The 70,668-nt window shown below is 52.1% G+C and overlaps 1 protein-coding gene across 1 annotated transcript; it reads left to right on the forward strand.

Moving 5' to 3' along the window:
- The first annotated feature begins 25,173 nt into the window (after positions 1–25,173).
- Positions 25,174–48,372, forward strand: RTN4RL1 (reticulon 4 receptor like 1). The gene is made up of 4 exons (XM_066636460.1): positions 25,174–25,328; positions 26,249–26,391; positions 29,905–30,056; positions 46,938–48,372. Exons 1-4 carry the CDS (start codon positions 25,174–25,176, stop codon positions 48,339–48,341), a joined length of 1,854 nt encoding a protein of 617 aa, XP_066492557.1. The 3' UTR covers positions 48,342–48,372.
- The last annotated feature ends 22,296 nt before the right edge of the window (positions 48,373–70,668 follow it).

Here is a 70,668-nt window from a genome sequence, read left to right on the forward strand (position 1 = left end):
GGAACAGAAGAGCAGCAAGCTAAGGGAAGAACTAGGTCATCATGCTCTAGATGAGCCAGGGTGAGCTTAGGGAGAGGCGGCAAGGTGGGGCAGCTGAAGGCAGCTTGCTTGTAAGTAGCCAAGAGGTAGCAGCCCCCAACAGGACTCAAACTGGTTGTTGTTATCCGTGGTTCTTGAATGTTGGTCAAAAATGGAACAAGCATCAATAGCAAGGGAGAACATTTACAGTATGTTTAATATCCAGAAGAGTTTACTGGCCAAGAGACCAGCCAAGTGATCAAAATCATTCCCAAAGGAGGGAGCAGATATACCAGTGCTGGAAGCCTTATAGGTGGCTTGGCTGCATCTCCTTCTGGACTTTCCTGGAGTGTGGCCTCCCCTTATTGGCTGGGGTGCAAATTAAGGTGCTACATCTCTCAACCATGAAGAGGGCAGGGCTGCTCTGCTTGGAGGGGGAGTAGTGTGAGTCCACCAAGAGGGGCAAGAGGGAGGGATTGGTTTGGAAAGAAAGCCAACATGGCTTTCCCTGCAGGCCAGGGAGAATTTTACAAGGTGCAGCTTTTCTCATGAGATGGTGAGATTTTCCTTTCCACGCAACACTTAAAATCACTGGGACCCTCTCCAGGACTGGACCTGGTACCTATATTAAAAATGCCACACTCTGGTGTCTAAGCCTTGATTTCCCCACCTGTACCCCAGAGTCAAAATTCTAAAAAGCATCCCCAAGGACCTTTGAAGCCCGGAATAATCTGGCCCTGGGCATCTGAGTCCCAATGCCTTCTTCACCCATACATACCTCCCTGTCCCCTGTAGTCACCTGAGGCTTCCTTGCTCTATGCTCCTTCATTTTCTGTTATCCGATCAGTTGGGGAGAAGGGAAGGGATTCTTCTGTGTTGTCCCTGCCATGCTCAGTTTAGAGAGGGATGTATTCCGCTGTTTCTCTCACCCATCTCGGACATAAGACCTTTTCTTATGCCCAGTGGGGTGATGTTATACTTATTTAATTGCTGTTTTAATCCCTCTGATGTTGAATTTGAATAATGGGTTTGCATTGGTTTTTATTGCGGTTGTACTGTCTTTGCCAAATTTTGTGTTCCTCTTCTGAGTGTTATCTTATGGTGGGTGTTTTATCATTTTAGCATTTGTCGTAAATTTGCTTTGGATAATTCATTTTACGAATGTGGCTAATAAGCAAAAAATAGTGATCAGGATGCCCCCCCCCCAAGTTCTCCCCCCTAGCCCTTGGATTGCCGCCATCAAAATTCAACTAGAAGTCTAGGTGCTGATCCAGGAATCTCCATGACTTTCTTACTGGAGGATGTCCTGGTCTGATTTGATGGGAAATTTATCTTATAATGGAAGTATATGTGCTGTCTGACGTGCACTGGTGGACAGGCGGCAAGGACACTCTAAGGAAATCAGCCCCGTGATGAATTTTCTGTTCCCACCTTTGCAAAACAGAGACCAGAAAGCAGTGGATTCAGACAAAGAGTTGAGGAGTACAGGCCCCACTACCTTTGTGTGAATGCTGTTGTGCTATAGCCAAATCGTGGGCTCACAGCATACCACCTTCTTGCCCTCTCCACATTTTCAGCATGAGTTCACACACATGCACATTCATTGCTTGATGGCTGCAGAATCCGCTGTTGACTCGCCTATAGGGAAATGGCAATTCACGACCAAGCAAACACGGTTTTTGTACTCATTTGAATCTGAATCCCCACCAAAGGGATTCCAAGAAGTGGCAAGAGGCTATGCCCTCAACCGAAACATGATGGCACATTTCCATGGTCATAAGAACATAAGAAGAGCCCCGCTGGATCAGGCCAAAGGTCCATCTAATCCAGTTTCCTGTATCTCACAGTGGCCCACAGATGGCTCAGGGAGCTCACAAGACACCTGCATCCTGGTGCCCTCCCTTGCATCTGGCACTCCTTCTAAAACCAGGGAGTTACACATACTCGTCATGGCTTGTAATCTGTGATGGACTTTTCTTCCAGAAATTTGTCCAGTCTGCTTTTAAAGGCATCTAAGCCAGATGCCATCACCACATCCTGTTACAAGGAGTTCCATAGATTAATTACATGCTGGGTAAAGAATATTTTATTTTTTCTGTTCTAAGAAAATCACCTCTTGATGGGTCCACCACTACAATCTTTCCTATTGGGTTGTCTCACAACACATACAGAGAGCGAGAGTGCTCCTTTGGATCTGCCGCATAAAGTTCCCCCTGAAACCTGCCACTAGTTGTGTCTTTTTGGGATGCACTGTTGCCATGTTCCAAACCCCGGCAAGCTCGTTGTCACCCGGACAGAAGCCTCACCACCTCCTCCTCCTCCTTGTCCCTGATGATCCAGCTCCAGCCCACACAACTGGCAGACCAATGGCAATAATTTGGATCGGCTCTCTATAGACACAGCTGAGCTGCCTCCAATGGGCACAACAGACGGAGATGGAACACGCCAAAATAGCTCTGTAAAAGGTTAAGATGCCCATCGCCGCCGCCCCTTCTGGAGCCGGTTATAAAACAAAAACTGCAAAATGCCCTTCTGCGATTGATTCATTTCAGACCATCCTTTCCAGCCCTGGTCTATCAATTTCCACCACCGGCCGGTCTAACGTGACTTTCAGTTTGGAGGCCTTCAGGAAGAGGCCGTAACTCAACGATAAGAGCACTTGCTGGGTGTGCAGAAGAAACAGGATGGATCCCAGACCCCCCAGCACCTGATGTGCCTAATACTGCTCTCCTCTTTGCATGGTAGCCTACCGTGACACATTTCGCCCCCTTACCTCACAGCGCATCAACCACTTTCTCCACCGCACCTCATTCTCCCACTCCCTGGGTTCAAAAAGGGAGAGGGAAATAGAGGGGGAAAGGAGAGTGGTAGGCTAGAGTGTCAGATGCTCTGCAGCCCACCACTCTCCTCTCTTCCACATTTTCTCTTCCACTATGTCCCTCTCTTTTCAAATTCAGGGAGTGAGAGGTGGGGGAGCGAAGGACGCTTGTGTGACAGATGCCTCCTGCCAACCTATTGGCACCTCAGTTCACCTCATGGGCAGGACAAGATGGGCCCCGAAGGTTCGGTCTTCAGCATCTCCAATTAAAAAGATTGCAGGTAGCGGAGCTGGGGAATGCATCTCCCTGCCTGAGCCCTCAGACAGCCACTCCCTGTCAAAGTACACAGGGCTAGGTAGACCAGTGGTCTGACTCAGGAGCAGTCCATGAGGCCTTTTCCAAACTAGGACTGATGACCTGCAGGCCAAATTCAGCTCAACTGATGGCTCCAAGGGGTTGAGCAGAAAGAGTGGGGTTTGCTCACTGGCAAATCTGGGGCTAAGATCTAGTTTATCTCACAGAGCTTATGTATGAAATATGACACACCTTCTCAAAAAAAAAAGAAAGCACAAAGCAAATTAACAGGCAGAGTATCAGAAGGAAACATGAGAACTGGGATTAAAGTACCTGCAGCTGATGACAAAAAAGGAAGAGGCCAAGATTGGAGGCAGGCGGTTGGAGGGGCCTGATGGAACCCAAGGACCTTCCACTGCGGAATGGGGGAGCTGGAAGCAGTTGGGAGAAAATAGGAGAACTCTTTGTACTGATCCGGAGACCTCTGTGGGCCTCTGTTGGAAGGTGGCCAACTAGCCAGAAACAGGGTGGAGATTAGCACAGCCAGCACCAAATACTGCAAGCAGGTTGATGTTTGGACAGATTTTGGAGGAAAGGTCCATCAGAGGTTACAAGCCATGATGGGTATAAGCCACCTCCTGGTTTGAGAGGTAGCCTATCTCTGAATGCCAGATGCAAAGGAGTGGCAACAGGATACAGGCATCTTGTCTTTGAATGATCCCTGAGGCATCTGATGGGCCCTTGCGAGATACAGGAAGCTGAACTAGATGGACAGTTGGACTGATCCAGCCGGTCTCCTCTTATGTTCTTACAATGTGTGCCTATGAGTATAGGGGGTGAATAGGCTTGGCAGAGATCTCCTGCCTAGGCACCCTGATGCACTACTACTGGCCCAGGACTTGCCAAGGCAGCAGACTCTGTTTCATTGTAGTGTCCTGGAATTCTGAATGCCACCTCATGCAGTCAAGTCCAAGAAGAGCTACGAGGTCAGTCCCTTGCAGGAAGAAACAACCTCAAGCCTTGAAACACATCAGACATGAATGATTATATGACATGATGCTTTCCTGGGCAAAAGCCTCCCCGGTCAGCCATGCCTCCTTTGCAATGGTCAGCATGGGCTTTCCCAGAGACTCCTCCCTTGCTGAAGCAGTGCCCAAGACAAGGACCTCTGTGGTAAGGGAGCCAGAAGCCATTCTGTTGGGAGCTATCTGCTCCCAACCAACCACCACCCAGTACCCCTCTTGCCACCCAGATTGCGTGTACCACAATCCCCGATCGGTTGCTGCTGGAGCAAAGAGGTCCAGGCGGCTCATGTAAGTGAGCCAAACCACGCAGTGCAGTGGAAAGCAAATCCAAACCCTGCCACCAACCCAGCAGGCGTAGGCCAATCAGATTAGGGGACAAATTGCTCCCCAGATATAGAGATCTGGTGGAAGCACAAGCAATGATCCACCCATGGAGATATCCCAAGGCTCTGAAACCAGACAGTGGACATTGGGTCATTAGCAATAGCAAGGCTCTAATCATTGACAGGCTGGCCAGGTGGGGGAGAAGCTAAAGGAAGACTAGTGAGAGGTGTTCCCAGGTAGGATGGCAGATGCCAAGGGATTGGAGCAAGGGGCCCAGAGTGAGGTAGAGAGAAAGAAATCTCCTTTCTTCCACTAGAGCAAACATTCTCCATTGGGTGCAGAAAACTGCTGAGTTTTTTTAGCCCCTGGATGGCAACACAGTTGAAAGCAGCACTTGTGAGAGTCTGAGGTTAGGTGATGCCAGGGATGCTTCCAACTGGGCCGTCTTTGGAGGCTGGCAGATATGAAGTAGTCAGAAACAGAAGAGTGGATCTTTACATGTACAGAGTAAATTATCCTAAGAAATTGCAGCCTGCCCCCCACTCCGCCCAAGCAGCTGGGATTTGGGGCAGGAAGCCCAGGTCGGAAGGCCTGAGAGAGCCCCAGCACTTTTCTGGTTAGAAATCACTCCCCAGGCACTGGACGTGGACCAAGGTGGACATTCCCGATCCCCACTGACGGGTGGAAGCATCACCTGTGAGAGTTTGGGCCGTTCAGGAGGACCTGTGATTGGTAGAGAGCCTTGCCCATCAGCCAGGATTGCCTAGAGATGATGCCACTGCCACCCCCGGAGCATGTTCATTGCCTCATGTTTGGTGTGGGTTGCAGCCCCCTCTGTCAAGCTGGACGACTGCTAAATAAAACCGCAGGAAACCAATTTTTTAAAAATAAACTAGCATTTCATTGACACCTGCCTCCAAGTCTTGATGCTGCTGTTCTTTCTCTTCTGCCTCCACCCCCCCCCCCGAACCCCGCCTGCCAGGGCTCCCCTGTGCTCGCCTGCCTGTTTGGGTTTTTGAGCAGGCTTTGATGCTTCTTAATGAGACTCTGTTCTTCGCTGAGCTTCATTCTGGTGTGAATTTAATGCTGAACCCATGTGCTGACAACAGCAAAAGCCAAGGGGGCAGAAAACGCACCAGGGGAGGGAGGGCCCCAGCCCAATCAGCAAGGGGGGGGCAGAATAGAGAGACTGGGGGGGCGGAGCAGAAGTAAGGGCTCTGGAGGTCCAGCAGCTTTCTGCTTTGCAGGTGAACTGATTGATTGCGGCCTAACCTTCAGGTGGTGGCAGGTAGGGGGTGGTCCCAAAATCTTCGGAAGAGGAGTCCCGTGTAAGCAAGATGCAAAGCAACCCATCCATCCCTTGTTCTTCCTTTGCCTTGTCCTTCCTTGTGGCTTACTTGTCTTGGTTGTGAAGAGTTGGGCAGGAACCTGTCGTATATGGAATTGGAGACCTCTAGCTTAGCACTGGCTACAGTGATTCTGGGGTTTCTTACAGAAAATGGCCTTTCTCAGCCCTATGTAGAGATCCTGGTGGGGATTGAACCTGGGCTCATTGGCATGCAAAGCAGGGATGCTACCATTGTGGTCAGCGACATCTCCAAGTGTCCTTTACAGAGTGGGGCACTAGGGCAACCTGGTTCCTGGGAAGCAAAAGCCCTCCGAATTTGTCTGGTCCAAGGTTTCAGAGGCTCACATGCAGCTCCTGACAGCAGAGGGCAGAGGAGATGGAAACTCATCAGTGCTGGTTATGGGGAGGGACTGGGCTGTAGTGGGCCTACTGGGCTGCAGTGGGTACCAGAGGCATATGAAGGGGGAAGGCACTGCTCTTTGCTTTCCTTGACATACTGCACTTTCTCTTCCCTCCTGCTGGTGCAGAGTAGCTGGAGGGCAGGAATCCAGAAGGCTTTAAGCTCCCCCTAATGCTTTCCAAGCACTCTGACAGTGTCTTTGCTAATACACCCAGCTGATTATCATTTCAGTAGACATTTAAAAAAAATACAGTCCACATACAACACAGTGGCCCAGGCATGTGTACTCTCTATTTTTCTTTAATGATTTTGCTGGTAATAAATATGTATTCTTTTCTGTCTTCTTTCCACCCTCTGCAGCTGGTCAGCTCCCTGTGTCTCTCCTCTGATCAGGCTGCATCTTCCTTGAGCGAAAAAAAGAGAATCCTTTAAGCAAAAAGGATTAAAGCTGGAAAGTAGGTCTCTGCCTGAGCCTTCAGCTCATTCCCTCCTGCAAGGAGTCACCCTCTTTGCTGGGAAAAGGGGGGCACGCTGAGGACAGGCACAGAGGCAGGGAACTTGGGGTACAGGAGAGAGTGGCCCAAATAAGAACATAAGAACATAAGAACAGCCCCACTGGATCAGGCCATAGGCCCATCTAGTCCAGCTTCCTGTATCTCACAGCGGCCCACCAAATGCCCCAGGGAGCACACCAGATAACAAGAGACCTCATCCTGGTGCCTTCCCCTACATCTGGCATTCTGACTTAACCCATTCCTAAAATCAGGAGGTTGCGCATACACATCATGGCTTGTACCCCGTAATGGATTTTTCCTCCAGAAACTCGTCCAATCCCCTTTTAAAGGCGTCTAGGCTAGACGCCAGCACCACATCCTGTGGCAAGGAGTTCCACAGACCGACCACGCGCTGAGTAAAGAAATATTTTCTTTTGTCTGTCCTAACCCGCCCAACACTCAATTTTAGTGGATGTCCCCTGGTTCTGGTATTATGTGAGAGTGTAAAGAGCATCTCCCTATCCACTCTGTCCATCCCCTGCATAATTTTGTATGTCTCAATCATGTCCCCCCTCAAGCGTCTCTTTTCTAGGCTGAAGAGGCCCAAACGCCGTAGCCTTTCCTCATAAGGAAGGTGCCCCAGCCCCGTAATCAGCTTAGTCGCTCTCTTTTGCACCTTTTCCATTTCCACTATGTCTTTTTTGAGATGCGGCGACCAGAACTGGACACAATACTCCAGGTGTGGCCTTACCATCGATTTGTACAACGGCATTATAATACTAGCCGTTTTGTCCATTCTGCCAGTCTGGAGAAATCCCTCCTTCAATGCTCTGGCCTCCTCCACACTTCCTCTTCCTCCCTGCTTTCAAATCCAGGAAGGAGGAGCAGAGGCAGTGACTGGCATGCCACAGAGGAAGGGGGAATGGCTTTTGGTGTGACCTGATGCTCTGCAAGGGGCAGTGGTGGCATTTGGCACCGTCTCAGGTCTTGGGCCGGCCCTGGGAGTACCTTTCCCAAGGCTCCTATCTTGGTTGATGCTGGCTGGTTTTTGAAGGCCTTTGCCCTCTGGCTGACGGGCGTGGTTTAGCCTGTTGCTGTTCCATTCTCCCTGGCTTTTTTGTCTTCTGTTTGGAGGATTGCTTTGAGCTGTTAATGTTTTATGAGTGTTTCTTATGCTACTGTCTTTATTGTATAGTACTTCCAGTGCTGGCTGGCCAAGGATGGAGCAAATAAATAAATAAGGAAGCAATTTGGGACAAGCAATTCAGCGGAGGCCTTGGGTGGATGGAGATTAGGCAGCCTGGATAAATGGAATTCTGATACTTGGTGGGGGGGGCATCCTCAAAGGTACGGCTAGCGGCTAGGCCAGGCTTGCCAACTGCTGCAGACTCCCTTGGGAGCCATGGGGCCGTGGGTGCCCAGGGCTCCCTTCCTTGCGCTGCCTGCGATTCTGCTTAGGCTGCAGATCTTGCTGGCTGCTGCTCTTCTTGTCCTTTGCGAGGAATATTTGCATGAAAAGAGGAGCTCTTTCCTTCCGCTCTCCCTCTCCTTGCTCAGGGGCACTCTGCGGTGGTGGCGGCGGCTGCTCCACCTGGTGCCAGGATGGATCCACCCAGACAGATGAGTGCTTTGGGGCTGCTGCCCTGGCAGGCCCAGTTCACCCTACAGTCGCCAGACACCAGCCTGGCTGCCTGATAAACAAGTCCTCACTGATCTCCACTGGAGGTGGTGGGGAGGGGGGGAAGAGGGTGGGCTCAGTGTCTCCCCTGGGGAGGCCGGTGATGGCTCAATCCTGGTAGCAGACCGCGTGAGCATCTGTGGGAGAGGGGAGCAGGCTATTTTTAGCCCCTGTTCCTTTTTCCAGTCAAGCGCCACTCGAAATAGAATCCGCATCATCCACCCAAAGCCTTCCCCACTGGCCTGTCCACACTGCCTGGGCACCAATCACAATCCACCCCAACGCAACCCCTTTTGGAAAGGCTGCCTCTCCGCTGAGCAGAGGGGGCTGCCGCCAACTGAGTCAGGCCTTTGAGCCAGCGAGCTCAGTGGTGCATACGCAGAGTGGCAGCAGCTTTCCTGGGCTTCAGGTGGGGTGTTTCGCAGATCGACCAGGGGATGTTGGTGGAGACGGATCTTCTCCATGCAGAGCAGGTGCTCTAGCACTGGGCAAAGTTTAACTCTCGTCTCCATTGTGTGGCAGGTGCAGGGTTCATCCCAGCCTGGCCTCTCTGCTTTTCTTACCCCCCCTTGCCCCGCCTGAGCAGGCCCCAGCCCAGCCTCTCCTTGCCAGCCAGCGCTCCGCTCTGATCGATAGAGCAGGGAAGCAACACAACAAAACAAGGTGAATATTTCATAGGATCCAGGGCGGGCTCCCTTCCCCCTCTCCGCCTGTCTCCTCCACCAGCCACTCACAGTCGCTCCTCTGCGACAAGAAGATGGGATTCGGTGGTCCCCAGAGGGGTCAGCCCTGACTTGGCCTTGGCAAAACACAGCCTCTGCGCCTGTGAAAGACCAACTTAATCCTTCCCAGCCTTGGTTGGTATCACCAGCCGGTCCCATAGACTTGGGTCCACCTCCTTCCCAGAGCAGCTCCTCTTCTCTCTCAACCCCCTGTACGCACGTCCCTTGCTTGAGTGCAGCCAGCATCTCTGGGGGCCCACGAGCCAGCCCCACTGCTCCTCTAGCTACAAGCAGCAGCAGGCCAGGCAATGCAGCTCTTTCTCTCCAACACACAGGAAAGGGCTTCCCACAGCCATGCTGGAGGGAGGCGTTGAGACAAACAGAGCTCAAGCTGAATTAACTGGGGAGCTTAGAGAGCTGCAGAGTGGGAGGGGGCTAGGACTTCTCTGTGTAAGTTTCCTTGAATAGGCTAGCCACTGGGGACGTCACGGTCAACTTCTCGGGACGAATTGGGAAGATGGCTACCACGTTGGGGCTTGGAGAAAAACTGATAGCCGGGCCAACAAAGAGAAGGAGAAATATTGCCAGTACATTGGACCTTCCTTATCGATGGGCTCAGCACCTGCGTATTTGAATATTTGCGAATGCCAAGCCCATGTCTGGAGGGCCTCAGAGGACCTCCTGGGTGCCTCTGGAAGCCGCTTCCAGTTTGCCCCCCTCCCCGAGAATTCATTATCTGGAATCCACAGGGGGCCCTGAAATGGATCTCCTGCAGAAACCAAGGGCCCACTGGATCGTGACGGGTTGTCCAGAAAGGGAGAAAGATCTTGATCTAAGTGTGCCATCTTCATTTGTCTGGGCCTGTCTCTGAGAACAGGCAGGCAGTGTGGCTTGTGAGCCAGAGAGATGTGAGGGTTTAAGGACATAGGAAGAGCCCAGCTAGATGAGACAAAGCTGGGTCCATCTTGCCCAGCTTCTCATTTCCCACAGTGGCCGAGCAAAAGTCTCTGGGAAACCCCCAAGCAAGGCATGAAGGAAGACATGTCCCTTCCTGTCCTTTCTTCCTGCTCCCATTAGGAATGGGTACTGAAGTAGACTGCTTCTGAACAGGGAGGTTCAATTTGCCACCATCATTAATAGCCAACAGCAGGCCTAGCCCCTGCGTTCTTCATCTTGGCTTCCCTCCAATGAGCAGTGCAGGGCGTAAGTCACCTGGGCCCTGCTGCCAATTTACTGGTCTGAGCCTACTGATACCATGCAGTGAACCAGATAGGATTGCCAACCCTTCCGGGTGGTCCTGGAGTCCCCAGGAATCGGCACCCATCGCCAGGTGACTACTGAAAGCAAGCCTGGAGAACTGAAAAGGGCCTCTAGGAATTTCCATTGTTCCATCTTATTGGGAGAAAAAATATCCAGGAATAGCTTCAGTCAGAGCTGGAAACTCAAGAGACAGATCTAGATTAAGATGACCATATGGAGATCAAGGAATGTGAAGCAGTCACCAAGCTGGATGGAAGAGCAAATCTCTAAACCCTGGGAGAGAATCAGCCAAATGCCTGGATGAGGGAGCTTATAGAGACTCTCTGGCCAGTGGACAACAAGCTTTATCTGGCCAATCAAAGCCCTTTAGGGTGGCATTTCCACTGTTCCTCCAGGTATGAAGGCTGCAATCTCCACATCTGACCACCAGTGGCACAGTGGTTGGGCCTCCTTCCTTCCTTCACCAGTGTTCAGGACCAGCCTCTCACCACAGTGGATTAGACTTCCATGGCTTTGTCCAAACATCCATCTTGATGTACATACTATATTCTGGGCTAGATCTCTACATCTTAACCTTGGGCACAATTTTACCTGCAGCAAAACACCTACACCTACAGTGTTAGGTGAACCCCTGAGGTGTGTTCCATGTGTGCAAAAGTGCTGCCGGTTCTGTGAGCAAAATTTAGTCTTGAGGTGGATGCCGTTCTGTGAGAGGGACTGACAGGGAGAGCTTTACCTATGAATCCAATTGGATCTTGCGCTGTTAGAGAACTTGGCTATATTTGAAACCCCTTGGGGCAGAGACCTGTCTTTTCACTCTGTGTAAAGCGCCGCACACTTCAATAGTGCTATGTAAACAATAGCAATAGTGATCTCGGTGAAGAAGTGGGTCTTTCTCTCCACCCCTTGGCCTCCCCTCAGCATTTCTTGAGCTATCAGCAAAGTAGTCCTGGGGAGAGCCCCAGGAAGGGGTAGCTGCCAAGGAATCTGCATCGCAGCTGCAGGCTGGCACTGTGGAAGTTTTTGCAGCTGCATTAGGGAGGGGAAAAAAAACTGTTGACATGTTTTTTGAAACAATTTCAGATCTGATATCTTCGCCAGATTGAGTTTGTAACCAGCTTTATTGTTTAAGCCTGCTGGGATTTCATCAAAGGCGTCTGCTGTTTACCCAGAGCCATTTCATTGGAGAAAACAGCAAACAGACCTGCATTTCGATCTGATTTCACGTTTTCCTTTTCCTCTGGAATTTAAGTGCTTGTGAAATGTGGGGCTGATAAGGCAGAGCAACATGGCCAAAGCCCCGGCAGGTCTCCCTGGGGACTCCCAGCTCTATTAACGGGCAAGGGCACTAAACGAGGACCTTTCAGGATAAGCAGGGTGGAAAGTAACCTTCCTGTTGGTGCTTCCAGGCATGCTCCTTGTAGTGTCAGCCAACCAGAAGATGAACAAATGGCTGCCTTTACTCTTCATTATGCAAGTGCCTGAATGAGCCTTCCAAGTGGGCCAGGTAAGCCTCTGCCCGGCGCCATCTCTTCAGGTGACTTTTTACGCTCCTGAAAGGGATGGTCAAAATGGGGTGTTCTAGACATGCTCCTTGTGGTGCGAGCCAGCCATTGCTTTCCCGTTTGCAGTCATATGTCGAATTGCAGCATATAGATATCGTATGTTTGGGGGACACAGAAGGCGGAATCACCCCTTTTGACCCTGCTGCTTTTTCGTAAGTCGGATTTGATAAGCTACTGATTTTTCCCCACATTTTTTGTTCTGCCCTTCCTCCAGAGAGCTCAGGGTGGTGTGCATAGTTCCTGTCCTTCTTTTGTCATCACAACAACCCTGTGAGGTAGGTGAGGCTGAGAAACAGTGACTGGCCCAAGGTCACCCAGGAAGCTCCATGGTTGAACGGGGATTTGAGTGAGGATCTTCCAGATCTAAGCCAACTCCTGAACCACTGCATCTTCCTGCCTCTCAGGGTGTCACAGTTTAACCCATTTCTGCCCAGTCCACAGGTGTACACATTTAATGCCTGTTGTGTATATGCAGTGTTGGGCAAAAATGGCGCAGAAAAAACAGGTGGCTAATGGATGGATGATGGTGCCGTGTCGTGTTCATATCCAGCAGTGAATCAAGTTGTGGTTGGGCCAGGCTAAATGCTCATCTGGACAGACCAGTGGGCGTTAGGCTATAATCTGATGCACTCATACCTGTGAGTAAGCCTCACTGAATGGAGTGGAACTTCTGAGCAGACATGCATAGGATTGCACTGTAATTGTATAAGCTGACTGCATTAAAAAAAACTGGAAAAAATAATACTTGGCCACAGAGTGCTCAAAGCATTTCACATAAATTCTCACTGGAATCCTCAGAACATCCCTAGAAGTTAGGGCGGTGTTATTGCTGTGGGTAGGGAAGGGGGTTGAGCTGAGCAATAGCGATTCATCTGAGACCTCTTATGTCACTCCATGTGAGAGATGAACTTTGATTTTGGGGACTCTCTGGTTTATAGTTCAGATTTTATGTAGCTCTGGTAGGTCAAGGTCTTGCCTGTGTGCTCCTGTCCATGTTTACTGAAAAGGAAGTCTGACTGAATTCAGTTGTAAGGCTGCACTCCTATACACACTTACCTGAGAGCAATCCTATACACAGTGGGTCTTTCTTCTGAGTAGACAGGCATAGGATTGTGCAGTTACAGCACAATCCTTCACATGTCTACTCAGGAGAAAGACTCATTGTGTTAAATAAGGCTTACTCCCAGGAAAGTGTGTATATAGGGTTACACCCCAATCCTAAGTCCCCCTGGTATACAGTGGGGCTTACTTCCGGAAAAGTGTGCATACGATTGCAGTCTCAATGCTTCAGGGTGCTGTTACGCCGGCTGAAGAGGGATGAGACCAGGCTTGCTAACAGAAGTTTGCCTGCTTGCTTGCAGCAATAAGAATCACCTTCAAGGGCCTCTGTGGGGCAAAGAGGTCTTTGTAGGTGAGGAGGAGACAGCTGGTCCTTTTAGACTCTTGGTGAGCCACAAATGACTGAGGTGCCAATAAAAGCTTTTGTGGGCTTTGTAATATCAGTGGAGTTCCTCTTAAGGCAGATCCCTGGTAGATGGCCAGAGATCCTTCCTGCCTCCAGGGGATGACTTTGGGGGGCATGTTCTGCTGAATCTCCAGGTCGATGACCAGACAATGGACAGGAAGGGCTGAACAGGAGGGACACCCACATAGCCAGCTCTGTTTTGCCTGGGCTGGAGTGTTGTTTACTGCCCCTCCCCATCTGTTCTGGATTGGGCCTTGTTTGTGCCAAGGTGCTTTGGTTAGCAACCCATGACTCTGGGTTGATGTGAGTCATGCCGGTTTTTAAAGTAGAGCATCTTTAACTGCAGATCCTCTCTAGAACATCTGTAGGAGAAGCACAGCCGACCCCATGGTGTAGAAACTCATCTGGAAACTCATCCATGCGTTTCAGGGAGGTTTGTACACAGAGCAGAGACTGTCTTGTGGGGCTCAGGCTTATGTTTCTCCCATGGCGGCCCTCAATTCCTTGCCTTACAGTAAGGCTACCTCTTATCCAGTCCCCATAGACTGGCCCAGGGCCACACCCAGGGCCTCCTGGTGGCACAGCTCGTGCTGCCATCTTACCCTCTTGCACTGCCTTTGAAAGGTTGCAGCAGCCCCCCAAATGAGGCTTTGCCAAATGGGGTTGCAATCCACAGGTTGAAGACCACCGTTCTAGGCCACTGCTCTCTTCTCCTCCTCTTCACTTTCTCTCTGCTGCTCTCTTCCTTTTCAAATGCAGGGAGTGGGACGAGGAGTGCTGGAGGAAGGCATGCAAACCAAGGTGGGCACCCCACTCTTTTGTCAGTGGGCTGACCCTGGACTAGCTGCAGCAAACCATGAGAGCTTTGTGATGTAGGGCAATGAGTCGTAAGTGACCCAGGCTCCCCCTCCCAGTCCAGCTGCCCCCCTGTTTCAGTCATATTGCATTACTGTTAGTACCTGAGCCCTGCAGATCTCACTTAACAGGATCCTCCTCTCAGCCACGCACCTCCTTGGCGACCGGAGCGGCTTGTCTCGTACATCTATCACACCTGCACTGTGACAATGTAATTTTTATCTGTGGTTGTTTATTTCTCAGATGGAACTACTTGTAAATTCCAAGAAGAATATATCTCTCTGCATGTGACAGAACCAGCACACAGCGATTAATCTGGTCTTTTAAAAGTGGAATGTGAGACGGTGCAGAAGCGTTTGAGCAATTGGGAGGGAAGCGACGGGCTCGGTGGCAGGGAGCGTCTGACTTGTGAAGGAGCTGTTGGCACACATACACACGCGCTGCCCAATTATGGGGCCAGTATTAGTGCAAATGTGCTAATTAGGATGGAGCAGCAGTGCCGGATGGGGAAAGGGGGGGGGCCAGTGGCATAAGTAACTGTGAACAATTTGCAGAGATTTCAGAGCTGGGTCCTCCGACGCAGTCCCCGGTGGAAGAACCACACAGGTAGTCCTGTGGCTGCCTGGCTTGCTGAGGTTGGTTCCTTGTCTCCAGTTTCTGATTCGGCACAGAACAACCTGAATAAGGAACTGAGCACACGGCAGTGGCATAGCTAAGAGGTGACCAGGGGGATCAATTGCCCCGAGTACCATGCCTTGAGGGGTGTCTTTTGGAGGCCTTCTGAGACCCAGGGAAGCCATGTGCAACCTCCCTGAGCCTCAGAAGGCCTCCTGGAGGCCTTAGGAAGGCCCTTCCGGTTTTCGACTTCCATGAGGCCTTCTGAGGCTGGGGGGGGGGGTTTATGGGGGTATTAATTTATGGGCCCTGGGTGCCAGATATCCAAGAGGCTGTGCAGGACTATGTCAAGAACTCTGTTTTGATAAGGCAGTACCATTACTGGATTGGACCCAAGTCCTTTCTTGCACAGGATTTGAAAGGTTGATATGACCTTCCCAAATGAGGCTTTATGTCCCCATTGGGGTCCCAACCTACAGGTTAAAGAACACTTGTTTATAGGATGCCTTAGTATCATGTCTGGCCGAAATCTTCATTTTCACACCAGGCCTTAGTGGTCTTGGTGACCCTTAGAATCCTAGTGCTTGACTTTTTGACTATAGGTCCAAATCAGTGTATAGTTTGGGGTGGCCCAAAACTAATTTAGGGATCACAGAGTTGCTGGTTCAGATAGCTGCCAAACCAATTGAATGAATTGGGAACAATGACCAACCGAAGCCTCACATAGGTTGGGAAGTTACGCAGTGGGGTGCTTTGCAGCAGCAGTATCCGAGAGAGTTGTGCAAGGATCCAGCCCCTACCAGGTCTTGGAGGCAAATACATGATCATTGGCAAACCACTTGTCTGACCCAGAATGACTATGTAGTTTACATGGGAGGTACCACCCCATTTATATCCTCACAATATTCCTGCAATGCAGTGGTGATCCTGGCCCCTGTGCCACATGGGGCCAGGACCGTGGAATGCTGCCCCCCCCCCACTGTCATGTCCGTGGGCCTTTGCAGGCCGCATATGCCCTTCCCAGCCCTCTGAAGGCCTTCAAACTCCACTTCCGGTTTTTGTCTGAAAACCAGAAGTGACATTTTTAGGTCCTTAGAAGACCTTCAGAGGGCCAGGGGATGCATATGTGGCCAAGGGCTCTTCCCAAGGGCTCCTCCCAGGGCTGAGGTAAGTGGTGGGAGGGCATGGAAGGTGCCTCCACCCCCACAGGTATGCATTTGCCCCCCCTTGATTCCCTTCAGGGACGCCAGTGCTGCAAGGTAGTTTAGTGGAAGAGAAAATGCCTAGTTCCAATGCCCAAGACATGAGCAGGGATTTGAATTCAGGCCTCATGAAAGTAAAGCTCTGTGCTCTGCATCATATCGCAGGCTGCAGCACCCTTATACTAAATAATAAATCATGTCTAGTAAGCCCAGTTCTGTGACCTGGAAAAACCAGTATGCCAAGGTGGGTTTGGTCTGTATTATTCCTATCAAGAGGGGTATGGAGGAAGAGAGAATGTCCTGGCTGGGCTGCAAGCTTTGCACACACACAAGGTTAGAGCTGCCCCTGCTTCTGAAGCTTCACTCTGCAGTCTGTACATTTGCAAGGGCATCTCTGCAGCAGAAACATCTTACATTTTCCATTGGAGACAGAAGCGCTTTAAGGATGCGGAATCCTGTGCTCCGTTGATCTGGGCCACTTGCAGAAACAGAGGCATGGCTTGTGGTTGTGGGCTGGACTGCAAAGGGGGAGGGCGTGATGGAGATTAATAAGGTTATGCATGGTGTGGAAAGAGTGGAGAGGCAGAAAGCATTTTTTCCCCTCTCCCTCACATAATGCTAGAACATCAACATCACCCAGCAAAATTGATTGACAGTAGACGGAGGACAGACAAAAGAACATATATCTTCCCACAGTGCATAATAAACATATGGAATTCTCAGCCGCAGGCTGTGGTTGTGGCCATTGGCCTGGATGGCTTTAAAGGGGGGTGAGACAAGTATATGATGATGGAGAAGGTGGAGGAGGAGGAGGAGGCGGCGGCGGTGGTGGTATACCAATGGCTCTTAGTCACCATCCATAACTAAACAGAACCTCCAGGTTCAGAGATGCTGTGCCTCTGGGTTCCAGATGATGTCTTGGAATGCATGTTCAGAAAGCCCAGAGTGGAAACTGGGAGCTTGGCTATTGTTCCCTTACAATGTGGATTTTGTCCAGGACAATATCATGTCTTTCATGACATCCCCTTTTCCAGAAATGTACCTAAAAGCTGTGAAAGTGAGGGTTGAAGGAGCTCACAAGCAGGAACCAAACTGGGCAAGAAGGGTGATGACACAAAGGAAAGGACTCATTCAGCAAGAAGGAACGGTCTGTAGATGTCTGTTAGACAGGATTGCTAATAAAACCTCCATCTTCCAAGGCAGTCTACCTCTGCAGCTAGCTGCTGGGAGAACAAGCAGTGAAAGGGACGGTTATCATGCCCTGCTGGTGAGTTTCTTGGAGGCAGCTCACTGGCTATTTTCAGAACCAGAATAGTGAACTAGATGGGTTGCAGCATAATCCAGTAGGGCTTTTCTGAGGTTCTTGCAGCTGGGACAGGAGGAGAATAAAAGATATTCAGGGTATGGCATGACTCTGAGGAGAGATGGGAGCTCTCCCTCTAGTTTTGCCCTCCAAGTCTCATTGTCTTTCTTCTGTGAGACCTACTTGGGCAGTGGCTGTGGCCCGTCTGAGCTTTGGGTGTCCTAAGCCCCCAGATCTGAGAAAGGGAAGGCTGGAGGGTATCACTTGCATGAGCTTTTTGGAAGCAGGCTCCTCAAGCCTCCTCAGACACCTTTGCCACTTTCCATCTTGAAAGTGAAGAAAGAAGGACAAAGAGTCCTGTGGCATCATAAAGACTGACTTACTGATCATAGCAGAACCTTTAATGGACTAGAGCAGTGATTTTCAACCCTTTTCATCTCATGGCACACTGTCAAGGCGCTAAAATTGTCAAGGCACACCATCGGTTTTTTGACAATTTATAAGGCACACCTAGTGACAGCAGGGGTTCACATCCCCCAGTGGCCCTACTGACAAATGATACTGCCCCAAACTTTCATGCCACACCTGCAGGCCATCCGCAGCACACCAGTATACCATGGCACGGTGGTTGAAAATGGCTGGACTAGAGGAACTCAGTGACCTCTCTGGAAGGTGAAGAAGATTTCTGCGGAGGTTGAAAGCTGACACCTCCAAGGCTTTGAACATCCCTGTCCATGTCTTTGTGACTTTTGACCCTTTGGAGAAGTCTGCCCAGCAGCCCCTTCTTCCTCCCCAGTTCCCTTGGCATGCAGAGTCTGTGCTGCCTTTGAATTCCCACTGAGATCAGCCAAGCTGTGGCTGCCGCATCTTCTCGCAAGCGTTTGGGAGGTTTATGCAAATGAGGATTTGGGCTTCTTTCTGCTGCTCCTGGTCTGCGGTGGCCCAGATACAGCGAGCGAAAGTGCTGAGGAGACACTTGTGCAGGTCTGGCAGTTCGGTCACACCAGCCATCTGTGCAACTTTTAGGTGTGGGGGGGACGACTTAGCCTTTCTCTCCAAAGGGCGAGAGGAGCTGCAGAGATGCACAGGCCACTGGGGGGGGGATCAGCTCATTGCCACCTCCAGCTCAGCCTTCCCCCTACCACCCCCGTCACTGAAAGGCCCAGACCAGACTGCACAGTCTATGATCCTTATGCAAGAACGGTCGAGCTGGCAAGGCAGCTCCATTCTGCTCTCCCCCCTCCCCGGTTCCCAGCCTGCCTTTTCCCAGACCCTGCTTCACCGGGAGCCACTGACACCGCCCGTGTGCGTCATGATCCGAGGAGGGAGGAGACCACGCTGCATATTTCAGCATCTTGTGAAATGTGGAGCTTGTCTCTGCAATGTGCTAATGACTTGGTGAAGGGAGGCAACTCGCCAGGCGCAAAGATGCTTGCCAGGCTGGGCACACCAGTTCCGGAGCGGTAGCTGCCCAAAGTTGACCTTCTGACTCCCATGAGGCTGTAGCTCAGTGGTAGAGCATTCGTTTGGCCTGCCGAAGGTCCCCAGTTCGACCCCAGGCATCTCCATGTAGGGCCTCTCCTGAAACTCTGAATCATTCCAGCTGATTAATGTAGCTGTGATTGAGTGAAATGGGTCAGGAATCTGACTCCATATAAGGCAGTTGGGTGCCTGTGACAAGAGCCTAGCACCATCACCTCCACTGAGACCAGCTATGCATCTTTGCCTGTCAGCTTTACCCACTGTCCACAGTAAGTCATGGTGGCTGGATTGGTTTAGAGGAGGAGCCCAAACCAAAGCAGCGGCTTCTGATTAAACCAGTCCTACCTGATTGAGCGGTCTGGGAAGCTCCAGCATTTCCATCTACATTTCCATCTACAGAAACCCAGCTTGTTCCTCTGTCATTGTCTGAAATTAAATATACAGGTGGTGCCTTTGTATCCACAAGGATCCATTCCTGGACCTCCCCACCCCTGACCCCCATGGATAGCGAAAATTGTGGACAATCAAATCCACGAATTTCTATCCACTTGGGCTCCGAACACAACCAGAACCTTGCTCCAATTGCATCCGGAGCCCTTCTGAGCCTCAAAGAGGCCATGGGCCACGGTGTGACTTTTGGTTTTTGGTGAAAACCAAAGTCACGTTTAAAAGGCTCTGGGCAGCATTTTGAGTCTTGGAAAGGCCCTGCACAGTGATGCGCAGAAAATGTCCAAGACGTCACCGGAATGAGGTTCCAGTCACATCTGGGAGGTCTGCGGGGGGGGGGGGAGTGATCCAGGGGTTCAGCTTCCATGGTAAGGCAAATCCGCAGATGCCAGATCTGTGGATAAAGAGGCCCCCACCTGTATGTATAAAGCTACCAGGGCCTTGGGCAGGGGGCTTTCCTAGACTTACCTGGGGATACTGCCCAAGACTGAACCTGGGACTTTCTCCATACAAAGCCCTATCACTGAGCTACAGCTCCTCTCTTGAGGGCTCCACAAGCTCACCCCCTGCCCCAGATGCCACTATTCAGGGCCTGCCCCTCACTAGTTATTCTTCCTCTTTTCTTTAGCATTTGAGTGCTGGATCTCGCTGCCTCCTCACATTAAAACCAGCCTGTTCCTCACTGCATTTCATCCTGTCGGTTGTTTTTCGTTCTGGTCCTCCAGTGTATTGCGTCTGAGTCATCCTTCCTGGTCTCGGTGTCAACGTTCAGTGAGTTTCACTGGGTGATTCTGCCCTGTGGCCAGCGGTGCCATCACTCCGTACGGCCTCGCCAAACGTTCCCCGATTGCCCAGCAGACCCGAAAAAAGGCACGCAAGCAGGCGAAACTCCGCTGGCAAGCTGTTTGCAGAGTAGCAAGCATGTTTGTGTTTAAAAAAAAAAAAAAAAACCCCTCCTGCTGCTTTTGTGTCTGTTGCTAATTCATGAAGAGAGAGAAAAGGGAGCTCAATTCAATCAGTGCTTAGCTGAGAACCGGGCAGGCAGTGCTTCTGAAAAGCTGGCAGGAGTCTGCAGTCTCCCCCCTTCCTAAAGCCCAGCCCAACCTGGAATCTGATCCGCTAGGGCTTGCTGCAATGGCCTGTGTCTCGGCTTGATTGTCTCTCCCCCTGGAAGCGCAGTCTATCATCTCTGACCAAATGAGCGACTACATTTCTCGCTCCGGAGCTGTCTCCTCCATACCTGGGAGAAAGAGGGAGCGAGAAAGGAGGCAAGAGGGAGGGAAAATCATATGTTATTTTTAAAAAGCATTCGAAGCCAGCGCTGAATAGGGCCGGGAAATTGCCTTCCAGGCGCGCACTCTGCGGGGACGGCCTCTTTCATGGTGCACCAGTATTTGGAAATCTAATTGCGCATTTGCACCGGCCACTGTTTTTATTTCTCCTCGGGTCTCGGAGGTGGGCTTTGAAGATTGCTGTCGCTCCGTAATGGTTTTCTTTATCTTAAATAAACTCCACGCACCTGCAAGGTGGCGCTCCTCGAGAGCCGTGGTGTCAAAAATTGGCTCTCGATTTAATAAGCCTGAAAGTGGAGAGGCAAAGTGAGTGACGGGTAGGGGCTGGTGGTGCTCCCCCCTTCCCGCACATTGGCTCATGTTTGAACTCCCCCCACAGAAAGGGAAGGCTCCAGGGCCAGCTGACCTCTGCTTCTCAAAAATCCCATCAGTGCAGGATTTATGGAAGATCTGCGCAAAGTATTCCTTTACAGCTTGGTAGCACTTGCCTCCCAGGTCATTATGCTCACATTTCTGCGGTGCTTTAGAGGAAGGCGAGCGCACAAACCCGGTTCATGTCTGTCAGTTCTTTCCTGGCATTTTGAGACAATTGTGAGCATGATCGCATCAGTCCTGCGCTTGTCTTCATGAATAGACGTCAGTATTCTTATCTTCCTTGGATTTGTACCGTTCGTTCTCAGTACGTTATTCTGTGGCCGTGAGTTCCGCAAGATAGGCGCTTGATCTTCAACCAAATGACAGCCAGAAAGTGAACCTGAAGCCCCAGCAAAAGCCGACCTGTTTGCCTGTGGTCTTTATTTATTTGACTAGGAAGCTATCAAGGCCAGCCCAAGACCTCCCAGCACTTGAGGTGGCATGCCAAGTGCCCTTCTTACCTTGTGGCACACCAGCCTCCACCACCACTCCCACTTCCTGGATTCATAAAGAGGGGGTTGGAGCAGAAAAGGATGAAGGAGAGGTGAGCTAGAGCGTCCTCGACACTCTAGGCCACCATTCTTCTCCCATCCTCTGTTACCCTCTTCCTTTTCCAATGGTGGGTGTCGGAGAAGGAGGAGGAGTGGTGGAAGCAAACAGCTCCCCATGAATCCTCTGCCCCTTCAGTTGGCCTCAGTGAAGGGCTGGCTCTGGGTATGGCAAGTCATGCACAATCCTGTGGCATTGGTGGGGGCTTGGGCTGGACCTCTTTTGCATCTCCAGGGCTTTTCCGCAACAGCAGTGACTTTGCTTTCAAGGAAACTTCAGGTGGAGCTTTAAGAGTTAGTTGGCAGCTTTCTCAGTTTGTCTAAATTAAGAAACGCAGAAGCCTTTGATTTTTACTTAGCAGAACATTAAAAGACAGAAAAGCCACGAAGTGGGAGCAGTCCTGTGTGTGCTGGTGGGAGAGGAATGGGGGAGAATCTTTTCACCTCCATGCTTAGTCACAAGTGGGACCCACGCCCGCCGCCACCACCCTCCCTGGCACCTTGTGTCACGGACAGTGGGCGTGAGACATCACCGCCTGCATCAGCAGGTGGCAACTGGCAACGTGGGTGCCATTTACACATCGCGTCATGATTCCCGGTGCAGGAGGGTGCCAACCAAGGGCAGCTGCTTTGTTCAAATGAGATGCAGTGCCAAAGTGTGAGCCCTGCCCCAAAGAGATGGGGGTGGGGAGGCTAGTGAAAGTAGAACTCAAGGAATCGGGGTGGAACGTGTCATCCGCTTGCCATTCAGCCAAAGCCACCCAGGCAGTGCCAGCCTGGATGAGCCCCAGAGATTGCAGGCCAGTGGCTGTAATAAGATCTTGCCTGGCTTCCTCTACCTGGTGCCATTTGCAGTCCAAATGTCTTCAAGCCGTGCAGCCTCCTTTTGGAAGCTGACTGCCGGATCCTTCTGCAAGCACCCAGCCTGCCTTCCACCATAGTTTACATTTCCAGTCTCGATGCTTTTCCGCTTGGGAAGGCATCAGGCAGACGTGGCTGTTTCCACACGTCTCCAGAATCTACCTGCAAGGTGGGAAGAGGGTCGCGGTCTGGTCACTGCCAGCCGACTAAGAGACTCTGCTTCCTTAGGAGGCTTGGAGCTTGCCGCTTGGGCTTCTTGCTGGTCTCCGGCAGCGGCATCAAATCCTGCAACACTAGGCCAGGCTGGGCTGCGGCTCACCCGGAGTGGGGGGGGGTCACTGCTTAACTGGACCATGGAAGTGCTCATGGCAAAACCCTGTGACTACATGGCAAAGCACTGCAGTAAGTGGGGGGCAAGTGAGCAGGTAGAGAGAAATAGACTGCATGAATGAAAGCAGGTAAATGACTGCTACAAGGGGGGAGGAGACAATGGGCTTTTGCCTCTTAGCTTGTTCGTGCTCTCACTCCTGCTGTGAGGAGCTGTTGTGCAGATGGCTCCAGAACTTGATTCATTAAGACAGAAACCATCTCCCAGTTGGCCAAGGAGGTGGATCGGAAGGAGGAGAACTAGTTTCCAGATGTCTGCTAGACCTGCTTCCTTTCTCTGCATCTCAGCCCAGAGCAGAGCTGGGTCTCCACTGCAGGGACTCGGGCTGCCTCTGAGCATCATGACCCATAGGAAACATCTTTGGCAGCATCTTCCCCCTTGATTTCAGTGGAGCCTGTGCAACCTTCTGCACCAAGAAAGCAGCTCTATCCCCAAATGCAGTGGGTAAGCCAAGGAGAATATGGGAAATCGGTGCCAGACGGAAAATGCGGGAGCCCCTTTCCTTCTGTCTGGCAAAACTTGGTGCCCACTTATGAGTTGATGTCAGGCCATTTCATGCCAACTTGGAAGAAATATGTGGGAGGAAGGAGTGCAAAAACGATTCCCCTTTGGGACATTGGGCTGATAGTCCAGTGCAGCAAGTTTTGCAGCTGCACGGAAAACTTCTTCAGGCAGAAAACAAATACACAGATAGGCTTTGTGGCCGAGGCCATAATTCTTTCTGTCCCTGCCACAGGGGCTTCTTTCCTGGAGAAAGGGAAAATGGCTACGCTAGTATTACTAGCCATTGGTAGTGTGCAAACTCTGTGCTAGACCCTGAATGGATGTAATGCAGGCATGGCGTGGTTCCTGCTCAGGGAGTCCAGTCTACATAAGATGAACAGGAATTGAAAGGGGGCCAGATATCCAGGAGTGGGGCTTGGAGGATCAGTTGGCATCCCAAAGGAGAGCCTTGGGTGACTTAGGAAAGCATTGGGCTTGGGAAGGGAATCAACACAGCAAGCGAAGCAAGCAGCCCACACCAGGTATGGGGAGATCCTGGCAGTAGGAGTGGAGGAAAGAATGGGAGAAGGAAATAAAAGAAGCCGATCCTATTGAAAGTTGATATTTCAGAGGAGCTGGAAATGGAGGGGAGAAGGGAGAAACGAGCAGAGGCTTGGGAAGTTGCCAGTTGGGTCACCCCAGTGATAAAGGGCCTTTCTGAGTCCCTCATCTAGTGTTGCTTTCTGAGCAGGGGCAGTCCCCAAGTCTTCCCTCACATTGACTCCTGGGTTGGCGGACACTGGCATCTCCCACATCAAGAACGTGCTTCATCTCTTTTCACCTCGGGTCACAGCTTGCCAACGGGTCACTCCATTATTCCTGATTGGCTTTGCCACTTTGTATAAACTTTCCTCGCCCCGGAGCGGCTGACACAATTCCCAGCAGCGTGGGCGCTCTCGTGTCTCGATGGAGATACAGCCCCAGAGCACGGCGTTCTCGCCGCGTGGATGGAACTCGCCAAGCGTCTGCAGAAGTTTCCACACTGCTCCGTCACTGTGAAACACCTGACAGGATTAAACCGCCCTGCACATCCCAGGCGAAAGCTCCCAGCCCGGCTTCTGTCACGCTCTCTCCATCACAGCTCTCCCTGATTTCCTCAGCTTGTTCCAGAGGCTCCTTCAGGCTTATGTAAAAACAGCTTAAGACTCTTCACGGCTCATGTCCCCTCACTTACCCTCCCTCCCGTCAAAGGTCCCTTCTCCTGGCCTAGTCAAGGGCTTTGCACTTGCAGGTTAGGCTCACTTCAGCTCAAGTGAAGCATTGTTCCCCTGGGCACTCGTCGTCGTTCTTCTTTAAGCAGCAGAAAATTCACCTCAGCTTTGTCTGCAGCGGAGAGCAGGGCTGACCCCAGACCTCCTGATGCTGAGGGACACTCACAGTGCTGCCCCCTTCCCAAATGAGGTGCCAGCCTCTGCTCCTCCTACTCTCTATAAGTTCTAGCTCAGCACCTCTACATTTCCTCTTCTGCCCTGTCCCCCTCTTCCTTTTCTGGGCCAGGGACTGAGAGGAGAAGAAGCAGCAGTGGAGGGAAGTTGGCAGAAAAGAGATGGACCTTGCCCAAGCAGTCTGCTGCCTGAGGTGACCGCTTCAGTTGGCCTCATAGATGGGCCGGTCCTGGTGGCGAGACTAGTGTAGATTTGATGTGGTGTCTTTGTATAACTGGGAAACTACAGCCAGCAAAAGCAAGTATCTTCTGTTCCCACATCTTGTGGCTTTGTCAGAAAGGATGCAGCCAGGCCTGGACGTCAAAGAAAATTCTTCTGGGGAGGAAGACTGGCTGACCCCTGCAGGAGTCTCTGGCACCAACCACAATGCAACAGTGGTCACCGCCAGAGCAGATCCCCCAGGAGGACACTGAGATCTTGGGGATCCCCTGTCTTCTAACTGGATCCCAGGCCCATTTCAGTCCCTCCACCATCACTGGCAAGGCCTCAGTGGCAGTGGTGGCCCTGGGTGTGGGGCCTGTGTACAGAACTGGCAGAGCAATGCTTGCCTAGTGGCCTGGGGCCTCCCATCTGATGAGTCTACTCAGGAGGAGGAAGAAGCAAATGTAGGTAGAGGCCTTGACTGAGAGGCAAGTCAGCTCCAAGGAGAGGAGGAGCTTCCTGGCTCTAGTCCAGTGTTTCTCAACATTTGTCCTCCGCCGCACCATTTCACATGGTTCACCTGTTCAAAGTATCACCAGAAGTAACTGACAATGACATCATTGACAGTTACGTCTGGGTTGGAAGGCCGGATACGTCCTAACAAACATTGGTAAGAGGCTCATGATGGACAGGAGGGCTTTTCTGAGTGCAGAAAAGCATGCTTTGGAGCTCTGCCTTCCGAGCCGAGCCTCCTACCGCTGTTTGTTGTGTTGCATTCCTGGTCTTACTGCCAGGTGGCTGGTGTCTAGGGGTCCTGCGAGTACTACCAGACACCATCTCAGCTACCACTGGTGGTACCTGTACCATTGGTGGAGAAACACTGCTCTAGTCTATATCAATCCTCCAATTCCTGGAAAAGCAGCTCAACTTGGGAATCTCCCTGGAGAGTCTGCTGCTCCAGCTTGCCCTGCTCTCCCATAACCCTCTTTGGTACCTTGCTCTCCAGCTTGCCTGCCCCTTACACTAATCTTGGCAGTTGCCCCAGTTGCTGACCCATGCCTCCTTCTCTGCATTTTCCTTCCCACTCAGGCCATGACAGTTTTGAGATATTCTTTCTTTTGTATGCCAAATGCGCTCTCTCTCTCTCTCTCTCTCTCTCTCTCTCCCTCCCCCCCCCCCCACTCAGACTGGGATCATCACACTGTTCACTCATCCTTCACTTGGGGAAGGGAATGATGTCCTCATCCATCCATTGCCCAACTATATTTTCCCCACGCTTAAAACATATTTCTTCATGCAGAAAGTGTGATGTCTTAGAAAAGGGTGTCACTTCCATTCTCAAGAGTGACACCGTCCATGTGGACTACTGTTCCGTCTTTGAGATGCGCATGCCCAGATACAAGAGACCACGGCAGAAACAGAAGGGGCCAGAGGGAGGGGAAGGTCAGTCTACTGTGTTCCAAAAACATGTGATATCTACTGCAGTGTGGAAGTTGTGCTGCAATTCTCATGTGATTGCAGATGGAAAAACAATTACTGGCTCATGCTACAGCCAGGGGAAGTTCTGAAAGACCCAGTAGAAGCATAGGATGCTGGAACTGAAGGGGACCTTGGAGATCATCCTAGGAGGATAAAATGCAGTGATGTTCAGACCAGTGCTGCAGAGATAGGGAAGAGGTGGGAGCTTCTGGCCATGCCTGCTTCTCCACCTCCTGCCCCCTTCCTTGGTCGTTTGGCTGGTTTTATGGGGGGAGGAAGATGCCCTGGTCATGTTCTCTGCCTCAACCAGTGTGAGATTAGTGCCCCATTCCACAGGTCCAAATGCACGGAACAGCAAGCTCCGCACATGCAAGTTTGTGCAAGGATTCTTGCACAGGCAAGAGTCCTTGTACACATGCCAGTCTACTCTCATGTACAAGGACATTGCCTCTCCCCCCCCCCCAATACATTAATGTATGTGTCTGGAATCCGTGCCCCAGCATGGATGGAAAAATAATACCCATCCCATGGCCTTTCCTGTTGTCCAACGTGATTGCAGACCTGCTTGTACAAAAGTAACAAGAAGAAAGTGAACCGTAGGATCAAGGCCAGCCCAGCCATGAGATTGACTGACCTTCGGCATCAAATTGGCCTGCGTCTGCTGCCCATCTGTCTCCACTGCTCCTTCTTCTCTCGCTCCCTGAACTGAAACAGGTAGAGGAGAATAAAGAGGAGATGTGGAGGAAAGGAGAGCGGAGATGCTAAAATGTCAGAGATGCTCTTCACACTTCCTCTTCACTCTGTTCCCTTCCTGCTTTTTTAATTCATGGAGCAGGAAAAGGAGGAATGCCCAAGCAGCTGGCACACCACCGGGTAAGGGAGATGGCGTTTTGTGCGTGGCCTCGGGTGCTGGGAAGTCTTGGGTCAGCCCTGGCCCCTAAGAAAGCTTCATATTTATCAGGAACTTTCTGAGAGTTCAGAGTGCTTTATCTTGATTATCGATCCCTGTAATCCTTACAACAACCCTACCAGGTAGGTACAATTTATTACTCCCATACTGCAGGTGGTAGGGGTGAGGAGGGTGGCTTTCTGAAAACCAGGGAGTTCATAGCTAAAGGGTGAGATGACTGTGAAGCCCATTGTCCACTTGTCTCAGGAAAAGTCACATCCTCCCTCCCCCCCCCCCCCGGCTTTTTAAATATGCCTGAAATTATATCCCTTGAGACTTCAAGTTCTGTATCCAATAGCCAGTTCCATGTTAATGCATTGTGGCTACCAAGACACAGAACACATGAACAGAGATTTGCCTGGGGTGGGGCAAGAGGTCTTGATGTTGTCCTTGGAGCAGTGAAAAGTGCAAGGACGTAAACTCTCCCTTCAACCAGCCAGTCCTTGGGAGTGGGGCATTCTTCATCTCCCCCCCCCACTGCCTTTTAAGGGAACAGAGATGGCTGTTCCCCGGGCCGTTATTAATGGAGTATCCCTCGGGTTCTTGACTCTATTAAGTGTGAAGCAGACAGTCTGGATGGGGCAAATTGATCGGCAGAGCCAGCCCCTCTATATTGCAGATGGCTGTTATTCTCACCATTCCAGGTCTCCATGATTGGATTATGGGCTTCTAATGGGGCCTCCCTGCCTGTCTTCAGCAGGCACTGCTGTGGGCTGGGACCAGGCTGAATGGAGCTGTCAGGGCCAATGCCTGCTCCTGTAATTGAATCAGCGGCAGGCAGGCAGAGTTCTCCAACGGCTTGCAATGGGCGCAGGGATGCTTGGGCAGTGAGCAGTAGGCTGGAGGGTCTGTTGGGGCTTTACAATGGGGTCTAAATGGAAAAAGAAATGAAGGACGAAGGCTTTCTGGGGAGGGAGGCTAGCTTAGTGGAAGGGTGCAGGTGTTGCGTGCCGAAGGTCCTTACTATCTCTAGGAGGGAAAGACTGGAGACCTGAAACCCTGGCAAGTCAGCGCGAACAGTATGGAGTCAGCTGGACAAATGGTCTGACTCAGAGTAAGGCAACTTACTCTGTAAGGCAGTATGACCCAATCCTATTGGCAGTGTACGCTGCTGGAACTTGTGGCAACATACAGACTCTGGATGCCCACTGCCCTGGTAACTACGCGTAGGGGGAGGAAGGGTGGGGTGGACAGAACGGCATGGTGGCAAACACAGGGAGGAGGGCAGGTTGTTACCAGGAAGGGGTGGTTTTGGCAACAGCGGTGCACAGCTAAAACCAACCCCCCATTCTCAATCCATCTTTCCGGACCTTAGCAAAGTTCAACTACTTCCCAAGTAGACTTGGTGGGCCATCATCCAGAGGCAAAGGAACAAATGTTCCTTACTCTGAGGAGGTCTCTGGAGGCCAAAACGCCCCTGTGGGCTCGGTGTTGCTGCATGATCATGCGAAGAGTTAGCGTTAGGTTGCCTGTATACTGTATTCTGGCTTTTGCTTGAGAATTTTGTCAAAGAGCAACAAATTCCTTCCAGGCAGATTCACTATCCCTAATGTAGCCCTAGTTAACTTGGGGTCCCATCTGTGGTGTCATCCTGACGGTTTCTCAGGGAACACTGCTTGTTCCCAGGCATGAGGCCAATGCCACAGCTGGCAACTTGGCACCCACCATCTACCTCCACCGTGGCCCTCCTCCTGCTCCCTGGTTGCAAAAAAGAACAGAGGAATGGAGCAAACAGGAAGTGCAGAAGAGAGGAGAGTGGTGGACTAGAATGTCACCACCACACTTCCTTTACCACTTCATTCCCCCTCTTCCTTTTCAAAGCCAGAGAGTGGCTTGGAGGGGCAACAAAGACAGCGACTGGCACCCAAGGGGAATACGTTGGAGCTGCACAGCTTCACCCCAGGGAGGGCAGCAGCGTTTGTTTGTTTGTTTACTATATTTAAATACATGTACATTTAAAACATTTGTCCTGCTGCCTCAGACATAAGGAGGCCTTGGGGTACCCCTGCCTGTCATCCCTCTGCTGTTCTCTCGCTTTGGAAAAATGTTTCAATCTGCCTCCCCTCCCTGGAGTCTTAAACTTTTGCATCCAGGGCTCACCCTCATTGGTGAACAGCTGCTGCTCTTGCTCTTCTAGGTTCCTGTTGATCTCTATAGGCAGTGAACTTCCTGCCACCTTTTGCTGTCTGCCAGGTTCCTTGCAGCCTCTTGTGAGCCCTGCTTCACAGGTCTTGACTGGTGGGCCATTTGCCACCGGCCCACCCTGAATTGTCATGCCCAGAGAGGAACCCAGGATTCCTAGGAAGGCCTTCTGGTGGAAGTGGAACTTTGTGAGTCTTGGAAAAGTTGCTGGGGTTCAGACAGCCATTGTCTTGGTCTCCTAGTGCTGGCTCACATACCACCTTTGCTCAATAGATCCCCCTCTCCCTCACTCATGGCCAACCCAAAACTGGAGGCACTGTGACTGAAACCTCTTATTTGGCAACACACCAGCCATTGCCTCTGTTGCGCCTTTTTCCACTCCCCAGATTCAAAAAGGAAGAGAAAGAGTGAAAGGGAAAGTGTGGAGGAGAGCAAAGGAGAGGAGAATAGTGGGCTAGGATCGGAGACAACTCTACACTTCCTCTTCCTCTTCGTTCTCCTCCTTCTCCAGGGAGTAGGAACGGCAAAGTCCATGGAGGTGAGTAGATGGAGGCAGCCATTGCTTCCACCAGTACACTTTCTAAGGCAATTGTCTCATCTGGCCAGGTCGGTCTCATGGCCACCCTTCCCCACAGTCCTTCTTGAACTTCTGCCTGAAGCTGTTCTGCCTCCACTTTTGGCTTGAATATTTGGTTCCTCGCTAGATGATGGGAAGGGCATACCGAGGGCGCATTTGATCCCAGGGCACATTATAATCTCTCATCTCTTGTTCTTCTGCAGGGGGGGGGGGTGTAGTGCCCTAGTGGAAGCCGTTTCCCCAGCTTGCCACGCCTCCCCCTCCGAACCATCTTTTCATGACGGGCCTGCGTCAGTCGTGGCAGTTGCTTGCTTTGATCTTGTGGTCTTTCCATCCAGCATATTAGAAGTTGCAATTAGTAAAGTGTTCACGGATGAGGCTGCTCAGTGGGAAGAGAGAAGCTCTAAATGAAAACTGAAAGGTTATTCCAATAAGCGGTGACAGGAGCTACCCTTGCCGAGAAGAGAAAGTTGCTGATGGAGATGTGAGATGGGTGTGTGTGTGTGTGTGTGTGTGTGTGTTGTTTGGAAAGGTGGAGGCACCCAAGGGGGGTCAGCAGGAAGGTCTCGAGCCTGCCTTCTATTGCCAGGGTGATGTTGTGGCAATGGGAAGGTGGAGATGGGAGGCCCTGCACTTCACCGCCCATCTTTCTGTCGCTGCGCAGATGCCGCTTGCCACAGCAGTTCATCATTCCTTTGTACTTTTCAATTTGCAAATTGCTTTATACTCATGATTGCCAAAGCAACAAAGATTTCTGGGAAGAGATTTATGGTGGCAGGAGCTTTGGAGGGCCAGAAGCTTCACGTGCCAGAGCTTTGAAGTGGTCTTTCTGGACTGTGTCTCATCAATCCGATAAAGTCTGCCCCAAGAATGCTTTGGCAACAATAAATTTAAGGGAGCCCAAGACTCTGTGACAGTTTTGTGGCAACACACTAACATGGTTGCCCATTCCTTCTAGAGCTGACATCCAAGGGCATACAATGGTGCTGGCATCCAAGGGCATACACCGTATCTTATACTGTTCAGATGTAAGATTGTGTTGCTTCGTTTTTTACTGCAGCTGGTGGGGTGTGTGTGTGTGTCACTTGCCCAAAACCATGTAGTAAGTCCATATCAGGAGGTAGGACTTGATCCTACATCTCTGAGATCCAACATGACATGATTACCCACTGCCTCCTGTGATTTCACCAGACATTTCCCACACATTCCCATGCTTATCTATGCAGTTCAGCATTTCTCAGTGTGTGTGTCCCGCCGTACCACTTTGAATAGTTTATCTATTGGTTATCAGTTACTTCCAGATTGGGAGGCCAGACGTGACACAACAAACACACAACAAACTCAGGCTGGACAGGAGGGCTTTTTTTTAGTGCACAAAAAGCACACACTAGAGTTCTGTCTGCTGAGCCTAGTCTCCTATCTCTGCTGGTCTTACTGCCATGTGGCAGTCCCATGTGTACAACCAGACACCACCTCAAGTACCATTGGTGGTTCAAGTACCACTGGTGGAAAAACACTGGTCTACATCCTTTACATATTAAAGACTTTCTTTCAAGAACCTAGAGCTGCAATTTGCAGGCTGCTGAAACCAGAGATGAAAATGCGGAATGCACACAGTGATGTCTCTCCACAGCTTCCACCCCCAGCTATGGTTGCCGGTCGACATCAATGTCCTGGCAGGAGCACGCCTGGAGCACCAATCTCCCAGCCTCTTGTGTCTGGGGTCTGGTTGTGCGCAGCCTTGTATAAATGCCTTTTTCAATGGCGACTTGACTGATAAAAGGCCCTTGAAATGGGGCTAACAAAGGCCAGCCGCACTTCAGAAAGGGAAAGCGCCATGAAAGCCACAGATGTTGCCATAAGGATAAATGCTATCAGCAGCCATCAGATGGAGAGGGAAAGTTGAGTTGGTGGCTGCTGCCTCTATCCCACTTCCAAGCTCCACCGTCTGGGCCTCCGTCAGCCAACATCAGGTGGGATGAAAGGCTCGCCTGACAAGGCATTTCAAAGGCTTCCGCACCTCTGGAGACCAGCGTGGCCGCCTGGACCGCACAAGGCAGCCCCTCTGCTTTTAATTAGCTGCGCCTCTCTCTCCCTTCTCCCGCTGCCAGCATCTCCCTCCCTTGTTTTCTTTTCCATACTTTTTAATTTCCATTCACTTTTATAAACTGTGTACTTCCGAGTAGCAGGAGCAGACAGGAAGCTGGCAGACTTGGAGGGGAGAGAGAAATGGCACCAGTGGAACCACAGGCCAGCGTCATGGGCCAGCACCACAAATGGGACTAAGCCCACCATTAGGCTTGGTTGGGTGGACCAACGTGAAGGGTGCAAATAATGGGGTACCACTGCAGTGTATTATTAGTTTCTGGCCATGCAGAGAGCCAGTTAGATGTTCTGCCTATTGTACGCCAATGTCTTAAGCCCTCTTGGATTATAAAGATGGTTGCGGAGGCATGGTGAGATGGGTCACCACAGTGACTGATACATCCTGGGCAGCTCTTGGGTCTGTCTGTACCAGCAACTGGGCAGAAAAAAAGGACATTTTCTCTTATAAGCTGTTGATTTCCATGGAGCCCGGAAACCATTCTGAAGCAACGTTTACTGAGTCAAACTGCTGGTCCATGCAGCTCAATATTTTCTAGACTAGCTCTCCAGCATTTCAGATAGGGGTCTTTCCCAGTCCTACCTAGAAATACCAGGGATAGCTGGTATCCTACCAGGTACCTGGCACCCATGACATCCAAAGCGTGTGCTCTACCTCTGCACCTACAGCCCTTCTTCCTGAATTGAAGGTCCTTGGGCCACCAACACTCCTTGCAACAGCTCCTCTAACGAAAGGGGTGCCCCTGGTCTCCTAGACCAGCAGAAGAAACCCCACCAGCCCCAAGCCATAAAAACAACTGCACCAATGTCAAAAGGTGAAAACATCAACAGAACAGAATTGTCAAGGAGGAGAAGGGCAGAGAGGACATCCCTGAGCGTCCCCATTGTTTTCCTGCCAATTTCATTGTTCTTGATGGTTCTTTGAAGGATACAGGATCTTGGAGAAGAAATTAGCTACATTAGTCATCCTCGTGGCACCACAGGAATGAGCTGCATTCCCCACAGGGAGTTGTTTTGCCAGGCTCTCTTAGAGCAGAACAGTACCGTCCCAGAGCCTCCTGGAGCTGGTAGACTTGAAGTTTTTCTTACCCAGGGTATTGTCATAAAAGGGGACAAACAAGGTATCTAACATCCTACCAGCAGCTATCCTATCCTCATAGAAACGCCCTCCAGGACCCTCCAACTTGTGCCAGTTCCTTTCCCTCTAGTGCAGTGTTTCTCAAACTGTGGGTCGGGACCCACTAGGTGGGTCGCGAGCCAGTTGAAATACTCATTTCAATATTTTATTTTTAATATATTAGACTTCCTGCTACCATGGTACGTGACTGCATTTGGGGAAATGTGACAGACCTGTACATGCATTTGGGGAAATGTGGGGAAAATTCCCCTGCATTTGGGGAAATGTGACAGACCAAGTTTAACAGATTACTATGTGTATTCTTTTAACAATGATAGTCAATGGGACTTACTCCTGGGTAAGTGTGGGTAGGATTGCAGCCTAGGATTATTAAAAATTTTCCTGCTTGATGATGTCACTTCTGGTTATGACATCACTTCCGGTGGGTCCTGATAGATTCTCATTCTAAAAAGTGGGTCCCGGTGCTAAATGTGTAAGAACCACTGCTCTAGTAAACTGGCTTGGGGAAGGAAGAATGACCCCTGCAAGACCAGTGGAAAACAGAGTGACTGATTGTTTTGATGAGTCCATGGATGCCTTCTGTCCTGGCTTGATACTTGGAGATTGGATAAGGCTGGTGGAGGCAACTATGCCTGGGGAGAACACCAGAAATATCCACCGTACCAGAGCACCTTACCAGGGAAAATTTCTCTCCCCTGGGCAGAGAACCCAGAAGGCAGCATTGCCAGCTTCATCTTCGCCTAAGGAGGTAACCCAGTCTCTTCTTCCTCCTTTTCAGAACACTCTGTGGTGTGTGAGGACACCTGTCACTATCCCTCTGCAGCCAGGGGGCACCAGAGGTTCTCCAACCCCACGAAAACCTCCTGGGGAATAGGGCACAACCCCTTTACATTGCAACAGTGTTTCTTGGCATGGTCAGAGCGAGGGGCAACATGGGCGTCCTTAGCACTTTGCCTCCAGTCTCTGATTCTTGCTTCACTGGGATCTAACCAGCCCTGATTTCTGACACCTAACCAGATCTCATTCCTGTGCCTTGCCAGTCCCTCTGTGGAATCCCAGCTAGAAACAGGAACTAGATTGGCCAATGTAGTATCCCTCGGCTGTTTTGTACACATGGATTCTGTATCTCTCAGAGAACCAGCAGGAGCAGTGGAATTGGCCAGAAGGAATGCAATAGGGCTGTTGGCTGTGGTGTCACAAACACATTTGTCCTGTATGACACCTGTGCAAGGATGCCTTGCCATGAATCTCGACCCCCCCAGGCATTTTTTAGCATCATAGGCAGATTCAGCAGTGGCTGCCCAAAGCAGAAAACTAGTTGTTGAAAAAGCTGAGACTGAACAACACTGTGCCAATTCCCAAACCCAAGTCCTGCTGAGCCAAATTGCTACAATGTTAGAAACCCCCCTGGCCTTGCAGAGATGGCAGAGAGTGTGTGTGTCCTCCTTTTGGTGGATTTAGGCTTTTGCAATGCATAAGGGCTTTGAATTTTGTCCTGGGAAGCAAGCAGGGCTAGCTTGATAAAGTGAAGTACCAGCCAGGTGATATGCTTCTGAAATGCCACCTGAGACCACACCTCAAGGCATGCAGCCTTCAGGTGTGCCCTCCAGCTGAACAGGCTGGTATGCAAGGCTGTCAGAGTCCGTGTGGGTGTTAAAAGGCTTGTGCCTTAAGACAGGTGCTGCAAGATCAGTATCACGGTACAGAACTTGGACTCCCTGCGAACACAGAAAAGGTCTGATGGCACAGAGGATGAGGAAGACTGACTGCAAGAACTCTCCCTGGAGGGAGCCACAGAAAGCCACTTTGCCTAAGACCCCTGCATGAGGGAAGCTCCAGGAGCCATCTTTATCTTCACCTGCTCCACCTGAGAAAGTAACCCTGCTCCTGCCCTCAGAATCCTCAGTAGTGCAGAAGGACACCCTTCCTCGATCAGACCACATCCAATGGCAGGAGGAGGTTCCCACACTCCTTGGAGACAGTGTCTGTGAAATAAGCCATGACCCTCCAAAGCTTTCCTTGCAGAAAGTGAAGCCTGAGACACCCCTTGGGCTGCAGATTTACTCAATCAGCTGAAGCAAGACACTAAGCTTGCTGCTGAATTGCCTTGTATACAGCTGGACTCAACTTGACTCTGCAGTGGTTGCACAGTGAGCTGACCATGGTCCTGATTTCTTGTAAACTACCCTGGATTCCCACTGAGCCGTACCATTCCCCCCCCCCCCACCTGTATCACCACCACTGTGAGATCCGGACCTGGAACAGGTTACTCAACCAGCATTCCAGGGCATTCCAAAGTCCTTGAAACTGAGTCTCGAACAGGGGCGTCAAACCCTTTTCATACAGAGGGCCGAAATTAGCATTCACGGTGCCTGCCAAGGACCAGAAGTGACATCATAGAGCCGGAAAGGACATCAGTAAGCAGACGATGGCTGGAAATGAGCACTTTTTCTCACTTAGAAACTCATGAGCTGCAAATGACTGAAGAGAAAATGTGCAAATCATATTTTTGAGATATGAGAGAGCCGAATTATAATGCTGGGAGAGCCCAATAATAATGAGGGCCAGATAAAGAGCTTCCAGGGGTGCATTTGCAGGCCTTATGTTTGACTCACCTAGTCTAGAAGATGAGCCTGAGAGATTGACTGAAATGGGGAGCAGCAACATCTGAAGAAGGTCTGGTGTGAAATATGACCGTTCCACCAAGGCCCAACTGGAAAGCATCATGCACGGGAGCTAGGCCAGGATCCAGAGATCTCAGGACCTATTCCTCCCATGGATGAGGTCAGCTCTGAGATCTTCCTCGACTGTTTTTCCAACAGAATCATCTTGTGCTGCACTGTATACAGGACCACTACCAAGTCTCCCGGGCGTCATCTCAGGTGCAGAGAACTTTTCTCCATGTTGTGGACAACCCCCTGGCCCCTGGAGCAGTACTGCTCTGCTCTGTGAAATAAGATGTGGTCTGTATATCCTCCAGTCCAGACCTTGGGTCCTGGGGGCAAGGAAGCAGATGGAAATGTCATTCAGAAACAGATTGGCTGTAAATTGCCCTGAACACAGATGAGCTTGGGTTGGGGGGAACAAAATATGGACAGATGGAATGCAAGCTGTATGGAAGAGCTCCCATTTGTACCAAGAGATTCCTGCAGCAAGTTGCATAAACTCTTTGGCTGCAACCACAGGTCCACATATGCAACTGTTTAGACAACAGGTGGAATCGCTCCCCTCTACAAGAACAGGCTTTCTTGGAGGGGGGGGGGTTCCCTATGGGACTTTACATCCTCCAAACAAATATGTTCACATCATCCACTCCCTTGAGTGCCATTGCAGAACCTTTCAAGTGCTGCTGTTGTTGACCCCACAAACTATCCTGACATCCGCAGTCTGCTAGGAAGCCATCCTTTGCCACTCCTCCTACCCCACTTTGAATGTCACGCCCCACAGATCCATGGGTTCTGGGCAGCTAGTGACACACTCCTCTCACAGGAGAATTTCCATTGAGAATTTCCACTGGTGAGCTTGTGGAGGAATGACTGAAGTCACATTAACCATTTCTTTGCCACTGGTTGTGACTGCAGGATCGGAGGCCTACTCAGGAAGGCTGCTGTTGTGGAGAATGATCAAGGGAGATGCAGAACAAAAGGGGCACAGATGAATGATCTATTTTGAAAGCCCCAAATCCCACAGGGTAGAATGTAGGGTGCTAGTGTGGATCACGGGCGTGACTGAAGTGTGGCATCTAGGGAAAGAAAGGACCAGGGGAACTTTGCAGGACAGCTCAGATCTTCCTCCAGGCTTTCTGAACTTTATACTTTACAGCTAAGATGCTCAACTAGGAATCAGCCTGGTACTTCCTGCAACGAAGCACACCAACCACTAAGAACCACTGGTGGGGGTGAAGCCCCACAGAGGGAATGGGCATCAGCTAGTCACAGCCCAGGAAAATTGTGGCCTCTCCAAACAACCACTGGGGAAGGACCCTGGCAAGATGCAGCATGCTCCTGCAGGGAGAGGCTCTGACTGTATCAGCCAAGACACATGTTGGGTCTGGTGGACATTGGGAGCATCAGCAGTCAAGCAAAGGCTTTGAGTGCCTGTGGCTCTTAGTGGCTGTGGGGCTTTGCTAACCTAGAGTCGGGGGCTGGACTGGCTTCCCACGGTTAGCTCGGTGGAGCTGCCTGGCATTTGGAAGAGGCCAAAGGAGGCCCAGAGGAGCAGTGCCCAGAAAAAGCCATGACTAAGCAATCAATCAGGTCCTGTGCAATGGCCTCCGCTGGCCTCTTGGGAGAGGAGGGAAGACCCTCTGGGAACCGACGTAGCAGAGAAAGCGGGAGCAACGCAGAGATGGGGATTCACAGAAGGAGCTAGCCGGGTGTAGGGCTTGGGCAGTGTCGGCTTTCCAGGTGACATTCCCAGCCCCTCCAGATGGATGGAGCACGAAAGGACCTCCCAGGCAGGGATTTCCACTCTGAGCGGTTCTCAAAACAGGTTCTGTTCTGCATGTCTCATTTCCCCGGACAAGCTGCATCTCCCTGGCGGAGCCCAAGAGGAGCTGTGCTCTGTGTGGATTCGCGTGCTGGAAGCCTGCTGACTTTCCTTTCCTGCGCACTCAGGAACCGGTCCCTGATGGCCGCTGTCTATAGAGAAGTGAATCGGTACTAATTGGTTTTGGAGGAACACACATCCGCCGACATGCAAAGACAATCTCGCCTTTGACATGGATTTCAAGGCGATGCAACAGCAAACAGTGCAAAATAGAGCTCCCCGGCTCTTGCCCATCAGCCAGCAGGCACAATTTGGAGGGTGGGCACTCACCACTAGGCTCCCCTTCCCAGCCCTAAAGGAGCTGTGCAAACCCTCATAACTCTTGCCAGCCTCCTGGTGTCCTTTTCCCTGCAGCGCGGGAGGCAGCTGGCGCCCTGCATTAGCTCCTTTGCAATGTCACATGGAGTTAACGGCTACGGGCACTTCTGCCCAGCAGCACCAGTGCCCGCCTGTTGCCCTCCACTGGTTCTGTCATGGAGAGAAAAGCCCTTGGCAAAAGAGCACATGAGCGGGGCATGGCTGCCAAGGGAGTGCAAGGCTGTTCTGCAGGCAGAAGGGCAAAGAGATTCAAATAGTGGATCTAGCCCTGCAGCCGAGGCCACCCCTCCTCTGCAGAGTGTTGCCTTGCTAGTATGGGAGGACGGAGCGAATGAAAGACTGTCCCTTTTACAGTGGCTTGTTTCTTTATTAGCATTATCCTTGAGTTTTATTGCAAGCAAAAGCAATGGGAGGAAATGATCAAAATTAACCCCATTGCCTTCCCTCTGCCCCTCCCCCCCACACATAGATACACACGCTCCGGATGGCCAAGCACCTGGTGTGGAGACTCACCGCCCACCTGACATTCATTTGTCTGGTTCAGGAAGAAGGGCCCCATGGGGAGGTCCTGGGCCCGGCTGCAATGAAAGATAAAACTAGAGTTTCTGCCTGCACTATTGATTTTCCCTATTATTACAGTACAAAATTTATGGCTGGCTTTAAGACTGCAATAAGTGGCAAACTTGGGGGGGGGGGAGAAACTTCCATATGACCTTGAAAATGCTCCCCCGCTCCCATCACTTACAGACAGTGGGGATGTGACACAGCAGTGGGAGGGAAAGGGCACCCCTGCATCACAATTGCTAAGGAGATGCTTGGCCTTTGAGCTGTTGGGAAGAAGGCCAGAGGGGGGAGGAGGGTCTGGCCCTGCCTATGGAGCCCAAGCTAGTTGCTGCAGTGGCTTCTAGCCTGGCCCTTGCCCCCAGAGCAAGAGATGCCAGCCTAAAGCAGAGCTGGTGTACAATCATAACTGAGCTGGGAAGTCATCCCAGTCTGAGCATAAGAAGAGCCCTGCTGGATCAGGCCAAAGGCCCTTCTCATCCAGCTTCCTGTATCCCACAGTGGCCCACCAGATGCTTCAGGGAGCACACAAGACAAGAGACCTGCATCTGGTGCTACTTCCTTACATCAGGCATTCTGAGGTAGCCTACTTCTGAAACCAGTGGATTGCATATACCTATAACCTGTGGCTTGTAACCTGTGATGTAACCATAAATGTGTCCAATCCCCTTTTAAATGCATCTAGGCCAGGTGCCATCACCACATTCTGTGGCAAGGAGGTCCACATATTAATTACACACTCAAAGAGATATTTTATTTTTGTCTGTTTTAACTCTCCTGACACTCAACTTGAGTGGCTGTCCCCTGGTTCTGATGTTGTACGAGAGGAAAAAGAACATCCGTTTACCGACCTCCTGCATAATTTTGTACATCTCAGTCATGACCCCCTTCAGGCACCTTTTTTCTAGACTGAAAAAACTGGCTTAGGGGAGTTTTTCTCCCCTAGGCCAAGAAGTCACTAGGTCAGGGCATTCCATACCCTGTCCCACAGGCTGGATCCGGCTCGTGGCCAAATCCGTCCTCTGGGTGAGTGGAATGCTCCAGATAGAGTCTCATAAAGCTAGGTGGATCCTGACAGAGCAGTCATTTTCAACCAGTTTGCCATGGCACACTGGTGTGCCGTGGATGGTCTGCAGGTATGCCGTGGGAGTTTGGGGGAGGATCATTTGTTAGTAGGGCCACTGAGGTATGCAAGCCTCTGCTGTCAGTGTGGTGTGCCTTGTTAATTGTAAAATAAAACACAAAAAACTGGTGGTGTGCCTTGACAATTTTAGTGCCTTGTCAGTGTGCCATGAAATGAAAAAGGTTGAAAATCACTGCGATAGAGTGTCTTTGGGTCTTGGTGTTAAAAAGTTTGGGAACCACTGCTTTAGGGGGATTCCTAATCTGTCATTCTGTCTATTTCCATGTTGTCTCAAGGGAGAGGAATTCCCTGCAACTCTAACCCCCCTTCAGACTAAAGAGTCCAGTGCTAGCCCAGTAAAGTTGGCAGGAAGGAGTTTGCTCCCCCCCAACAAGATTCCTAATGTTACCTATGAGCAATTGCTGCAAGAGGCTGGTGGCCCCCAGCCCAACCTCCCTCTCTGCCTTTAAGGTCATAATTGCTATTAAGGCACAGCTTGCCTAACCAAATTATGCAAAGACAAAATTATCTCTCATGATTTTTATGTTCTAGAACTGCTGGGGCGATTACTGGGGGATTGGAAACAGCTGTCATTCTATCAGAAACTATAATTCTAAACAGCTGGGATCTGTCAGTTATTTATGACACTGCCTACAAAGAGCAAGGGAGGTTGCTCCTTCACAGCGTCAGTGGCAGGCAAGCCAGCCATGCTACGCCACGCACCGGCTTGGCAAAGAGACATGCCAAGCCAAAGTGGAGAAGAGGTGCTTGCTGGGAAATGTAGTTCTTGGGGGGCTGGGGTTACCCCTCCAAGCCTCATGTCAGCTGGGGCTGAAATGTTTTGGGAGCTCAGCCTCCTTATAAAGCCCTAGTATATATGAATCAGTGGTAAAGATGATAGTGCTCCTGAACAAATGCAGAGTGCAATGTCAAGGGCTTGCAAATCTGATTAGAGGCTTCCAATTTTCAAAGTGTAAATGATGACAAATGGAGTCGCATACTTGGCTGAAGAACAGGCCTGGGATGAAGCAAGGCCTCCAGAGATACGGAGTGCTTGGAGGAAAGGGGTGAAGGAAAAGAGAGTTGGCACAGCATAGCCATTCAGGGAGAGAGTGCCAGGCCTAGAGGCAAGCAAGGGAGAATGAATGGGGACATCTAGGAGAGCAAATGATCTCAGGACTTCTGCAGGTGGTAAAGCTGGAGGATCAGGAAGCTATTGGGGTGATACAGGAGGAGGAGAAGGGCAAATTGCTGGAGACGAGGAGCTGGGGAGCTTAAGAAACGAGCATAAGGAATTTGGGCCGGACATGGAAAGTCAGAACACTGGTCCCTCTCAGTGGCGTAGCTAGAAGGGGTGCAAAGCCCTAAGTTTTGCAGGTGCCTGAATGCCTCTGTTTTGCTCCCACTGCCCGGAATGGCTCTGAAGGGGAAGGAGAGGGGGAGGGGCCGCTTGCACAGCACATTCAGGCACCTGCAAAACTTAGTGCTTTGCACCCCCTCTGGTTACACCACTAGTCCCTCTAACTCAGTATTGTCTACTCTGACTGGCAGTGGCTCTCCAGGTTTCAAGATAAGAATTCTTCTGTGCACTGGAGATTGAGCCCAGGACCTTTAAAATATTTGGGCTCTACCAGTGGGCTACAGCCTTTCCCTGGGGCAGGGATTTGACAAGCGACATCTGAAGGAACAGAGGAGACGGACTTGGGGCCCCTTGTTGTGGGATGTACAAGGAGGCTACTGCCTACTTCTAGGCAGTTGGTCTAAAAATCCACAGGCACCCTCAGGGCTGCAGGCAAAGTTGCCTCTTCGGTTTCCTTGGCCCTGCCCTGCTGTGCCTGCTGTGCTCCAAGTCAGCCCAGCATCACGTGGCATGGCGTGGCATGGCCCTGTGGGAGCCCTTGAAACTATGTGCTGTAAACAATGCTGCAGGGCCTACAGGGGCCAGGCCCCATGGAGACCATTGCAAAACTCTGGCCACGTGCTTTGAAGGAGGGAGGAGCTGCGTCTCCAAGGCCAGGCATGGACAGTCTGGCAAGCAGCAGGCTGGGGCAGGAATAGAAGCCAGGTGGAGGCAGCAGCAATGGCTGCCCCTTGGATGTTCAGCAAGCTTCCCTTCACCCCAAGCCTGTTTTGTCTTTCTAGTGCTCCTGGACTCCTGCCCCGAACTCCCTTGCTGTAGCTGCTTATTAAGCACGGTGCATTTTCCCACTCCAGCCCAGTGCTGCTCCCTGCCCCCCATGCCTTCCCGAGGCATCCGAGGGGAGCCATTTCATGCACCAGCCTCCACTCCCGGGCAATAGAAAGAGGCGCAAGTAATGAAGACCATCCATAACCCCATCACTTAATAGGGAGGGAGGCGCTCCTGCGAGGGAGACTGCAGGCCGGCCAGAGCCCGAGATAAATGGTTTCAAGCATCCATTAAGCAATGCCTAATTAGCGCCCAATTAGAAGAAGTGGGGTGTAATTTGGACAGCCCAGGAGGCCACCCCAGAGAAAAGCAAGTGGAGGGTGGGAGGTGCTTCTCTGCCATGGCAGGAAAGCCACAGAGACAGCGGGGAGGGGGGCATCAGGCCTGGGAGAGGGGAAGGCCAACAACCAGGCTGGCCTTAGAAGCGGCAGAGCCCAATGCAAGACATTTTTGTGGGGGTCCCCTATTCACCAGTATGAGCAGCAGTTGTGAGGCACCCAACAGTGGCATCACCACCAAATGCTTCCAGTGGGGGGGGGGGAGAGCTGTCTAGTGGCAATGCTCCACTTACCATGCTCTCCTCGCAATGCCTTGGCATGGAAGATTCCATTGTGGAGCATCAGCTACAAAGCAAGGTGCCTGCTCCGTTCACCATCCCAGTGTGGAGTTCCTGCAGGCATGGGCCCCAATTTGGCCAAATTACCCTGAGGCCAGCCCTGGCAACAACTGTTGCTGAAAGCCCTCCATGGGCAGACAGACAGGAAGGGTGATGGGGCATCTGAAAAAACAAACTGATGACGATTGATTATGGGACATGATTGAGACATACAAAATTATGCATGGGAAGGATAAAGTGGATAGAGAGATGCTCTTTACACTCTCACATAACACCAGAACCAGGGGACACCCACTAAAATCGAGTGTTGGGAGAGTTAGGACAGACAAAAGAAAATACTTCTTTACTCAGCGTGTGGTCGGTCTGTGGAACTCCTTGCCGCAGGATGTGGTGACGCCATCTGGCCTGGACGCCTTTAAAAGGGAATTGGACAAGTTTCTGGAGGAAAAATCCATCATGGGTTACAAGCCATGATGTGTATGCGCAACCTCCTGATTTTAGAAATGGGTTATGTCAGAATGTCAGTGCATGGGAGGGCACCAGAATGAGGTCTCTTGTTATCTGGTGGGCTCCCTGGGGCATTTGGTGGGCCGCTGTGAGATACAGGAAGCTGGACTAGATGGGTCTATGGCCTGATCCAGTGGGGCTGTTCTTATGTTTTTATGTTCTAAACTGATTGGCTGGGCGAGAGATGGAGGGGGCAGCACGGCCAAGGAGCAAAGCATACAGAAGGTCTGGGCTCAAGACCAGGCAAAGGCTTCTGGGAAAAAGACCCAGGAAAGACCCCACTCCCACCTAATATTCTATCACCACCATTGCCAAGCTGGAGCAGACAACCTTAGGCCAGGTGGACTGCCCAGCAGCACAAGACTTACTGCCATTTTTGCAGCGCATGGAACCCCTTTTTCTATTAACATCACACACACCCAGTTCCTTCTTTCTGATTTCTGTCCTTTTCTGCCTCTTCTATCAAGGAGAACTTCTCCTTCCCTTAAGAGGGAATGCAGCAGGGTGCCATTTCTCACACACACACACACACACACACTCTCTCTCTCTCTCTCTCTCTCTCTCTCTCTCTCTCTCTCTCTCACCCCTTGCAGGCCATCCATGGGGACCAGTTGCTGGGAGAGCTGCTGTGCTGCCCCTGAGAACGGGCTGCAGTCTGCTGCCTGAAGCAATCTGCAGCTTGGGGTGGGGGGGCAAGGCCAGTCTTGCTCCCCAGGCCAACCCAGATACTGTACTCAGAACCATTCCAGTTCAGCTCTCAATGCACCCCGTGATGTGAGCCTATGAAGATAATAAAACTAACTTTACAGTGCTGCCGTAAAGATGACATCTAGATAACATATGTGAAGCATTTGCACCCACCCAGGAAGCGCTATGCAAATGTTTGTCTTTATTTATTTATTTTCATACCAGGCTTATGTGCCAATGATGTGCAACCTGGGATTCTCTGCAGAGCAGACACAAGGCAGCTTGCAGCAATCCTAGCGAAACAAGATATTCAAAAAAACTAAAACGGTAGTTAATAAAGCAGAGAAAACCATCAATCCTAAGGCCACAGCCCTATGCACATGTGCATGAGAGTAAGCCCTGCTGAATTCAGTGGCTTCAACTTCTGGGTAAACATGCCTAGGATCAGTGGCATTGCTAGGGGGCACGGGGTGGGTGAGCTGGGCCTCACTGGGTGGTACGCACTGGGGGGGGTGACCCCACTACTTGCCAAAATGTGTAAAGTCTTGGTATTTTGGTATTGAATAATACCATCATGTTATATATCAAAATCCAAAAAGTTTCTCAGCGGCCTTCTGGCTGCAAAGATCAGCATGGACCAGGCAGGCACTGCCGGCTTCCTCGAACCAAAAGAGGCTTTTTGCTTCTGGGCACAGCAGCATAAATTATGCAAAATAAGCACATAGATGCACATTTCTCTACTTTGCATAACTTGCTCTGCATTCGCCCTTTGTGGATTTTCGAAGCGTGCGGCCTGCGTGTGTGCTGCCGAGAGAGGGGGGGGCCTGGTGGGGGCAGCAGCACAGGAGATCTGTGTTTCCAGATAGTGCAGTGGGGGGAGCACCGAAGAACTTTTGTGCCTGTCTTCTTTTCCCCTCCCTGCCCCAAGCTGGAGATTGTGTTGCAGCTCCGAGCACAGTGCTGGAGGGCTGGTAGCTACACATGCCAAGCGTGGCTTTTCGCGCCTGCCTGCACTGGAGCTGGGAACGGCTAATGCACAGGGACAACCCGCTCACCCTCCCTCCAGCTCTCCCCCCCCACGTACACACGCACAGGGCTCGGCCTGCTCTGGGTTGCGGAAACGGCTCCCTCCTTCTTGGAAGGAGAATTGAGGCCAAGGAGAGGTTGGAGGTGAAGAGGCAGCGAGGCCCGGGGAGGCCAACCCACGACCCGCATCCTCGCTAAGTAGCAGCAGCAAATGCCAAGTGAAGCGGAACAGCGCGGAGGTCTCCACATTAACACGATTTCCTGATGCTCCTTCTCCTGCAGCAGGCATCGGCTGCTGCCACAGCACTGTTTTTGCTGGGCTGAGCGACTGCAGGCCCTTCGAAGCATCTGGAGACAGGGCACAGCAAGCACCAGGCACATAGACAGGCATATCTTGCAGGGCTGTTGTGACCATCTCGTTCACAGTAGCAGCACATGGGTGCTCCAAGAGCGCAAGTGTATCAGGAATATTTTACATTGCCAGTGATAAGAGGCACTTCACATGATCTTCCAGAGGAGAAAGTGGGTCCATCTGTAGCAGAAAGAGCACCTTGTGGCACCTTAAAGACTCACAGCCCAATCCTATGCATGTCTACTCAGAAGTGGCAGCAACTGTTACCCTGCATATGCCCAATCTTGTCTGATTCTCAGAAGCTAAGCAGGGTCAGGCCTGGTTAGTACTTGGATGGGAGACCGCCTGGGAATACCGGGTGCTGTAGGCTTATACCATAGTCTTTCGCAACTGAAGGTTGCCAACCCCCCCTACTCAGAAGTAAGTCCCATTAGTGTCAATGGGGCTTACTCCTAGGAAAGTGTGGCTAGGATTGCGCTGTCAGGCTGCAATCCTGTACATACTTTCCTGGGGGCAACCCCCATGGAGCATGATGGGACTTCCTTCTGAATAGCTGTGCCTGGGATTGTGCTGTCACTCACTTAAGGCTAGCCAATATACACTTACCTGAGAGCAAACCCTACAGAATCTAACAGGACTTCCTTCGGAGTAAACACGTATAAGATTGCATTGTCAGACTACAATTCTATACGCTCTTACCTGGGAGTAAGTCACATGGAAATCAGTGGGGCTTGCTTCTGAGTAGGCATGCACAGGATCATACTGTTACATATCATCTCTGTAATCTGAGGCAGGCCAAGATTACCTATATGTCGGAGATGAGAGAATACTGCTTAGCATTAGAATAACATTAATAGAGTGTTATTATCTTAAATGGGTAAAAGGCAGTTTTCACCCATAATCAGGAGAAAGAGGCCCCAGCCATTGTTCTAGCATTTGGCACCAGAGAGGGCAAAGTGTGTACATTCATATTCTTGTGGCCCAACCAGCCCCTTCTGCAGGTTTAAGCTGGTCTCTGGGCCCCAGCCAAGAACTGGGCCCCAGATCGAAGCAGAAACAGAAGCTCTATTGTCCCTGTGCGGAGGTTTTGCTGCTCCTTGGGACCTGCTTCGAATCAGCAGGTGGACTAATTAGCAGTTGCCAGCCTGGGCATGGGGAGACGTGTTGCCTGCCCCCTCTCCTGGCACCAGACAACCAGGAGACCTTTCGGACTATGGAGGGAAAAGAAAGCCTAGTGTGCCACACCCAGCAGAGCCTGCCAGGCTGTGCCTGCCGGCCCCAGAAACTTTTCAAGAAGGATTGATCTGACTAACTTAAGTGGATATTTTTAAATTAAAAAAACAACAACAACAACAACACACCACTGGCAATTAAAACAGCATCTCGGCCATCATTAGCAGTCGGATGCTATAGCAACCCTGGTGCCACTTGGCAAAGGGCAGGACATGAATATTTTAAAGGCTAAATAATAGATAAAGGCAGAAGGGGTCTGGCCTTGATCCCATACTCCCGGCAATATTCGAGAATAGGCTGCCCAGGAAGTGGACTGACCTCGGCTTATGGGGATCAGTAGCAGGGCTTGAGTCCATGGGAAGGCGATTCTGCAAGGCTGGTGTGTGGTGGTGCAGAAGGCGACTCTGCAAGGCAAGGCCTGCAATGGGGCAGGATTGGTTAGGCAGTCCAGCTCCTCACTGGGGCCTTCCCTTCATTCTCTCACTATTTTTCTCTCCTCCATGCAGAGGGATGCTTAGAGTTCTTCCTGGTGCTGATTGGGCTGAAGATCTGCTGGTCTAGTGGCTGCCCCGTGGATTGCGTGTGCTACCCGTCACCAATGACCGTCAGCTGTCAATCCCACAACTTCCTCACCATTCCAGAGGGGATCCCCGAGGACAGCGAGCGGATCTTCCTCCAGAACAACCAGATCTCCTTGCTGCTGCGGGGTCACTTCAGCCCTTCCATGGTCACCCTCTGGGTCTATTCCAACAACATCACCTTCATCGACCCTCACACCTTCAAAGGCTTCGTTCACCTCGAGGAGCTCGACCTGGGAGACAACCGCAACCTGCGAGAGCTGGCAGCTGAGACCTTCCATGGGCTGGTCCGGCTCCACGCCTTGCACCTGTACAAGTGCGGCCTCAGCTCTTTGCCCAGCGGGATATTCAGTGGCCTCCACAACCTGCAGTACCTCTACCTGCAGGACAACCACATTGACTACCTTCATGAAGACCTCTTTGTTGACCTGGTCAACCTCAGTCACCTTTTCTTGCATGGGAACAAACTCTGGAGCCTCCACCAGAACACCTTCCGGGGTCTTGTTAACCTGGACCGCTTGCTTCTCCATCAGAACCAGCTCCAGAGCATCCACCGGCGGGCTTTCCATGACCTCCGAAGGCTGACGTTGCTCTTCTTGTTCAACAATAGCCTGTCAGAGCTGCCGGGGGAATCACTGGCTCACCTGGGGGCCTTGGAGTACCTCCGTTTGAATGGGAACCCTTGGAACTGTGACTGCCGCTTGCAGTCACTCTGGGAGTGGCTGCGCAGGTTCCGGGGCTCCAGCTCCAGCGTCATCTGCAAGTTCCCAGAGCACATTGAAGGCAAAGATCTCAAAGAACTCCACGCTGAAGAATTCCGGGACTGCTCCGGGTCCGAGTCCCTCCACCAGATCAACGCCCATCGGTTCCCTTCAGCTGACCGGGCACACCCAAGAGATCACCCCCCACTCCATTCATCCACAGAGAAGGCTAAAGGGAGAGGGTTGGAGAACGGCATGCACAGCATCCAACCCGGCCAGCGCCCGGGCTACAGGAAGCCCAGCAAGAACTGCACCAAGAGCCGCAACCGGATTAGCAAGCCGGGGCCCTGGAAGAACACCGCTGCCGAGGACATGCAAGACTACGAACACAAGTCCAACTTGGGCCTGCTGCCCAAGCAGAAGGGCAAGTGTCCACGGACATCCATCCTGCCCCCCAGTGGGGTTCAGCAGGCTGCAGGGGGGACACGGAGCACAGGGGTCCGGGCTGCAGGGGCCAGGGCTACTCTCCTAGCCTTGATAGCAGCACTGGTGGTGATAATCCGCTGACCCCTGGCGGTCCCCACTGCCAGTCTCTCGAGCCCCCCAGAGTTTTCCTCTTTTTCTGTATGTCAAGGATTTGGCCTCATGGAAGCGAGAACACAGCCCAGGCCTTTTCGTGGTCCCTGTCCGTGGCCAGCCGGGGGATTACAAAACATGGACCGCACGGAAGGCCCAGCGTGGCAGCAGAACGGGATTACAAGCAATATCGCCACACGCTCATCACCGACAGCCCCAACTGAGCACCTCCGAAAAGCATCCCCCCCCCCAAACCCAGACAAAAGGAGTGGGAGCTGATCCTCGGTTAGTGACAAACGGACAGGCATGAGCAGGTTGTGCTCCCTGTTAAATCCTCCCAGCCTGAGTGAGAGAAAGAGAGCGAGCTCTTACGGACCCTGGGATTACAAAGGGGGACACATCACCAATGAAGCCTACACAAACTGGGTAGAAGGACACTGGGCCAAGGGCACTGGCTGTCCTGCCGTTCAGCTCCTCTTGGCTCCTGCCCAAAGCAGGGCTGGAATTCTCTTGGAAGACAATCTCCAAGTCCTTGAATCTCTCAGGATTCACACCTTAGCAGGACAAGACAAGACAGGGCTCAACTGCTGGGCTGGGAGCAGCCAATGACCAAAGGAAAGGCAGGCAGGCAGGCAGGCAGGCTCCAAGTTAAAACTAAACAAAAAAAACTTTTAAACAAAGGTGCGTCTTTTTGTAACATCCGTGTTCACATATGAAAATAAAACCAATGCACAGATCCTCCCTGCCCCTCAGTTACCCAAATGTATGTCCTATGATGTTTGTAAACTATAGAGCAAAAACAAACTGGAAAGAGCCCCCCCCCTTTCAAAACTAAGGATTGAAACTTTGAATTTTAGCAAGAGAACAGAATGTGTTGGGAAGGGGCTTGTGGGGGGAGGGAAGGACTCTGCACCAGTGCCCAGATATTAGGCAGCCATCCCCCCCCCCAGCTTGGGAGGGGCGGAGGCCCAAGGAAAACCACCAGGGACCAATGTTCTTAGAAACTTCCAGTACAAACTTTGAGTTGATACATCTGTATGCAGTGCAAGAAAGTCATTGGAATAGCCAGTGCCTCATTCTTACAAGCTACATTCTCATTTGTCAGGGTTTAGTTTGAGATGCCCTGACTCAGTGTAATCCAGGTCCCAGAAAGTGGGTGGGGGAGAGGAAGAGGAGGGTGTCCTGGGCCTTCTGAACAGTGTTAGCCCAACAAGAGCCTTGGTAGCTGGTCTCAGGGTCCTGCAAGTGTTGTGGGCAATGACACGTGACTTGTCTATTAGCTATTAAAGGGTAGGTCCTGGCCTCAAGGACTTGGGTGGGAGAGCAGACAGGCCAGGAAGGAATATAGTGTTTTGAGGACATTTGTCCATGGTTTAGAAGCCCCTTGGGTGGGCAGGAGCAAGGCTGCCCACCCAGCTCCCTCCTAAAGCCACCTGGGGGATGCCTCGCCTGGCCCAAATAGGGCGGCTCACTTGACCGGCTGAGCGTGACGAGAGAGGGGGGGAAATAAAGGAATCATTTGAAACCAGCAGCGCCTGCCTGGCTCTCTCTTTGCCTCACTGCAGCCCAGCTCCTGCAGCTGTTCTCGGGGAATCCGCGCGTGGTTTGCAGCATGTACACCAGCAGCTGGTTCGGACAAGGCTGCGCTGACTCAGCCCACTGCCGGATTGACATGCCTGACTCCTCTCGACCAGCAGAACCACGCTGGTGTTCTCAGAGAAGCCCTCTACAGCCCATTTGCTTTCAAACCCAGGGAGGGGGAACCAGCTCCTGCACAACTCTACGAGCCCTGAAGGACCCCCCCCCCACCTTGAAAAACCAACAGCAACACTAACCACTGTGCAAAGTGTGGGGTATGCCAGGCCATCACGGGGATTGCTGCTTCCAACCGGCCTGGGTGTCCTTGTTGAGCAGAGGCTTTGGTGCAAGCCATAGCTGCTCTGTCCAACCTAATCAACCTCCTCTTTCTCTCCCTCGGGGTCTTTTCCAGCTTGGGGTGGGGACAGTTAAGAGTGCAGCTGGCGCTCCCAGTCACAGGAGGCAGAAGAGCTCTGGCCCTTTCTGGGGAAGATGGTCCACAGTGGACCTTTGCCAGGAAGGTCCAAAGATGGCCTTTACCAGGAAAGGCCCTTGCTAAAATTCACACTCATTGGAGCGGTGGGGGGGGGGGGTTCTCAGCAGCCAGCTGGGGCTTGTGAGTCTCTTCTTCCATGATAAAGACTCCCAGTTCTATAGCCTCATACCATAGGACCCTACAAATTCCCCGGAACTGGGATCCACCAAGGGGTGAGGCAGAGACCACAGAGCCCTCTATAAATACTACTGACCTCCAACCCCCAGATTTGTCCCTTCTCCATTCTTCAAGAGCTCCCCTATGTCAACTGGCCTGAATGGAGGGAAACAATCCTTCAGGCCCATAGTGGAGCAGTTCACTCAGCCTGCCAAATGCCATTCATAATGTCTGAAGGGTGTTTGCTCACTTTCTGGTCCCCCAAACGATGCAGTTGTAGAGAGGCCTCCATACCTCCAAAGCAGCTGTTTGGAAAGAAGACTTCACCCACCCACCCCTCCCTCCCTGATTCTTGCTGAGGTTTCCAAGTACAAGGCTATTGTGTCTCACAGCTGGAATTTTACCCCGTAGCCTGGAAGTGACTAGGAAGCATCGCAGACCACCATCAAAACCCAAATGCACAGACCACCATGTAGTGTAAGAAGAGCTCCAGAATAAGCTTGCTCAGGGTCTGCCTGCCCATTAAGCCAACTGAGGTGCCCACCTCAGGCAGCTCCATCCAGTTACTCACCTCCAGGACAGCCACCGTTGCTCCTCACCACTCCCTGGATTGGAAAAGGAAGAGGAAGTGTCAAGAGGAGCGGAGTGGAAGTCTAGAGCACTGAAGTTGCTTGAGAGCCCATCGCTCTCCTCTACTCTGTTTTCCTTTTCAAATCTGGGTGGGGGGGGAGATTGAGCATAGCAGCAGCTGAGAGGGACTGCATTTGGCGCACCACCTTGGGCACCCGGAGGTATTGTGCAGACACCTGCCTTTGTCAACACGATCAGTAGTGTTGGTGGAAAAACTTCCAGAGAAGCACACCTCCTGCTCACTACTTAAGAATACCCCCCCCCCCAAAATAACACATTTCTTTGGCCTATGGATCCTATCCAGCTTCCCTTCTGTTCAGTTAGCACCACACGGACCGCCTATAAAGAAGGGGGGAGGATTACAAAGCAGAAATGGTGGGCCCAAATGGACAGTGCCCAGTCAGTTAGTGGCGGGGGGGGCAGATGCAATGGGTTCCACACTGACCCCCAAATGCAAGACAAAGGAAATTCTGGTTTGTTGGTTCAATTGGGGATGGGATCACAGCTGCGTTTGTGTTTCACAGAGGCTGACACTGGGGGAAAGCTGCCTGGGAAAGGCCTCTTTGGGCCAAATCCTATCCAACGTCCTAGCGCTGGTGCAGCCGCAGTGCATTCCTAAAGAATGGGAACAAATGCTCCCCCGCCTGGAGGAGGCTTCTGTGACTGTTTCCCTACTGTAGGATACAGAACGTGCACCATCAGCACGGCTGCACCAGCCCTGGAAAATGGGCTAGGATCGGGCCCTGAGTCCCAAAGCCAGCCTTGCTGAGATGACCAAGAGGAGGGAGGAGGCCGGCTGGCCCTAGGAGGAGCTGTGCCCCACCCTTCTGCCATCTTCACGCAGTCCAGGGCTGCCTGCAGCACCCCCCCCAACTTCGCAGCAGAATAAATGGGCCATTGCCTTCTTGCGTGGCACTGCTTCCCGTGCCTCTCGGAGCTCCACAAGGGACCGATTGTCTCTCTTCCCTCCGCAATCCATCCCAGGCTTTTTTCTCTCCGCCTCCCCCTCTAATCGGCCTTTTCAGCTCGCTTCTCCTTAGAGCTTTTGTTCTCTGCTGATCTAACAGCTCCTCTCCTCCACTCCTGCAGGCCGTTTGCATCCACCACTGTGTTCCCAGAGTTTGCATGGATTCCCATAGTAGGCCATTGCTTGGATACTCTATTCTCTGCCTGCCTCTCTTATAATGCAGACCCGCACCCCCCAGCCCAGTCCAGTGGTTCCCTCCTGCCCTTCCTGGGACCAGGAGCTGCTACTGCTTTGCTCCAGTTCTAGGTGAAACAACACTCCAGGCTGCAGCTTCCTTTCTAGGCCACGTGCAGAGGGAACCAGGCAAAATAGCTCTGCTGCAAAGGGAAAGGCCCAGCACCTGAGTCACAGGCATCACTGCCTTACTGTACAGAATTGTCCTGATTTCTCCTCCTCCTTTGGAGAGCCAAAGCTGCGATTAAGGGATTGATCCTACCCAACTTTCCAGTGCCGATGTACTCATACCAAAGGGGCGTGTGCTGCATCCTTTGCAGTAGAGGAGCAGTCACAGAGGCCTCCTTAAGGCAAAAAAAAAGTTCCCTTGTCACAGCTGCGTCAGGTGCTGGAAGCATCCTTAAGTGCGTGTAAGACCCAGTGAACTCAATGGGACTTCTGAGTAAGCATGCAGAGGTTTGCACTCTAAGAACCACACCAACCAGGGCTGACTCTTTTCCTCTCCAGCCAGTTGAGGGTGTCCAGGGGACATCCACGAAAATTGAGTGTCGGAGAGTTAGAACAGACCAAAGAAAATACAGTATTTCTTTATCCAGTGTGTGGAACTCCTTGCCCCAGGATGTGGTAATGGCATCTGCTCTTTAAAAAGGGATTGGACATATTCCTGCAGGAAAAGTCCATCACAGGTTACAAGCCATGATGGGTTTGTGCAACCTGGTTTTAGAAATAGGCTACTTCAGAATGCCAGGTGCAGGAGACTGGCAACAGGATGCAGATATCTTGTTGTCCGGTGTGCTCTCTGAGGCATCTGGTGGGCCACTGAGATACAGCAAGGTGGACTAATTGGTCCTTTGGCCTGATCCAGCAGGGCCCTTCCGATGTTCTTGTGGCTTGGTTTCCCCCAAAGGAAGAGAGGTACCATCACAAGGCCCCTCCCAGACTTCCTCTTTGTGCCTCTTGCCCCGCAAGGGAGATCCCACTCCAAACCATTTGCCCCCTTCCATCAGCCAGTCCTTCCTTCTTAAAATCAGCAAAAGAAGCCCAAATAGGAGAGTTTCTTGGGGTTTCTCAACTGGGTATCCAAGTCTGCAAGGAGGTGGTGGGTGGCTGGGGGCCCCAGCCTTTCCTATTCCTAGAGTTCCTATCAAATTTATCTTGTTGCTTAAGAGAGATTCCACTTTAGGCAAGACCCACCTCCTTCCAAATCCCCAGAAGCATAGCAGTTTGAGGAGGCTATACCAAGACTTCCTGACACCAGAGACAGCAAATGCGGTCCACTGCATTACCGGGTGATCACCGTCCCCTGGCAATGTGTCAGTCTTTGCTCCTCCCACTCCCAGGATTGGAAAATTAAGTGGGGGGCAGAGTGGAAGAGGAAGGGTGAAGGAGAGGAAAGTGATGGGCTGGAGCAGTGGTCTTCAACCTTTCTTGTGCCACAACCTCAATGAATGAATGAATGAATGAATGAATGAATGAATGAGATTGGGGACCCACTGTCAATCCCACCCAACTCCCAGAACCTGATCTGCCCCTATCGCCACCCACCCCATGCCCCATTTCCCTCTATCGCTTTCATATTCACACCAACCCTGCAAGGTAGTAGCCTAAGCAGGGTTGGCCTTAGGAGCTGCAGGGTAAGACAGCAAGGCTGTGCAGGCTTATATCAAGAATTCACTTTTGATAAGGCAGTACCATATTGGATTGGATCCAAGCCCTCACTTGCACAGGCTTTGAGATGTTGCCTTGAACCCCCCAAATGAGGCTTCACAACCCCATTGGAGTCCTGACCCACAGGTTGAAGAACTGGACTAGAACACTAGAAATGTTCTGCCTTTTCTGTCTTCTTCCTCTTCCAAACTTGGGACCAGGAGGACAGGTAGCAATGGCGGAGAGTGGGTGGATGGAGTTGGGCACCGTTCCCCAATCCGTTGCCTGAAGTGAACCTCAGTTGGCCTCATGGAAGGGCCTCATAGATGGGTGCGAGGCAGCAAATGGGAATCCCTGCAGAACTCCATCTATTTCCCAGAAGTCTGTGAAAGCCTGCAGTTCTCTTGTGGCCTGTGGCTTCAAGGGGCTCCTGGCTGCACCTTCTGACCCACATGCCAGCACTGAGAGTCAGGTGGTGCAGTGGTTAGAGCAGGGGTGCCCAAACCCTGGCCTGGGGGCCACTTGCGGCCCTCGAGGCCTCTCAATGCGGCCCTCAGGGAGCTCCCAGTCTCCAATAAGCCTCTGGCCCTCCGGTGATTTGTTGGAGCCCACTCTGGCCTGATGCGTGAGGGCAACTGTTTGACCTCTCCTGTGAGCTGTAGGATGAGGGCTCCCTCCACTGCTTGCTGTTTCACATCTGTGATGCAGTAGTGGCATCGAAGGAAAGGCCAGCCTTGCTCTGTGCAAGGCCTTTTATAGGCCTTGAGCTATTGCAAGACCTTCATTCATTCATATAAGTTAATCTTTAACATATTCATTTATGTAAATGTATGTAAATTTATTCAAATTTGAAATGTAAATTAATTTATTTCCCCCCCCCCGGCCCCGACACAGTGTCAGAGAGACGATGTGGCCCTCCTGCCAAAAACTTTGGACACCCCTGGGTTAGAGCATCCATTTTCAGCCTTTTTCAACTCATGGGACAATGACAAGGTGCCTACATTTTCTGGGTACATCATCAGCTTTTGGGCAATTGACACCATAATGCTGATGGGAGGGCTCACATCCCCCAATGGCCCTACTAATAAATGACCCACCCCAAACTCCTGCAGCATACCTGGGGACCATTTGTGGCACGCCACTGTGCCAGGGCACCGTAGTTGAAAATTGCTGGGTTAGAGTGTTGGATGTGGACATTTCTCAGCCTGACCCACCTTACAGGGTTGTTGTGATGATGAAAGGAAGGGAAGGATCCAGAGACACCCCAGCCCTGAAAGAAGTGCAGTATATAAAATGCAAAAAATAAATGAATCCATTTCTCGGAAGGAAAGGTGCAGCTTGGTCCCTCCTTGGCCTGTGCCTTCCACTCAGTTAGATGGGGTTTCAGCAGCAGGTCCTGCACGTTCCTTTTGAGGTTGAGAGCCCCTTTGGATCATGCAGGGAACCAGCTTCTTAATCTTTTCGCTACGCTTTCAGAAATGTCTGAAAAGCCAGATACACACACTGTAAATGACAACTCGGGAAAGTAGTTCCAACAAGAGAGCTGCAAATGCATACCTGGGAGAGACACCTGTGTTTTGCAGGGCGAGGGGCTGTGGGGTTTCAGGAAGGCAGCAGCAAGCAGGGCGCCCCCTTGTGGTGAAGCACTGCTACTGAACAGCACCTGAGCCAGCAGACCAGCAATTTTCAATCTTTTTCATCTACAGCACACTGACAAAGCGCTAAAATTGCCAAGGCACACCATCAGTTTTTTGACCATTGACAAGGCACACCATGCTTCTGGTAGGGGACTCCAATCCCCCCAATTGCCCTACTAATAAATGTTGGCATCCTTCAGTCTCGGAAGACTATGGTATCACGCTCTGAATAGTGGTTCTGGAACAGAGTGTCCTCTCCAGTGCCCGAAGCCTGGGTAAAGTAGGTACGGAGGATAGACTGTTACCCATGCAGCAAATTCCCCCTCTCCATGTCGCTGAAATGGTCCAATGGAAAGGCAGAAGCCAATACGGTTGGTTCCAGGAGTTGCCAGAACTAGTGTTCAGCCACAAACTGCCTCAGGGACTCCGGCTCCAGATTTTGCCTTGAGGTCGGCTCCTGAAGCCTTTTCCATAACTGGATGTAGCCACAAGGCAGTGGAGGTTTGGGATCAGAGTTTTCCTTCTCTCAGATGAACTGCCTTCCCAGCCTAACGAGTCCCATCTACCCGGTGGCCCTCCCTAATAATAAATGGTCCTCCCCAAAGTCCCATGGGACACCTGTGGACCATCAATGTCACACTAGTGTGCCATGGCACAGTGGTTGAAAATTGCTGCAGCAGACTCTGGCCTTGCCAGGCCTCCCTCTTAGGGAAGAGGTTTGCAATTAGAAAGCCCCGTCTCCGGGGTCTCTCCATCTTCTCAGTCTGGGGGGCTCAATGGAGCCCCCAAATGAGCACAAAGGCTGAAGGAGGTTTGCTCCAAACAGGAGAAGCCTTTGCGATCCTGCTGTAGCTGGATTTGGGGCAGAACCAGCAATAGGTCCTCCTAGTGGTGGCAAGAATATAGCTGGGAGGGAAGCAAGGAGACCCCAAAGGCCGGAAGATGAACAGCAGCAGTGTTTGCAATGAGGGGAGGAAGGAGGCAGTAGAGTAGCTGGGGGGGAAGCATTAGGTTTTGCAGGGAGCCTCCCCGCAGTGTGCAAGGGGCCCCTCCAGAGCCATTGGGGGGAGCAAAGGGAAGGCAAAGGGGAGAGGGAGGGGCCGCTTGCACTCAGAGGGGAGGCTCCCTGCAAAACTTAGTGCATTGCACCCCCTTTAGCTACGCTACTGGAAGGGGGGGCAGAGTCTGCAGGACGCAGGCAGGGGAACGAAACAGGGTACTGGAGAGTCAGGTCCAGAGCTCCAAAGAGATGCCAGCTCCTGAGAGTGCTGGCCTGGCTGTGGGCCTCCCCACCCCAGGCGATCGCCCCTTATCAAGGCTGAACGCTGTCTACAAGCCACCCCCAGCGGCTTGGGCTCTCCTCCCCACCCCTCTCCCACACTTGCAGACCGAAAGGTGACACCCTTGTCTGTGGCAACGCCTGTCGATCCCCAGCAGGACTTCCAGGCGGTCGGTCTCGCTTCATCGCAGTCCACGAGAGTTGCAGGGCTAAGAAGACCAGTGGTGTAGCTAGAGGGGGGCAAAGCACTAAGTTTTGCAGGGAGCCTCACCTCAGCGTTCAAGAGGCCCTTCCCATTCAGAGCCATTCCAGGCAGAGGAGCAAACGGAGGCCTACTTTGGAATAGCTCCAAAGGGGAGGGGCCCCTTGCAAGCCCCTGAGACTCCCTTGTGAGGCTCCCTGAAAAATTTAGTGCTTTGATCCCCCCCCAGCTATGCCACCGGCTGCCTGTAGAGGTATCCACCACCAGACCTCCGGTGATCATTGGGTCCAAACCCCATCTAGGGCTGGGACTGGGCAGGCTCAGCCTGTCCATTATGCCTCGCTTTGAATCCGCCACCTCAACTTTCCTCTTGGCCTCTGTGAAATGGGCATGCAGCCTTAAGGGGGTGAGAGGTCGACTTCGATGGTTTGTGTTTCCCGGCCTCAAATCTTTGCTGGGCTGCTGATTTGCTGGGCAGCCTACCCTGGGGAGCAACTCTTCGAGTAGTGGGGCCGTGCGCAAGCCGCCTGCCCTTGACCGCAACCTGCAAGAGCGGCAGGCAGCAGCAGACAGTGGCGTAGCTAGAGGGGGTGCAAAGCCTCCCTTTTGCTGCAGACGCCCGGAAAGGCTCCGGAGGGGAGGGGTCGCTTGCAGGCTGCGGTGAGGCTCCCTGCAAAACTTAGTGCCTTGCACCCCTTCTAGCTATGCCACTGGCAACAGGCCGGCCCAAGCACACACACGCCAGTGCCCAAGAGGACTTGGGCAAAGTTGGGGGGGGGGGAGAACACCTGTGAGGCTGATGGTGCAGGGGGAGGGGCAGCGAGCGGGAAATTCCAGCTCCCCCCCCCGCCAAAGAAGGCCCTGCTGCCTTCCCCCCCAGCCCGATCTGGGCCGCTCCCCCCTTCTTGGCATTCTCTTGGGTAGCCGGAGTGCCACCCAGGGAGCCTCGCGGGTCCACCGTGCCAGCAAGGGATGCGAACCACCACCTGGGCGGGGAGGGGCTCTGGCGCTGGCCTGCGTCTGCCGCCGCGGCCTCCTTTCTCGGAAGGGAGCTGCCGATGGGGCGGGGTGGGGGGGTGCGAGCTTCGCGGCGCTCCAGAAGCAGCCCTGTAATCCCCCCACGTGCTCCGGCGAGGCGGCGGCGGCGGCAGCAGCGGAGTGCGCAACTGGAGGGGAGGGAGGCGAGCAGTGACCTACTTTCCTCGGTGCTGGGGAAGGGCAGGATTCAGCCAGCCAGCCGAGGGGAGGGGAAGGGAGGGGAGGGTCTCCTTGGACCCTCCTCGGCTCGACTCCAGGGGGGGGGGGAGAGGCAGGAAAGCCCCGCCAGGCAGATCTGCTGCGCCCCAAGACTTCGGCTCTTGGAACGCACCTCCCTGGACCCACGGACGGAGGCTGCAGTCCTAGCCACACTTTCCTGGGAGTAAGCTCCATTGACTCTAATGGGCCTTTCTTCTGAGTAGACAGGCATAGGATTGAGCTCTCAGGCGGCAAGCCGGTCCACACTTTCCTGGGAGTAAGCCCCACTGACTCTAATGGGACTTACTTCTGAATAGACACGCATAGGAGTGGACTCTGAAAGGCTTCCTTCTCCTGGATTCCCACGTGCAGGCAGGCTAGGGTTGCAGTCCTTACGCACACTTAGCTGGGAGTAAGTACCATTGACTGGAACGGGGCTTACTTCTGAGTAGACGCGCCTAGGATTGGGCTCGAAGGCTGCATGCCTAAGCACACTTTCCTGGCAGTAAGCCCCATTGAACACAATGGAACTTACTTCCGAGTAGTCGTGCTTGGGATTAGGCTGTCAGAAAGCCAGGCACGCGCAGGCCACCGGGAAGCACCTGGGTGCCTCCTTCAGAGGCGGCAGGAAGGAGCCTGTACCTCCCGGGCAGCCCTGCTGGCAGATGGGCCGGCCGGCCGGCCGGCTGTCCCGCGGGGGAAGAGATCCACGATGCCGCGCTGGGGGAATTGCCCGGAGGCCGGTCCTTGGAGAGGCGGCGGGCAGGTGCCTCTGCACAAACACTCCTTGGTAACCCGCCCGGGGCGCGCCGCCAGATCTTTGCTGGGGGGGGGGGGGTGAGCCGGAGAGAGCCTCAGAGCCCAATCCCATGCCTGTCTACTCAGAAGTAAGTCCCATTGTAATCAGCGGGGCTTAATCCCGGGTAAGTGTGGCTAGAATTGCAGCCTGAGAGCCCAATCCTACACCTGCCTACTCAGAAGTCTCATGATAGTCAATGGGGCTTACTCCCAGGTAAGTGTTGCAGATCAAGCCTCCCCTCGGTGGCGTAGCTAGAGGGGCGGGCAAAGAACTAAGTTTTGCAAGGAGCCGCACCGCAGCGTGCAAGCGGCCCCGCCCCTTCGGAGCCTTTCTGGGCGTGACCGAGCATCCCCTCTGGTGGCGTAGCTGCGGAGGGGGCAAAGCGCTAAGTTTTGCAGGGAGCCTCCTTGGGGCGTGCACGCGGCCTCCCCCTTCGGATGCCTCTGTTTTGCTTCCCCGCCCGGAATGGCTCCGAAGGGGAGGGCCCTTGCACGCCCCGGGGAGGCTCCCTGCAAAACCTAGCGCTTGCCCCCCCTCCAGCTACGCCACCGCCTCCCTGCCCCTTCACGGCACCTCCAGCAGCGAGCCTGAGCGCGCCTCTCCTCTCCAGAGTGGCCCATTTTCCCCGATTAGCTTCCCCACTCCGGGATTACACGCCGAATCAGGCTGTCAGGACCGCCAGCGAGCCGGGCTCCTCCAGAGACCCGCTTCGCTCTCCGCTCCCTCCCTTGGTCCTGGGATACTACTGGCTGGCTGCGGCTGGTCACGTGACATTCAGGCCGCAATCCTGTCCACACTTACCTGGGAGTAAGCCCCACTGAGTGCAGTGGGACTTACTTCCGAGTAGACACGCATGGCTTGAACTCTAGAACCCAAATCCTACCCACACTTAGTAAGGAGTGTGGGCAGAATTCTGCCCAATTCTTACCCAATGAGTAAGCCTCATTGCGTATAGCGGGACTTACTTTTGAGTAGTGCATAGGATTGGGTTCTTGGGCTTACAATCCTATCCGCACTTAGCTTGGAGTAAGCCCCATTAACTATAACAGGATTTACTTCTGAGTAGACATGCATAGGATGGGGCTCTCGGGCCCCGACTCTATCCACTTACCTGGGAGTAAGCCCCATTGGGACATAGTTCGGGGTAGACATGCGATTGGGCTCTGAGGCCCAAATCCTATCCACACTTCCCTGGGAGTAAGCCCCATTGGCTACAATGTGACTTACTTCCGAGTAGACGTGCGCAGAACTGGGCTCTCAGCCGATTGATTCCCCCCAAATGATCGTGAGCAATTTCTAAACCCGTGCTTTACATGAAAAATCAAAGCCCGGAAAACCGTGCCGGGTTGGGGGGGGGGGACAGCTGGTGATTCCCCCTCCCCGGCAGGGAGGCACAGCCAGAAGGACCAGCCAGCCCAGGTGTGGTGGGGGGAAAGAGGCAGCAGGCTTTGGCTTCTGGCTGGGCGGGCGCTGGGCCTGTACACCCTGCTGGACAATGCTGGGGGGAGGGGACGGACGAGCCCCCCCCTTTCGCCCTCAAAGAGGGAGACCTCTCCGGCAGCGCACGTGGGCAGCCAGCCCAAGGGGATCAGGCGTGGATCGGAGTGCTAAAGACCCCCCCCCCCCGCCCTAGAGCGGCGGGGAGGAAAGACAAAGAAGGCTCACTGCTGGGGGGGGAGCAGGGCCAGGCAGGGAGGGTGCGCGCATCCTCTTCCCCCCCCCGCCTCGCCCCTCTGAGCGGCTAGCGCTGCTCTGCCTGCCTGCCATCTGCTCCTCCGTTAAGGCGCTTCGAAAGTCAGTGGAGCAACTTTCTTGGTATTCAGTCCAGCAGCTCCAGGCGCGGGCAGTGGCTGAATACAAATCGCCCGGAGCCTCGCCAGCCAAGCCCCTGTGAGCTCTCCCTCCCCCCCCCCCAAAGATTCAGGCTGGAGTGGTGGTGGTGGTCCACACGAGCAGGCGCGGGATGGGGTGGGCATGCCCCCAAAGTCCTGTAGCCTGCCCCAGTGGACCCCACGCTGCTCCCTTCCCCAGACAACTGAGCATCTGAGGAGTTAGAACAGACAAAAGAAAAGACAGTATTTCTTAACCCAGTGTGTGATTGACCTGCGGAACTCCTTGCCACAGGATGTGGTGATGATGTCTGGCCTAGATGCCTTAAAAGGATTGGGACAGATTCCTGAAGGACAAGTTCATCAAGCCATGATGGGTACATGCAAGCTCCTGGTTTTAGAAGTAGGCTACCTCTGAATGCCGGATGTAAGGGAGGGCACCAGCATACAGCTCTCTGGTCTTGTGGGCTCCCTGAGGCATTTGGGGAGCCACTGTGAGATACAGGAAGCTGGGCTAGGTGAGCCTTGGGCCTGATCCAGCAGGGCTCTTCTAATGTTGGCTTAATACCTGCCTCAGCAGGTAGCTTCTTCAGATGCTCAGGTTGTGCCCAGGTGGAGAGAAGGCTGTGGGTGAAGCTGCCTGCCACCATGGAGGTTGCAGGGACCACACACCTTAGCCTAGCTCAGCAGCTCTGAGTAGAGCAAAAGCTACAGGGGCACCCATGGAGGGTGGGTCCTTCATCCGTTTCTTTTTCTGTGTATTTTTAAGGCACTCGGGTGATGTTCTTTCTTCCCATCGCACATATTTCATGCACAACTTATGAGTTGTGGGTGCCCTCCATCTGTGGTCCAGCCATACTTTCCCCACATGTAAATCATCACATTTATTAATGGCGAGAATCTCGAAATGAGAAAGGGAGAACAAGGCTGCAATTCTAGCCATACTTACTTGGGAGTAAGCCCTGTTTACAATAATGGGACTTACTCCTGAGTAGACATGCACAGGCTCTGGCTTGAAACCCACGACTCAGCCCAATCCTATGCGTGATTACTCTGAAGTAAGTCCCATTATAGTCAATCGGGCTTACTCCCAAGTAAGTATGGATAGGAGTGGGCCTTCGCGCGAATAGTAAGGATAAAGGGGGGGCTCAGCCTAGTCTGTACCCCCCCCCCACTCTGCATCTTTGGCTGTGTGGGGCAACGTCGTAGTGCCACCAAGCGACGACTGCCTGGCTGGGAGCGCCAGCTCCAGGGCGCTGGAGCTGCACTGGAGACCCCTCCCTTTCTTTCCCCATGGTGCTGTTGGCCAAGGCTCTCGGCCACGTGCCACCGCTGGCGCCCTTAGGCGACCACCTCAACCGGTCTCATGAAGGGGCCAGCCCTGAACCCATCGGCGTCCAAAAGGAGCTGGGGCTGGGGAGGCGAGAAATCCTTCGCCCCAGGCTCTTCCTCCTGGTCAGAGCACGTGTGAAAAGCTCGGAAATGCGGGAGGACGCGGGTCAGTGTCGTGTGCACCGTCTTGGGTGCCTTCTTCAGGAGGACAGCTGGCAGTGGCGTAGCTAGAGGGGAGCAAAGCGCCAAGTTTTGCAGGGAGCCTGGGGGGGGGCGTCCAAGGGGATGCTTCCCCTCTAGAGCCATTCCGGGCGAGGGGAGCAAAACGGAAGCATTCCCTGGAATGGCTCCGTAGGGGAGGGGCCGCTTGCGGGCCCCGGGCTTTGCCCCCCTCTAGCTATGCCACTGCCTATATGGGGCCAGGAGCGCTTTGGGCCCTGGGAAGCGCAGGCGACCACAGTCCAGTCCCGATCTGGGGGGGGGGGATAATGCAGTCTCCTCTCTCCTCCCCCCTCCCCACGCTGGAAGGGGAGACCCAAGGCGCACTGGATGCTTTGCAGGGCCCCCAGGCAAGCGTAGCCCTTCTCAGCGCTGGCCAGGCCGCCAGCCTCTCCCCGGGCACGGCCTAGCAAGCCACTCCCGGCCCCTTTAGAGGACGCAGCCGGGCGGGCCCTGCAATCGCTGGGGGCACTTGGAGGGAGGCCAGCCGGAGCCTGGTGCTCGGAATCTATGGCCACTTGGGAAGGAAGGGGCGGAGGAAAGGAGAGAAGAGGGGAGGGCGAAAGGAGCCCTCCCATCGCCTGCCTCCTTTGCGCTGCTAGGTGCGGTGGCGTAGCTGGGGGGGGCAAAGCACTAAGTCCTGCAGGGAGCCTCATCATTGCATGCAAGGGGTCCCTCCCCTTCAGAGCCATTGGGGGGGGGAACGGAGGCGTTTGCCTAGTATGGCTCTGAGGGGGAGGGGCACCTTGCATGCTGTGGTGAGGCTCCCTGCAAAACATAGTGCTTTGCCCCCCCCCATCTGTACCACTGGCTAAGTGCACTTGCAGTGCGAGGGGAGGCCGAGGCGTGAGTAGCTGTTAATCCAGACTGAAACCGCTTGTGATTCTGATGGAATCGCCCTTGACATTCATATAAATAACAGAAGTGCCGGAAAATAATGTTAGTACAATAAGGAGGGAAGGGAGGGGGAAGTGATTCATCCTTCAGGGCCAGACGTGCCCTTTTCCATCATCTCCACTCACCCAAACTGATTCCCCTGGCCCCGAATCTCACAGCCAGAGGCCTGCAAGGATCCGGGTTGGCTGCTGTGCTGAGGCTGTGAAGGCCTGTGAAAGAGCTAATCACCAACTGCAACCCTTTGGGGAAAGCCTGAGCCACATGTGGGGGGGGGGGGGCAGAGAGCTTCCCCAGCCCCTTGGCTCCTGCCTCTGCCAGGTGCTATGGAGCCCCCTCCTTGCTAAACCAAATTGGATATTGGGTGAGAAAAGGATGGGCAAGGAGGGAGTTGTTGCCTGCAGCCCTTTGGAAAGCCGAAATCAGGCCTCTGCAGGCTGGTGGCTCTTGAGATGTGCCAGAACCCTTGGAACAGGAAGTGGACCTCACTCTTCAGCTACACCCTGGAAAGGAGACAGAATGGATCCAGCCCCCCAGGACCAAAGCACCCGAGTGGCACAGCACCCAATCTTCCAGGATGCAGCAGTGGCATAGCTAGAGAAGGTGCAAAGCACTGTTTTGCAGGCATCTGAACGCATCATGCAAGCAGCCCTTCTCCCATTCTGGACAGTGGGAGCAAAATGGTGGCATTCTGTTTTGCTCCATCCAGAATGGCTCCGAATGGGCGGGGGGCGCTTGCATGCAGCAGAGAGGCTCCCTGCAAAACTTGGTGCTTTGCACCCCATCTAGCAACATCACTGGAGTGCAGCTCTGCCTGGCTTGGAGAAAAAGCAGCAAGATGGCTGTCCAGGTCTTGTGAGTAGTCACAGTGCCCTGCTTCTGTGGAACCAAATCATTAACCATTGGCCAGCCAGGAGCAGAAAGTGCCCACCTATCTCAGAGTCACCGGACTCTTCACCCTGACCCAGCCCTGTCAGCTTGAGCTAGATGGGCAGCAAGGAGAAGACAGGGTCTGGCCAAGCACTGGGTTTCGTACTTGCAATCAAATGATCTCCAAGTCACTTAAAACCAATCCATCCAAAATCAACAGAGCCACCCAACAGCCCTTGTTCCTCTTGGAGGTGCCACTGGCCAGAGTGCCTTTTTCCTTCAGTCACAGGTGATGACGAAGATGCCATCCATGTTCATGGCATCTTACATGATGAGAAAGACAGATCCCTGGCCCATAGTCTAAAAGAGACACAAGGGAGATAACAGACAAAAGGAGGAAAGTGGATTCAGGGAAAGACTGGGGAAGAGGATGCATTTATTTACCATGTACAGTTACTTAGGCTTAGTTAAATTGTAGTAGGATGACAGCTAGAGCAGCGTGTTCTTTGTGGGGGAGGGAAAGCAGGCTTTCTACTACTCCTTCTCAACAACAATGGCTGAGACCAGACTGGTGTCCTTACCATTGTGTTCTTTCTTGGAGGGAGGGGAAGCAGGCACTCTCAGGCTCCCTGCAAAGAATGAATGAACAGCTCATCCCCATAGCATCTTCTTGGAAACCTCTGGTCCAACTCAGGCCAAAGGCTTCGCTTATTCAAGCCCAACAGGCTGATTGCCTATGTCGGCACTTCTGGAACTAGCAGCACAAACAAGGATACATGCCTAATGATTGCAAGCAGGCCTCCAAAGGGGCAGTCTTTGGGATTGGAAGACCATTTGGTAAAGACTGAGAGGCATAGCCTGATCCTAACCAGTGCCAATGCAGCAAGGCCAGCACGGCTGTACTGTATCCTATGCGCAAACTGAGCAGGCTGGAAGTCCACATTCCTTCCTCCACTGGTGTTGGCAGGATGGAGTAGGCCTTCCTTCGAGCACCTCTGTCTTCTGCACTGTTGCAACATGCTTTACATTACGTTTGTGATAGTGCATGCCAGCGCAGTGGTTGCTGTACCGGTACAAGAAGACAAGAGGATTGTGCCCTCAGTGGCCCAAAGTATTAGAGCAAGGAGTTATTCTCCAACATAACCATGCTGAAGTTATTAAGACCCTTCTCTCTTTCCCCACTAGACTGGTGGATATTTGCCTGATGCAGAGGAAAAAAAAGCCCCCACCCAGTTTAAAGATGTTCATCATGTCTGACCATTGCAGCCTCCCCCCAGAAATGCTGAAGTGGCACCTCCTGCAAGTCAAGGAAGTTAATCCACATGTAGTAAAACCTGCCATCGCCATCTCCATTCCTACATATTTGAGACATGTGGGGTTTATTTCCCCCATACACGGATAAGGTAGCTCTCCAGCAACTCCCCATCCCCAATAGCAAACATCCTTGAAGAGCATATGTTGCTTTTAAGAGCCCGAGTAAATTATTATGGTGAATTAAGTCACAAAAGGACTTTTTTGGGGGGGAGAGTGTATGGGATTGCTCAGTTGTTATAGCAACTGGCTGGGAAGGAACACACACCCATATAACTATTCTCCTCCCAGTTGTGCTAAACAAAGTCTGGGAGAAACTCTGCAATGAAGTTGGACCTTAATTAGTCAAGGGGGTCATAAATGCAGCTTATGCCCAAATCCTTAGCATTCCAGCCGCCTGCCGCCTGCCTGCCCCGAGTCTGCTAATGAGAAAATATATCTACTAAAACCCTCTTACCGTTAAAATATCCCAACCAATATGTCCCTAATACAATTTATCAATTTTTACACATTGCATTATGCAATATTTTTGTGGCATCCTATTAAAATGATAAATAACCTTGGCAAAAGAAACAAGGAGATTAAATGCATTGCGATGTGACATAACAGCACTCAAGATTTAAATTTAAAAACAAAACAACCCAAAACCTTGGCCCCAGGAGAAAGAAGGGCAGGAGAAGGGAGGCCAATGTGAACAACAGTGTGCCTCTTTGGAGTCCGACACTAGGACAGAGCAAGAGTGCCAATGTGGAGCGACAGTTGACTTCAGAGGAAATAAAATTTCCACTAAACTTTGTTATAAGATTACATCAAAGCTGCTCGTATGTTTTAATCTGAGGAGAGGAAAGAGCTGCTATACTTGGGGTTTGTGCCTTGGGGCTCCGTCTGTGTACCAAAGCAGACAGTTTGCATAATGAAACATTTTTATTCTATCAGGATCACTGAAGAGATAGGATTCCCACACATTGGTCTCCAGCAAAGAGAGAGAGAGAGAGAGAGAGAGAGAAGGGTGGGGGGATCGATCCTGAGGGAGTGGTTTCTTATCCCTCCAGCGACACCTGCTGGTTGCAGAGAGAATTCCAGTCATGGGGTGCGGGCAGGGGAGAGTATTTGGAAGTGAGTGAGGCTGTGTACCTTTGCTGGCTTAGGGTCAATCCTAACCCCTTTATGTCAGTGCTTTCCAGCACTGACATAAGGGCAATGCAGCTCCGAGGTAAGGGAACAAACATTCCCTTACTTTGAGGAGGCCTCCATGAGTGACACCCAACTGCAGGATGCAGCACACGTCCCACTGGCACCGCTATGCCAGTGCTGGAAAGCACTGACATAAGGGGTTAGGATTGCACCCTTATTCTTCCAACACTTGGGGAACTGCACAGAAGCCTCCTGCAAGCAGAAAACGCAGGCGAGGTGAGGTGCTCAGGCAGATGTTAGCCCAAACTAAAAGCTGGGAAACGCTTTTCAACAGCTTAGGAGGTAGTCGCACCAGCAGGGAGGCCTGCACCGTCCCACCACACCAGTGCAGGCCTCCATGCGCACCAGAGTAGGTAAGCTTGGTGCCAAGCAGTGTAGGGGCAGGGGAAGAACAGAGGGCGGGCAGGGAGGGGTGTAATAGGGCAGAGGGCTGAGCAGATTGGGTTCTGGGAGGGTGTGTGCCGTATCCTGTCCTCCTTCCTGGGCAAGATCCACCACCATGTATCAACTCATACTTGCGCCAGCAATTTAACAGGTGCAGGTCCAATTGGACCTGTACCGCAGCTAGGGCTTTCCCCAGAGCAAGTGAAACCTCCAGACTACAGAATCCCTCCCTCCCCCCGATACAGCACAAGCCATACTGACCCCGCTGCATTGGCATGGGGAAACCTTGGGCTGCCCAAGATTTGTACCACTGCCAGAACTACAGCCTGCTGCATTGTCATTGGACTACAGGACTCTGGACAAACTACCCAGACTCCTAATTCTTGGATCCCAATCCCCCTTGGATCCCTCTGGAACGGCTTGGGACCGTGTTTGAGCCACAAGGTCCTCAGCTCAGATACATTGTTGTTTCAGTGCTGGCTTGGCTCCTCAATTCTGTTTACTGTCTTGTTTCCTGAGCCTGACTTCTGACCTTCGATTCCCCCATGGTGGCCTCTTGTAGTCCAGTGCTGACATGTCTAGATTGGTTCTCTAGTCCCCATACTTTTTGGGAAACTGTGAAGATACCAGAGGGCCATGCTCTGATACCATGCTCAAGATACCATGCTTTGAGGGCAACACATGGTGATTTAATTTGATCAGGGTCCTGACATTGTTGGTTAGATGGGTATCGTTTCCAGAGTATACCCTAACTGGAGCGTGTGGATTACCTACTGAAACAGTGATCCCCCCCCCCCCAAAAAAAAACTACTGGAATAGTAGTAGATATCCCCACAGCAGTGGTCGCCTGGCATAATCTTCAATCTGTCTCCCATTTGCTTCAATTCTTCTCTGGGCCTGGATGCACAAGTGTTCTTCCAAATTAAATTGTGTGCTATTTAGAAAACTTTACAGCCAGATCTTTTAGAACTGTGAAGCTCATTCTGCACAGGAAGTCAGCATAAGAGAGGCAAGCCAGATGAATGGGAAGGTGGGCAGCAAAATGAAGTGAGCTGGGGGGGTGAACTGTATACTTGCACACACATGCACAGAAACAGACCCACAATTGGATTGTGCCCAAGGGCCTGGTAGACCCTGCCGGTAACTGTCTAAATAACACAATGTTGGAAGAATATGAAACCAAGTGCAATACTGGGTGCCAAAAGGAAGTGAAACATCTGATGATTTTTCAAAAAACACAGATGTAAACAGTAGTGTAGTTAAGGCATCTGGCCTCTGGGAGCACAAAAAATTTAAACCACCCCCCATGCAGCCTCCCTGGGCCTCAGAAGGCCACTATTTTGCCTCAGGTTCACCATCGGGGATGTAGGTTGGCACCCCCTCAAGGTGTGGTACCCAGGGCAATGTACCCTCACCACCCCTTAGCTATGCTGTATGTTTTACTGTATGTAAAAACATCCACTCCAGCTAGGTGTCACAAAGTGAAGACAACTTGGGTAAGCACAGCGGCTTTTGCTGTTCACAGTATTAACAGAGTCTCTGATTATTGCTGTAATGAGAGTTAATTCTGGTTGGCCAGCCGTTCTCCCACTGATCTGTAAGAAATGGGTTCTGTTATCAACCATTCAATGCACTGCGACGTATATTTCTGATACCACTTATGACTATAGCAGTAATGTTAAACTGCACTGAATTATCTGTGGTATTGATGTTCTCTGAGAGATGTTGATTCAGAAGGGAAACCTGTTGTTAAGCAAAGATGTCCAGATTTTCAGGATTTTAGATACTGCGAAAGAAAAGCCAGAGATCTGAACTGAGTGGGGGAAACATGCCCTGAACATGCTGGAATATAACGCATGAATGTCAACTCCAAAAATGGAAGTATCTTCCCCGCGGTCAGCTTTCAGCAGAGAGGGGCATGAGGAACACAGCATGGCCCCGAACCATCTCATGCATTTGGAAAAATTCTTGACTGTGGGAGGCAGAATCATTTGATGAAACGGTCTCTCGGTTCATGACACAAACATTCAGGGACACGAAGTCAGAAGGTATCATGGAGCAGGAGGTTTATTTCAGTGTGGTAGAAGTGAGAAAGCCTGTCGTTGAGATGGGAACAGGTTCAACCAATGAAAGAGAATAGCATGTTCATTTTTTTCTGAACACAATTCGAAGAGCCAAAACCAAGACAACGATAAAAAGAACTGGCTCTTGTAGACAACGATACAAGGACTAAGAAGATATAGTGCTAGTGTCAACAGTGCTGTGTGGATGCATGTTCATCATACCCAGGGATGGCTCAAGACCTTATGATGCCTGGAGCATCATGCCAAATGCTGCCCTCTTCCACCCAATGATTTGCCAGCCTCTCCCCTTCCTGTCCAGTGTTCTAGCTCACTTCACGTTTCTTCTCTGTCCCCTGTTTCCCTTTTCCAATCCAGGAGTGGGAAGGCGGAGGATTGGAGGAAGCAGGCAGACAGAGATGGGCACCCTTCTCCAATCTGCCGCCTGAGGTGACTGCTTCAGTTGACCTCATGGATGGGCCAGCCATGACCGTACTCCAAAATGCAACCCATCGTGGACCGACCAGCCTATGAAACACGTGCAGTGCAATCCTAACCCCCAGGTTAGGCCAGCCCAAGTCACTTTAGAGTCAGGGAAGCCAGCGCAAGGAGTTGTGCTGGCCTCCCCACGTCAGATTCAGGCCTGGTGGAGTAAGTTTTCATTGGCCGAGCTCGGCCAACACACGGGTCTGGGGGGGCACAGAGAGAGCAGGGAGGAGGTGTATCGGGTGGGTGGAGGGTGGATGGCAGGAATTCCTGGGGGTGGGTGGGGAGCGGGAGGAGGGACCAGGATCTGGCAGTTATACCAGATCCTGACCCCACTCCCGAGTGGCGCAAAGCAGCCTCTGGCTGCTCCGATCTATTCGAATTTGTGCCACCTTCTGAGGTGGCTCAGATTCAAGTAGACCCATTGGGGCCAATGCAGCGCAACACGGTATGGGGAGAGTTTTCCCCTTGCCTCAGATTGTGCTGATTCTGGCCCCAAACTTGCGCTGGATGCGGGCTTGTCTGCTCCAGCGCAAGTTAGAATTGTGCCCTTAGCCTGGTGAAAGTAACATTACAGGAACAGGGTCTCTCCAAAAACATAGTATGCTCACAGAGGAAAACCAATATTTGCTGGCAAGCAACCAGCTCTGAAAGGTGAGTGTTCAGTCCAGGGAAGCTATTTTGGGCTACACAACTTCTTGTTTTGTCTTTGGTCCAAATTTGTGAAGGGGAACCTGCCACGAGAGGCTCCCCGGCAATGACGGGCCTGATTTTGCTGCCTGTTCCTTAACATTCAAAGCACACAGAAAAGGAAAACATATTTAGGGATTCTTTTTATGCTTCTCCCTTCTGTGTGCTTTCAATGATATGATCCCAGA

Source organism: Tiliqua scincoides, chromosome 8 (assembly GCF_035046505.1).
Source record: "Tiliqua scincoides isolate rTilSci1 chromosome 8, rTilSci1.hap2, whole genome shotgun sequence".
NCBI classification, from domain to species: Eukaryota; Metazoa; Chordata; class Lepidosauria; order Squamata; family Scincidae; genus Tiliqua; species Tiliqua scincoides.

Excerpts from the sequence above, each read along its gene's own strand:
- RTN4RL1 (XM_066636460.1), top strand. The coding sequence starts at position 25,174 with ATGCAACAGTGGTCACCGCCAGAGCAGATCCCCCAGGAGGACACTGAG. Across the intron at positions 26,392-29,904 it reads GGGGCCAGAGGGAGGGGAAG|ATTCAAAAAGGAAGAGAAAG; the intron begins GTCAGTCTACTG and ends TCCACTCCCCAG. Across the intron at positions 30,057-46,937 it reads GAACGGCAAAGTCCATGGAG|GCAGTCCAGCTCCTCACTGG; the intron begins GTGAGTAGATGG and ends AGGATTGGTTAG.